Raw genomic sequence first — 72,089 nt, 5'->3', positions numbered from 1 at the left:
GTCGTGCTTGAAGTCGGCCATGCGATCCCCAAGGAATGTATGCTATTTGTTGGATGTCAAACTTTGGTTGAGGATTCAAAGAGGTTTCTTCCAATGTATTCAAAAATTTGTGGGGGCATCTGATCTGATAGACTCGCCGTGTGCTTGAAGTCGGCCATGCGATCTCCCAAGGAATGTATGCTATTTGTTGGATGTCAAACTTTGATTGAGAATTCAAAGAGGTTTCCCATACAAGATTTGTTGCATCAAACCGACCAAGTGGAGGTGTTTGAACATTGAGCTTGTGAGCACGTGAGGTCAGAGGTTGGCTCTTCAAAAGTGAAACTAGACTCATAGCAACAGGTAAGGTGGTTCGAATTCACCGCACCCCCCACACAAGGAAAGGTACTACACCACCCCGTAGCAACCACAAAAAGATCAAGATTATATAATATGAGTTTTAAAAAAAAAGTGTCGAAAGCTTGGGGATCTTTATTACTCTTACCCTCACTCTCACAAATCCATTACAACACCTCATGATTATTTTTACAAAGATTCACAAAGTATTTCAATGGACAAACGTGTCAATCAACCCAATTTTAGTGTGTCCATAAAAGTTACATATCATCCTTTTTTTGATTCACATTATAGAAATTGTAAAGTTCTTTAGGAAGCTAATAAAAGTAGGTTTTGCAAAGCGTCGCCCACAGTGTTGAATAGAGAGAGCAACGAGAGAGGTTCTTAGAGGTTCTTAAACGCTGAAAAAGGGGAGGGCATGCGTGGTGAAGTGAGTGAAGGGGGTGGTTTAGTGGAATTGTTAAGGTGGAAAAAAAATTTAAAAAATCAAAAAATAAAACCCCTAGCGCCGTTTCGTACACACAGATGGAGGCCTCTTCTACGCCTTTCTCCCACAGTCTCTACCATGCGGGCTATGGTAGGGAGCCCTTTGTACACAGACGGATTCCTGCTTCTTTTTTAATTTGCGTGTGGTAATGGTGGCCTCTTCTGCGCTTTTCTCCTACTATCTCTACCACAGGCGATGAGCCCTTCTACTACACGAGTGGAAGTAGAAAGCGGTGGGGAGCCCTTCGTACACAGACAGTAGAAAGCACTGGGGAGCCCTTCGTACACAGACGGAGCCCTTTCTACTGCACAAGTGGAAGTAGAAAGCTAAGGAGATGACAGTCGCAATTAACGCTAAGGAGATGACGGTCGCATAATTAACGTTGAGGAGATGACGGTCTCAATTAACGCTGTGGAGACAACGTGGAAAATCTGGTGGGAATGTCGACATGGAAAAGCTGGTGTATATGGTGACCTGGACACCACCGCTCTATAGGACAAGGTGGGAATGTATCTCGAGCCGGCCGTTGTCTTTAGTACACGTGGAGGGGCTGACTTTTCAAAAGCGATCGTTTAACCTTTACCCGCCCCCCATGCTCGCCATCACTTTGCATGGCCATGCATCCCCATGCGCACGGGCCCCATTGCCATCACTTCACTGGCCACCAGTTAACTCCAGATCATCGTGCCAACTCGAGCCGCTGGCCCCATCGCCATCACTTCACTGGCCTCACCAGTTAACTCCACCTCTCGCCCGCTTGAGCCATGGTGGATTTGTGTGCTCCTATCCGTCCCTTCCAGCGTGTGGCGGACAGACAGCATGCACCATGGCATGCCTAAGCACATTGCCTCCGTCCACGCCAACACCCTCCTCGGTCTTCCTTCTGCATACCAATGCCCAAGAGCCCCCCAATCGCACTGGCGCTCGAGACAAGCTGTGGTTCTGCAGAGAGGTGGAGTATTCAGGGCACCCAGTTCAGGAGGGTGAAGAGGCAGGGCACCAGGGGAAGATAAGCCTCATGTGATAATCAACATTAGCTCCAACTCTAAGGGTGATTCCTCACCAGAGCAGCGTGGACGAGTATCCCTATATTTTAATTGATTCCGAGGGCACTAAGGACATGGTGAAGACCAGGTCAGGAAGAGGGGCTTCCATTCCAAAAATGAGGATGTATTTCGGGCTGCACCCTCAAATGATGGGCTATTTCCCTCGAAAGATCTTCATGGGAGATGAAGAGGATGAGGATGATCATAACTATGTCCAGGATGGCGGTTTCGAGAATCCAAATGAAGGCCAACAGCCTCCCTTTACGGTGATTAGGCATAAGAATGATGTAAGTGTAATTTTCTAAATTAGCAATTTGTGATTTGTTTCAATTCATGTGTATATTCCATTTGTGCACACCAAATTTCTTTTGCACATAACTCCACACACACACATATACACATTCACAAATGCGCGCATGTAACATACACGCATTATAACATACACACACATGAATCAAACTTATCAAACATACACACACACCATACACATACTCAATGCACATACACATACACATACACACACACCATGCATAACTCCACACACACATATACACATTCACAAATGCATGCATGTAACATACACACACATGAATCAAACTTATCATACACATACACACACACACCATACACATAATACACATACACATACACATGCACATGCACACCATACACATACTCAACATACACACCACACATACTCAAAACACACACACACACACACACCATACATAACTCTTACACATATTACCACTTACACATATTGCATACACACAACCCATCTTGCATACACATATTACCACTTACACATACACATACTTATCACACACACACATACTCATAACATGCTAATTGTGATGTGCCTTAGTGGGAGCAACGTGGATATGCAGAGAGGCTAAAGTGTGGTGGGTTTAAGAAGGAGTATGTATGCTTGGTGCACGGTTGCCATGGGCATCAAGGTACGCCAAAAGCCTTCTCTCGCATAAACATGTTTAATCGTCATCGCCTAACAAAGCATCCAGAATTGCCTATGGTGATCTATGACAGAGGGAAGATAAGAGAAAGCCTAAGTAAGTATGTGAAAGTCCGAGTCAAATCACCAAGGGATAAAGCCATGAAGAGATATAGATTGCAGGTTAAAGCAGGGATTCAATGGAAATCGATACACACGGATGCACGTGACATCCATAGGAAGGACATCCTTAATCATTCATTGAGGATTACATCGATGAAGGAATGGAAGAGTATAGGGCAGCGACCGTTGGTGAAAAGAACCGTGTCCTAAGGCCGGTAGAGAGGTTCGAGGGTTGCTTGGTGATGGACCATTAGAGCCAGCTCTTGGTATAGTCATAGCCAAATACTTGTCTATTTTCATTAATTTTTAGCACTTTCATTTCTAATGTTTCAAATATCATGTTTTATACTAGACACTTCTTCTACATATGTGGAAGATGTGGTAGGGGGTACATGTTCCAGAGCACAAGATAATATACATGTTGGCATGGATGCTGGAGGTGAGGTCCAGGATGACACAGCCATGGCAGGGGTTGCATGTTCCATTGAGCATAGAGAGGTTGCTACTGAAGGTGTGTGGACATACACATTGCATAAGGTAAAGCAGTTGAATTCAACTACATCTTTGTTTATCATTGACTGTACGATGCAAGTGAGGTTGAGCTCGTGGGTGGGGGTACCAAAGACCAATATAATATGGATGTTGGAGGTGAGGTTCAGGATGACACAGCCATGGCAGGGGCTGCATGTTCGGCTAAGCATAGAGAGGTTGTCATGGAAGGTGTGTGGACATACACATTACATAAGGTAAAGCAAATGAATTCAGTTACATCTATGTTTATCATTGACTGTACACTGCAAGTGAGGTTGAGCTCGTGGATGGGGTTGTCCATGTAGATAAGGACATGGCCATGGGAAGGGCTAATTCATTCACAGACCAGGAGGGGTCACGAGCTGAAGTTATCCGGGTTCAATACAATACTCGAAGATTCTGAACTGGAGGGCAGTGTACACCATGTCCATCTGGAAGGTGCTAGTCACCCGCCAGCAGAAGGCAGAAGCAGCAGCATAGTGCAGCTCCCCCACTCAAACACACAACCCATTTGTTTACAGACAGAGAGTGAGAGACATAGAGAGAGAGAAGAATCTGTTAAGACATTTGCTCACAAAGAAATTACATTGTTGCAGTCAACAATACAATTATGGATGTGAACTCATACATGTTCACATCTCCAGAATAAGCACAAATAAGCTATTGCTACCAAAAGAGTACACATCTTGACTACTCTCTGGACCCATTCACAGTCATGGTGATCTTTTTCCTCAACTTGGGTTTTGGAAAAGCCTCCAAATGGGTGATCGTAGCCTTTCCTCTTTTCTTAGACAAGGCCTACATTCCTTCAATGAACGGCTTTGCACGTTGTAGAGAGTTGCCAAACCCATCATCAATTGGTAAAAGTTGTGAACAAGGATGTGCATCCATATTTGATCTCCCTGCCTTCATTTGTTGCATAGAAGTGAGCATTTGCAAGGCCATCCTTTTTGCATGTGTAAGCAAGGCAATATTGTCACGTAGCCTGTAATGCCTGTGACCGACGGCGGCAGACCGGATGGCCATGTCCGGGGTTTGAGTGGGAGAGGACGCCCATGCGGAGTCATGGGCGGCCAGGCTAGTGTGGACGGCAGGCCACACACTATACAGCCTGGGGGATGAGGGGCAATCCTCATTCTTCCTCTATGGCTGGGTGGTGAGCCAGAGGCCGTCCCCTCTCGTGGTAACGCCCGAAAGAGACTAGCCGCCATGTCTTCTAGGTATAGTTTGGAGCCGAACGGGAAAGCATTTCCATGGATTTCATTACCTGTTTACCCAAGACGAGTCGAGGGAATGACTCGGTGTGGGTGGTAGTGGACAGGTTAACTAAAATGGCAAAGTTTATTGCCACGAAGAAAACTGTAAAAACGCCAGAGTTGGCAAAACTCTTTATTGAACATCTCTACAAGCTATATGGCCTGCCCGCAGATATAGTGTCGGATAGAGATAGAAAGTTCAACAGTCATTTTTGGAGGAAAATCTTCAAAAAGTTGGATACTACTCTGAGTATGAGTACGGCAGATCATCCGGAGTCTGATGGTCAAACTGAAAGAGTTAACCAAATTCTAGAGGATATGTTACGTTCTTATGTTAGTAAGAAGCAATCTAATTGGGAAGAGTACTTGCCCTTATTGGAGTTTGCCTATAACAGCTCCAAACACTCAGCGAACTGGATTTACACCATTCATGTTAATGTATGGATTCCAGCCGAGATCTCCGATGGTTGTAGGCCTAAAAAAGGAGAAGATTCAATCTGTCAAGGATTTCCTTGAAGATATGAATGATGTGCTCAGAGCCGCACGAGAGAGCATTCGTAGCGCTCAAGATCGCGCTAAAACTTATGCGGATAAAGGACGAAGAAAGGTGACCTTTGCAGATGGTGACTTTGTATTCCTCAAGGTTCCTGCGCAGTCAGAAACCATGAAAACGTGAAAGTGTGATAAACTTTCTCCGAGATATTGTGGTCCTTATAAAATCCTTAAGAAGATTGGAGACGTAGCATATAAACTTGAGTTACCGGAGAGTTCTCAAGTCCATCCTGTCTTCCATGTCAGTAAACTGAAGAAATCAGTTCACGGGTTAGAGAACGCAGTTTCTCCAGAGATTTTGGTGGACTTGATAGAGCCACCAAAGATACCACATGAACCTGAAAAGATTCTACAGTATTGTGACAGACAAACCCGACATAAAGTGTACCAGGAGGTACTTGTTAAATGGACAGATAGGGATGAGGAGGTGGCAACCTGGGAACGCCGTAGTGCAATTTCCAAAAGGTTTCCCCAGTTTGTTTTCAAGGACGAAAACTCTTCTTAAGGGGAGGTAATGTCACGTAGCCTGTAATGACCGATGGCAGACCGGATGGCCATGTCCGGGGTTTAGTGGAAGAGGACGCCCATGCGGAGTCATGGGCGGCCAGGCTAGTGTGGACGGCAGGCCACACACTATATAGCCTGGGGGATGAGGGGCAATCCTCATTCTTCCTCTATGGCTGGGTGGTGAGCCAGAGGCCGTCCCCTCTCGTGGTAACGCCCGTAGTGGCGTTACGGATATCTAACAAATATCACTCCCTATTTCCAAACATTCACATTTGAGATTCATAGATCTCTCACCATAGAAGCGGACAAGAACACAACAAGGTAATTAGAGTTGTGTATACATACCTGGAATCTGTAGTGTTTCATTGAATATCCTTTGCATGGCTTCCACCATTATTAGTGGGTCATCTTGCCTATCCTCCATCAGTGTGGACTGTTGGTCTGTATATCTCTCGTCTTCATTTAGTGTATTTGAAGACAATGGAGGCATAACACTCTCAGCATGTAAAGTGTTTCCATGGCCTGCACATAACATAGTTTTAAAGAAATATATTTACAGCAAAGGATCGAATCACATAGATGAGAAGATAATGACATGCATACTCACGAGCATTGTCCCCAAAGTTATCATTATACATATCCATAGTCCTTGCAATGAGGTTATCTGTGTGGAGCCCATTAACCATCATCACCTTCACTTGATGCTTGCAAAGGTTTCCTCTCATTGCCCAATCACACTCACAACATGCCCATTCACTCACAGTCAGCATTTTGCACTTTGTACCAATGCTTTTCTCTGCTTTAGCTCTTGACTCTTGCAGTCATGTTCTCTTCATCAAGAAACCTCACATGATGGTCAGGAATAGCTTTGGCACGTGTGACTAAGTTCATCACAACATTAAGTATATTGAAAATTTTTTTAATTCCAGCCTCCTTAAGCATGTCTTGGTACCAATAATATGAGTGTCATGCACACACAAGCTTTTGTATAAGCCAATCAATTCGACGACCATGAATCGTTCGACGTCTAGACAAGAATCGGCTCTTCAAGATGCCATGGTATGATTCAATGCTCCCGTTTGTTTCTTGGTTTACATGAGGCAAGAATCTTGATGCACAAATCCACATGCCTAAAATAACATTTTGTTTATGCAACATAAAATCATACGATAGCATATAATCAAGCTAAAATTTAAACCAAAGCAAAAAGACATAACATACCGATTCGTGGAAGCCATTGATCCTTGAAGTACTATATGAATGATGCTTGGACCTGGTATGTCTGCAAAAATGTTTCCACTAGCTGGGTTGCTTCTTCTTCCTTGTCATGGGAGCTCTTGCACGGCTTGCCACGCATACTCATAATATGCCCCAAAGCTTTGAACATGTCAGCTCGAATGGAAACATCTAGTACTTTTTTTATTAAGTTCTTAAGCCAACATCTTCGGACATGCCAAAGGCATAAATAGATAGGGACTCCAAATACTTCCCTACGTAGCATAAAGACATGAATGGTTATAATTGACACCGATATTTTGATGTTTTAGAGCTTATTAAATGTGAGAAATACGAACTTACTGTAAATCTTGGATTTCTGCTTCCACATCGTCAACCATAAGGCATTTGCTTCCCATGATCTATTAAAGTCCAGAATGCGATTTCTAAGTGCGGTCATCCATTGCTTGGTATCATCGCCTCGACAAGACGATGTGATAATCCATGCAACCGGAACACCATTCCGAAAAGCATCAAAGACTAAGATGGTGTAGAGATGAAACTGCATGGAAATTTAGTACAATAAGCTGGGAAATGGAATGCAAAGAAGATTAAAAGCTCAATCTCATAGAAATAATGAGAAATAATATGCTTCATAAAAATATACAATACCTTGTACTTATTGGTGCCAAAAGTAGCATCCATGGCCAACAAACTATTGTTGCCATATATGTTCATCATGTCTAGCTGCCAGCAAGTTTGGATACCCAATGTAAACGGCTTTCCCTTTGCCTCATCATATGGTTGGTAAAAGGTCTGTCTAGTGTTAGCTCTTGCCCAATTATGAACACTTCGTGCATCATCATGATCGGTTTGGAGTGTTAATGTCTCTAGCTTGTTTGCAACATTTAAAATGTCACGTAAAGTAAGGAAGATATCTCTTGCAGCTCGAAATGAACCCTCTTGTCAGCTCCTTTGTACCAATTCAATATGATGCTGTAACACTTGCTGTGTGGTGTAAATCCCTTGTGGAGCATGTCACAAATCCATCCCTTCATGTGAGTGGACAACTCCACAAGGCACATTAGTGAAGGAAAAGGATCCAAACCATACCATGGTTAGCCCTCCATTCTTGGTATAATATGACATTTTTTAGGATGAGAAAGATAAGTCCGAGGTGGAGTTGAGTGAGGAGGCCATAATAAACACACGACTGCAAAGAGTAGTCACACTCCTAAAGTCCTTCCTAAGAGCACTAATCAAGGCCTTCTAAGTCTAGGTCAATCTCTAAGATAGCTCAATTCTAGTTGTTTTTTTACGATGGACTCCTTGGTACCCTCATGTAATAAAATAACAATTCCACAATAAAATAACGGCTTTGTTGTCACCTAGTTTTGTTGTATAATGTTGGTTTTGTTGTCACCTACTTTGTTTTCCTGCTCTTGAAATTTCTCTATATATAAAATCTCTTTTGCATAGAGCTATTATGAATGTGTTTTGCAAGAACCACCATCATTAACAACCATTTACATGTTCTTTGTCATGAGTTAGTAAACCTCTTCTCTTGCTATGGTTTAAATTAGAAGGGTCATATCCTTGCTATCCTTGCTCCTTCACATATTATTAAGTTCATGAGCTCCCATAATGTGTTTTAACTTTTAATCTCTTTTTATTTTCTCATGCATGCATTAGGATGACAAGATGATTTTAAGATTTTCACTTTTGTAAAACCAAGGTGATAATCAAGATTGATTGAGATTAAATGTAGAAAATCCCACACAAGGTTATAGACTTTTAATTTGATAAAATTGTTTGCCACCATGAGTGGCATTTTTTAATTTAAGAGCACGAGTCAAATTTTTATCCTTTGTTTGTTGATGCTTTAAGATCCCGTGTGGTGAAAGTTTATTTTTGTAACGGCTTTAAGAGCCCGAACAAAATCAATAAAAATTCATTGCCTTTTTGCTCATGTAAATTTCAAAACCATGATTTTGCCTATCTTTTATTTGTATATTACTATTGTGTTTTAGACAAAAGGTATGGTAGAGTGCAATAGGTTTTTGTAATTACACTTTTAATTGCAACATTATATGTGACCCTCTTTGTTGCAGTTTTGGGAAGCAAGAAATATTAACTAAATGAATTAAGTACTAAAATTAATAATTGGATCAATCACAATCACAATTTGAAGAATTCACAAAGTATTGTGAACAATCTTAAAGAAGCTTTAAGATAATTGTATTACTCTAAAAAGAACATATTACAAATGTCAAAAAGATGATTGTATTACAACTTTATAAGTATTACTATAAACTAAGCTCACACTTGGGAGACTCTACTAAATCTCAACCTAAATTAGCTCAAAAAGTCATGATAACACTTCCTAAATATACTCTAATTAGCCACATGATGACACTTTAAACTACATTAGAGTTGTAAAATCCTCCACATATTAAGACATATATTGGGACCTTTTTCACTAACCAACATGTTGGTCTCATGAACACCATGTTAGTTTACCACCCATCTAATTGGTTCATGACAATGGCGCTTGCTTGACCAACCACCACACTTGTTTTGATTTTACGTCTTCGTTTTGTTGGTTCTCACACGCTTGTTACAACGAGCTATCTAGTCTAGCATATATTTAAGTTTTATCACCCCTTCTCAAGTAAGAACTGTACTTGCTCACAACACCAAGCTTCTTCTTTGACAATACCATGGCAAGGGGTTTTGTAAAGATATCTATAAGTTGTTGATGAATGAAATAATTAATCCAATTTACCTCTGCATCCATAACCTTCTCTTTGGTAAAATGGTAACATATATTAATGTGATGTATCTTGCAAGAGAAATTGTTTTGTTGGCAAGATATATGCTTGGAAATTTTGTCACACAAGACTTTAGTGGGACCTTCCTTTGGAATACCAATAAGCATCCTTCTTAACTATATAATTACACAATTGACTCTCCTCTATATTCAGCTTCAATATGAGAGTGCAACTGCGGGTTACTTCTTAAGTTTTTAATTTAAGTTCATAATATTTACACCCCCCTAGTACTAAGACTAAATGCTCACATTGACCCACACACGCACACACAAATATATTTAACCTTAGAATACGCTGCTACAAAATTCTACTCTTTATCACTCTATCTGTTCTCTTCTCTCATCCTTACGTAAGCGCACATCATGGCCAAGATGTACTTTGGAGATTACTAAAGAATGAGAATATGAAGCTTATTTTATGCAAGCCATTTACATCCACCTTTTTGCAATAAATCAACGAGCCACTATTAATAACTTCTTCCTTTGCCTTGCACAAATCTAGGATCTTCGTGGTTAGCTAATTCAATCTTGTGAAACAGTCTTTATAGTGAAACTAAATCACGTCTATAAGGCAACATGTATGTAAAGTGCATACTGCTTATCTTGTTCGAAATTGAATCATTTCTAGAGGGGAACATGTAGGTAAAAGTGCATAGTGAATAGGCAACAATTCTTTCTTTACCTTGCACAATTCTAGTTGCATGCTTTGTGGGTTGCTCACCTTTATACATACTTTGTTTAGATGCATATTAAGGTCTAACATCATAAAAAGGAGCTGATGAAGGAAAACTTGCAAGGTAGGGAATACTTGAATAAGCTCTAAGAGCGTGAAATAGGCAAATAGGCATTGTAAGGTCTACTAAACAAACCATGCCCAAGGATTATCTGACCTAGGATCAAAACCCTAACGAGGTTTTATAGACCCAACATCGTCGTGCGCATCACATGATCGGCAATGGATTGTTGCTAGTGACTCACCACCCAACTGTAGGTTCAGTGCCTCAAACCATCCCTGATCGTGAGCTCTAATTGCCCGTGAGTCTGCTTGGTACCCACCATGGTCCCAACCTAGCATCCTATTCCACTGACACAAGAGGTCAAGTAGTCTTGCGGAGTGGCCTGGGGCTACTAAGGAATTGTGTACCATCTTCTACCCCCTTAATCATGACCCCAAGTTCTCACATAGTAATAACCTGGCTATTATTGGCCATCACTTTAATTATAAGCTTTCGTGCTTTATTTATAAGCCAATGCTCAGATCTAGATATCCATCCATAGCATCTACTCAAGTCTACAACCTCTTACCTAGGCCAGTGTAAGACTCCTCTTGTAGACCCTTCTACAAGAGGTACAAAGATACATTTGCTTACCACATCAATCCAAATCTCATCGAGAGCTGAACCCCAATAGGACATCTAGTCACAAAGTGTAACAAGCTCTACCGTAACAACCCTGGCACAAACACATAGCACAACTCAACTGTCATACTAGATTGCCTCTTGCATTAATTGTCGATAAACACTAGTCCATTGAATGCACAACCAAGTCCTAGTGCCTTGTACTTCCAGTACAATAGACCAACCACAAGATCTCCCTGTCTGATCCTCATCTAAGACTGAACGGATATTGTGTTTTCACACATAGCTAGTCAACTTTAGGGCAAGCATAAAACTCTCTATCAACTTCTTACTCGAACAGCCCCTGAAGGTAGCATACGGGAGCTAAAATCAACCACCAAATTTTGATGAACCAAAGATCCATGAAATCCCATTCATAGAGGTTCTGAAGGACAATGGTTATAACTTATTCCGCATTTAACATGTCCATGGGTTACACCCCATCAAACAGGTGGAAAATCCACATGACTCCAAAGTCCTGGGATCGAAATAACCTTGTGGAATTGTGCCCACCTTGGAGTTTCAAAGATCCAACCGTCAAGTGGTCTAGACATTCAGTCTAAGTAAAACTAAGAAGTTCCAAACTTCTCAACTCTCTCATGTACAATTTCGATGCATCAATTTTATTTGGCCATCATAAGAGAGAGTGTGAGGAATCACAAAACTTATCAACCTACAAGTGGCATGCCAATGCTCATACAACCAAGGAAGTCCCTGTAGCATTGCTCCTTACAGTTACCAGAGGTTAACTATGCCAAACCATAGAGTGTCCTATACAAGAAACCCGCAAAGCCTCAAGGATATCCTACATGAGAATACACTCTAGTGTTCCATACCACCAAAGCACACCCCACATAAAACCCTCATTAAGCATGATCATAGATGGAATGGCCAACTTTCCCCTCTGCAACCCTGCCTTGAAGTAATTGAATTTCTTGATGAACACCAAGGTCAACTTGAAAGTCCATGCAAAGTCAAGGATAAAAGATACCACCGTGTTCACACCCGAATCCATGCCCCTGGCTCTTTCAATCAACTCCACTTCTTTGTAAACCACCTGGAAATCTCAGCCCAAGCATACTATATTATGAACATCACCACAAGATTGCCTCACTCTACATCTCATCTTGGGTTAAGTCAACATCCACCAACAAGACTACTTGTGCCACTTCCCACCCAAAGGCTATTCAGATAACACAAAGAAGGGTTCATGGTAAAGCCTGGTGTGATCTCTTTACTGTTTTAAAAAGAACTATCCACTCATGTGGAAAGTAAGAGCACAAAACAAATTAGATTCCATCACAGTTCGACAAAGACCTTGAAAAATTTTTAAAAAATTACTGTGGGATTTTTACAAAAAAGATATGTGAAAACAAGTATCACGACTTAGGGTCTCTGAAGTCAAGACTATTGAGCCATTCCTCGATCCACCAATGTGTGCAAATTCAAACTTGAATCCCACCTAGCTAAAGCCTCCTAACACCACTTGACAACCCCACAATCAATCGTTTGGCCAAAGACATGGACCACCCATCAAGCTTGGGCCCGACGTTATCCTCCCTCAAAAGATCCCGGATATCGCGCTCTAGTTTATCTTCCAACCTTACGACTGGTGGTGGGTAAAATCCTAACCATCACAGTGGCTTCACATGCTCAAAGTCTTCATCACCAACCGACTCCATGTCATTATTGTCAGGTGACTTCTCGAAATTATTGTCCACCACTGACTCCATATATCTCCGGTGCATACAAAACATGCATGCTCAACTTGGAGAAAAGTGGTGATAGAAAGGTTATGGGGCAAAAAGAAGTGAAAGGTTAGAAAAGCTTTTAGGGTAGATGAGAGGGCGAGGACGAGATTTCTGGCAATGCGATAAGAAGGGTGTTGATAGTGTAGTCTGCACAAACCTACAAGTATGAGCCAATAAAGTGGGCAAGACTGAATTTATATGGGCAAGTGAGTTTAGAAAGAGCTAGCTTTAATTTTGTGTTTTCAGGCTTAAAAAAGAACCGCTAACTTTTTACACAAGAAAAATATTATCTTGCTTTTATTTAAAAGTCGACCCCCCTTTTTAGACTCAACATCAAAAATAATTCTCCACTCTATAATCGATCAACCCAACATTTGGCTTGAGCTTTTTTTCCAACATGCACTTTTTTTATAATGTGCCCCCTCCGTACATGGAATGTCCTATGTGGCCAGCTTTTCTTCTGTGCCCAACCGGATGTGGATAGCACTGGTCTGCCCATTCGATGTTGTGCAAGCCTTACCCGTCACATACGACGCCGCTACCTATGGCTATGCCTGGATTGGCTCAGCTAACCCCTTATGGGATGGCTTTGGGACATAGCCCTAACCAGCTCAGTCTCTTGGCTGCTACTCCACCCTCTTCATGTGCTGAATTCACGTTACCATCCGCCTTTCTTCTCGTGTGATGCAGCCACATACAGGTTGTTTTATTGCCTGACCTATAACAAAGAGCAAAAGCAAGGGGCAAAAAACTACCAACTGTGTCATGGTTTATGCTCACAGAGGGTGCGATTTTCAACCTTAGCAATGGTGCTTTTTTACCTTCGCAATAGATCCTTACACATCCGCGTGAAGGATCTCCCTTTCTTGCTTTCTCCCACATCCATGTGGAGAAACCATGGCTTTCTTACCAAAAAGCCCCTACTACGAGTGTACTATCTTGTACATCCTAGCACTTGTTAGATCCCAAACTCTGATACCAATGTAAGATCTAAACAAACCACACTCAAGGATTATCTAACTAGAAACAAAACCCTAACGAGGTTTCATAGACCTAACATCGTCATACGCATCACATGACCGCAATGGATTATGACTAATAACACCACCCAATAGTGCCTCAAACCACCCTCGAGCTTGAGGTCTAATTGTTGCAAGCCTACTTGGTATCAATGGCCCCAACCTTAGCATCCCATATCACTAGCCAAACCACCCACCTTGCAATTCCATGGCCACAAGATCGTACGCACTTCCTTGGTACCCCAAGCCACCATGTGACTACTTGACCTCTTGTGTCTAATAAGTGACCCTAAGGTCACGTACATAGTAATAACCCAACAATTATTGAGCCTTGCTTTATTCATAAGATTTTAGCCATTATTAGCCCTTGGCTATTAATTATAAGCTCTTAGCCAATCTAGACTGAATCTTGCTTGTAGCCCATGTGTGAACCCGCGAAGTCCACATGCCCAAGCTAAGCCTTATCTCAAATCGTGAGTTAACCCTAAGCCTCATACTTCGATTAGCACACACCCCTAGCCCTAATCCTAGGCTTGTCATGACGTAACAAGTATGGTCAATCCTTTATCACCAAAAAGGTTCCATTAAGAGCTGCAAGGTTTCACCTTATCAGCTCAACATTTGAGATCCACCGAGAGTAACATAAGGCCAATTATATATTCTTTTCTCAAGTTACATACTAAGAAATAAAGCCTTTATGCTGGTCATCTATCTTTTTCACTTTCTTTAAGTTGCCTTGGAGTATGAAGCAACTAGTTTAATGATGTTTTTGCTAACCACATTTTATTTCATGAAGACATGCAATTAAATTAGATTCCATATTATTCGAACATGATACCTCTTCTTTGCGAGGCATGGATGCTATTGCTAGGTTATAGCTCAAGAGGAAACTAACCAAGTAAACTATTGTCCCCCAAGATTTGAGCATAGTAAAAGCTATCATCCATGTTCCACGAAGTAATGCCCCCTTAGAACACAAAACTATGTAAGATAGTAAGAGCGTGCAAAAAAAGGGGGTAGCTTAGCCCTTCAACTCTAACAAGCTCTCTTTATACATTTGCTTTTCGGCATGCAAAAGTAAGTGTTCAATAATCAAGCTTATCTACATCAAGTTTATTAGATTTAGATGAAAAACTCACTTGATCAACACCGCATATGAATTTTTCATTCAAGCCTATGTTCAACATAAGGTTGCCGTCAAGAAACTTTGTACATGTGACAACTCAAACCACCTACTCTGAGAGTGAAAGGGGCAGGGAGGGACAGAGAGTGAGAGAGAGAGAGAGAGAGAGAGAGAGAGAGAGAGTGAGTGTGTGTGTGTGTGTGTGTGTGTGTGTGTGTACGCACTCCTAAATTACCCATTCTACAGTTTGTCCCGACTTAACGTAACATTCTCTTGGCTTGTAAGTGGGGCATTTAGTCTGCCTCCTGAATACCAGCAAAACATGTTCACGCACTCCTACATTAAGCCACTCCACAGTTTGCACCATTACTTAGCATTATCTTGGCATAAAACATAGGGCATTTGGCCTGCCTCCTCAGAACCTGCAGAACCTTACTCCACACTATTGTGAAAAAGGATTGGCACACAAGCTACAACATTTTGCTGATCTTGCTGCTGCTGCGAAAACTTTAGATTTGAATAATGATTATAAGAGAAGCCACATACTCAAAACAAAATTCATTTGCATGGCATCAGAATGACATCATGCATCCTTCATGTCACTGGTCATCGAACCAATGAGAGAACTCTCTCCTCATTTGCATGTCTGGACCTCATGAATATATTATGGAGATCATTGATATACTGTGGAGTACCTTACCAAGCTCATCGATATATTATGCAGATCATTGATATATTATGGAATACCTTACCAAACTCCCAACTTGTTAATTTTTGTCAGTTCACCACAACCTTTTTTTTTTCATGAGGTCTTATTCCATTCCTAGTCACACACGGGAATTTCACCCGGCTACACACACCATACTAACCACACACCCCCGAGAACCACAAGGGGGTACCAATAGCAGCGCACTCTCAATTAATATTAACTAGTAGGCCATTGAACATATGCTCGTTTCCACTCTACTTCACAACACCAGCAAGCATTCATTGCATGAGCTTTCTCATTAATAAACCTACGTTGTTAATGGTATCTTCGTAATTCGTAGATGATGACAATGAATATTGTACTAACAAACCATCCTCATGCCTAATCATAAAAATCGCACTCCCAAACTAATTATGAAAAACTATTTTTTCCTGTGTTTGGTGTATTGAACAGGAAAAAAAAAAAAGCGTACGACCGACTTCTTACTCTCTTTTAGTCATTTCACTTAAGCCGACAGTCTTCTACGGCCCTTGGCAAACCTGCGTGCTAGGATTCTCCGGCCTCCTACTGTTGCTTTCCTGAAAATGTAGGAATCATATTTATAAATTTTACAACAAAAAAATCGCTTTCAAGAAACATATGTACTACCAACCTATTTCAGTTCTATATTTTCCCATGATGAACCCCAACGTTACTATACCTGATATGGCTGGTCAGCTTATTCAGTCACACAAGCTCTCTCTCTATCTCTCTCTCTCTCTCTCTCACACACACACACACACAGCCGTCCTTTAGTATTTCCCGCAAGGTGCAGATTACCTGCCTCTCATCAATTCAGCACCTTTAGATACTTTTGCTAAGCAACCCTGCCTTGGCCCAGCTCAGCCCAAATCAGCTCAAAACCACAGGCCAACAAAGTTCGTGTAATTTGTCTCTTTAGGAACGAGGCAAGAAGATACAATGGATAATAAAATGGAAGATCTGTTTTTCACCTGCTCTTTTCACTAGTCCCTCATTGTGAGCGCCTAAATAATTGCATGAACTCATTTCTGCCATGGACGTTGCTTGGATTTTAAAGCCCATTTATCTGCAAATTTCCAACACGGGGTTGGCCCCCTGACAATGGAGATCAAGTAGGTAAGTGCATGGCTAATGAGTAACTCATTTGTTCGTTACAATGTGTACTGCTTTATGTGTTTTGTACAAAATTCGTAGGAATGACAAACCATGGAGTCTGTCCCATGGATGAGTGTGGAGAATTGCTGGTCAGGCGCTTGTCATCCCGACTTCTCCTCTCCTAGCAAAGGACCGGTGTTTGTTATTCGAGACCTTTTTGTGGTTGAACATGATAAGATTGCGTTGGAGCAGTCTTGAACCAAGCAGGTCATGTTGTGGCCTATGAATGTCAAAGACAACAAGGAAGTAGATGCAGACCCCTGAGCTATGCGGTTTCTATGGGTTTCCATATAGATTTCACTTTGATGAAGGATCCTTATGCTACCAAAGAGGATTTCAAAGACGTTTTGGAACAGATTGTAGAATAGAGATTTGGTGACTTTTTTATGTCATCAAGTAGGGTTTTCTTATGATGCAAACCCAGGTTATGTGTGACACAAGGAATTGAGGCCAAAGTAATGGACGAGTACTATGCTCCTCTCTACATGGGGCATAGAGACACCTTGACTACACTTCAAGCTTTGCAGAGCTGCTTCTATTGGTCTACTATGAGAAAGGACATTGAGCTTTATGATTCGAAAATGTTTGGTTTGTCAGAAGGTCAAGTTTGATCGACAAACACCAGCATGACTATTTCACCCATTGAATGCTCTATGGGAGAATATTGCTATGGATTTTTATCTTTGGATTGCCAAAGTTAGGGAATGATGGTATATGGACCTCTTCAGGAAACCAAGAAGATCTACCATGTTACCCAGATAAGCCTGTATTGGAAGATCCACCAGTGTGGAAGAGCCAAAACAGATTGAGTTTCATTCTATGAGAAAAAGAGGAAAGACAATGGTCATATTATTCGCTATTAAATCCCAGAGAAGTACTTCAACCACTATCGAGATATACTTCGAGTTTATTTCTCCTTATAATGATTACTTGGTGTATTGGATTTCATAGTTGGGCGGTCAATACGACCAGATTGCCCAAATGACTATGCAAGAATTCTCGGGCGATCCTAGTGAGCAGATGACCTTGAGCGAGACTCGAGAGTCTGCGTGGTTTCCCTCAGGTACCAGATGGCTCAACACGGTTTCGATGAAACCAGCTAGGACAATCCATGAACAAGAGGATCATTACTTGTGCACTGCATATACTGATATATGTTTGAATTTCTTTGACTTTGTGTGTTGTTTTTGATGTGTAGAGAATGCTTGGATTTATGGCATGTGATAGTCCACTGGGCTCGAGACTACCTGGCCAGTACCTGTTATGAGACTGATAGAAAACACTGTAGTTAATAGGCATTAAGGTTAAAGTAAAAGGGATGTAGATGCAAGCCCAAAGGCCAGTACCTGTTATGAGACTGATAGAAAACACTGTAGTTAATAGGCATTAAGGTTAAAGTAAAAGGGATGTAGATGCAAGCCCAAAGGCCACAAAAGTAGACGCTCCCTTCTAGGGGTAGTTGGGGAGACATTGGATAGTGAAAGGACCATGCCTAGATAATGAAAGGTGAAGGGGCTGAAGTTGGAAGATCATGCATCCCTTAGGCCTATATAGCCATGTGTTTAGGGTCCATTTGGAATATGGTTGGATGGAGAATCAAAGTTCTAGTCTTACAAGTCCTCAAGCTTATAATGCAAGGAGCATTACATTGGTATCAGTGCTAAGTTCTATCTCTTTCATGTTTCCATAAATTCATTGCTAGCTCTAATCTCTACTTCTTAATCTCTCCTCTATTTATTTCCATATGCTAATCCTTAATCTCTTCTCTATTGATTTTCATAATCCTCATATTCCTCAAATCTTCTCCATATAAATACTTATTACTTAATAGATTGGACATACCTCTTGCCTAATTGATTGAGCATACCTCTTGCCTAATAAATTGGACATACTTTGGAGATTCTACATGAAGCAAGTGGAGTACATGCCAACCTTGAAGAATCATTGAAGGAAATATCAACAAGGAGGAATCAACGGAATTGTTCTTCACATCATTTAAGACAATTCATAATTACCCAACCAAGTAAGGTCGTTGTGTTGCATCTTTTTTGCTTTGTAAGAAACTTTCCATTTTACTTATTATTAGAGTAAATAGCTTCTCAAGATGGGAAGGATGAAAATGGGGAGAAGGGAGAAAACCCAATGTCCTCTTGAGGATATTACAAAAACAAATGAAATAGATATGCAAGATTTAGATCTTAATGAGTATGAGGATACAGAAATAAAGGAAATGAAAGAAAAAATCTCTATATATAGAGAATAAACTTGAACAATCATTGAAGGAAATATCAACAAGGAGGAATCAACAGAATTGTTTCTTACATCATTTAAGACAATTCATAATTACCCAACCAAGTAAGGTCGTTGTGTTACATCTTTGTTGCTTTTGTAAGAAACTTTCCATTTTACTTATTGTTAGAGTAAATGGCTTCTCAGGGTGGGAAGGATGAAAATGGGGAGAAGGGAGAAAACCCAATGTCCTCTTTTCACATGGAAGAGGATATTACAAAAACAAATGAAATAGATATGCAAGATTTAGATCTTAATGAGTATGAGGATATAGAAATGAAGGAAATGAAAGAAAAAATCTCTAATATAGAGAATAAACTTAAGAAAATGATGGGTCTTCTTAGCTCCTTAATGAGAGGAAAAGGATTGGGAGTAAAAGAAATATCTAAAAATAATATCGATGAGGGAAGGGAAAAAACACTAGAAATTCTCAAGGATTGAATGAAACCATAGTTGAAGAGGGTCCCAAAACTAGAGACAAGGATATGGTGTTCAAAGATTTAAAAGCACTCACTTTTAGTGGACAAGAGAAGGAGAGAAATAAAGATGCAGTCCATATTTTTCTACAAAAATGGTAAGATTTGCATCTTTTAAGAAATGTACTTGATCATAACCGTCCCATTGAAGCTAGTCTATCCTTACAAGGCAAAGCTTATAAATGGTAGATGAGTTTAGTGGAGGCTAGGCAAGTATCCAATTCTTTGGATTCATTCAAGGAATTGTCCTTAAAGGAATATCTTCTTGAAAATGAAGAAGATCAGAATTGGGAGGAGTGGGATAATTGTTCTATGAAACAAAAGAATTTAAATCTCACTCAATATATAGCTTGCTATAGAGAAATTATCTTAAAACTTAAGGACATAGACAATTTTCAAAAAGTAATAGGCTTCATTAGAGGCCTAAAAAGGGAGTAGAAGAAGGAAGTTCGCTTCAAATAGTCAAAAAAACTTAGACGAGGCTATAAGATTTGCAAAAAAAAAAATGACGATACCATGGGTGATGGTAATCGTAAAGAAAAAGATAAAAAAAATTTCATATAAGCCTCATAGAGAAAATTTTAGTTCTCAAAAAAGAAAGGGTTTTTTCTTTAAAAAAGATGAACCTTCAAAAAAGCAAAAATCCAATCCTAGTAAGTTTCTAAAAAAGCAAGATTTTGAGAGAGCGATTAAGGAAAAACTTTGTTTCTCTTGTCTTGAGCTGGGACATGATAAAAAGTATTGTCCTAAGTCCCAAGGATAAGAACTTACTCGGAATGGTAATGATAAACCTAAAAGAAAATCATTCAAGTGTTAACACTTAAGGATTCTCCTAAGTATAAATTGATCGAGGTTTGTCATTCTGATGAAAAGCTTTGTTGTATGGTGGCAATATCTATGTGGGAACCATCATTTGGACCACATGATTTGGTTCGAGTACATGAAAATATTAAAGATAAAAAAGTTTTCCTCATAGATGATACGGCCACAAATAACTTTTTAAATTACAACTTGGTTAAGAAACTTAAGTTGCCTCAAGTCCCAAGTTCTCATAAGTATATAGTATTATTAGCCAATGGGTATGATAAAGATGAGTGAGATATTGTGGTAAACCAAGTTGGAATAAAGATTCAAGAGTATGAAGTACTTCTGGATTTTCAAGTGATGTGTCTGTCAACCGCAGATGTAATTCTTGGGAGAGAATGGTTATTTTCATCGGGGGAAACACTTTCGAGAAGCTATTTGCATGATACACTAACATTTGAGCATAAAGGAAAATTTATTACATTGCAAGGAGAGCACAATTTACCATCTTCTCCTTTGATATGTAATATTGAGCTCCAAAAGCTTCATCAAGAGAATGAAATAGAACAAATGTTTTTCTGTTATGCAATGCCTCAGTTTAAAAACCATTGTGAAAAGTTTGATTCGTGTATTTGTGAAGTAATTAATTCTTCTTTGAACAATTTATTAGAAGAATTTAAAGATGTTTTTCCGAAAACATTGCCAAAAAGTTTTCCTCCGGATAGAGGGATAGATCATTCCATAGAAGTTTTAAAGGATTCAAAGCCAATTAGTAAGCCACTTTATACAGTAAGTTTAACTAAAAGACAAGAAGTTGAAAAGCATTTGAAAATATTTAAAACAAGGCTTTATTAGGCTAAGTAAGTCTCCTTGGACTTTACCAATATTATTGGTGAAGAAAAAAGATGGATCTATGCACTTGTGCATAGATTATCATGGATTGAATGCAATCACAATAAAAATATAAATTTCCTATTCCCAGGATAGATAGTTATTTGATCAACTCAAAGGTGCTAAATATTTTAGTAAGATAGATTTAAGGTCTGGATATCATCAAGTAAGAATTAGAATTGAAGATGTGTCAAAAACAGCATTTAGGACATCTTTTGGATACTATGAGTTTTTAGTTATGCCTTTTCGTCTAACTAATGCTCCTGCTACTTTTATGACCATGATGAACACTATACTTCATCCTTATTTAGGAAAGTTTGTGGTGGTTTTTATTGATAATATATTAATCTTTAGTGTCATGTGCATCACAGATGCCATGGACATTTCTAGGGCTAGATCCAGAAGAGGCAAACAGATAAAGACCATGAACCAGTAGAAGATGGACATGGAGCAGGACTTGGAGCAAAGCATGGATCAGAGGGGCTGTCGGCTGCAAGAAAGAGGATGCTGGTTGCCAGAGTAGCTGTCGGCTGATGTCAGTAAAGTGGGCAGCAGCAGGCGCATCAAGGAATATGGAAGAGATCCAGTCGGCTGCATTAAATGGATTTTAATGAACTATTAACTGGCCGACCAGCAGTCGGCCAGTTTCCCATGTAATCCAAGGGGCTATAAATAGCCCCCCTTGCTCTATGGTTTAGGCATTCAAACCCACTAGGGGTTGGGATCACTAGAGGTCCCATAGGGGACAGATTTTAGGGTTAACCACCTTTTCAAGAGGGCAGCCAAGGGCTGCAAAGATAAGTATATACTGAATTTTCCAGCACTTCTCACTCTCTCTCTCTACTCTCTCTCTACCTGCGTTTTTGCATCAGATGGTGCGTTTTTGCATCAGAAGGTTTTCAAGAGTGTTTAGGGCTGAAAGAAGACTACCCAGAGCTTACGCATGTTACATTGGTATCAGAGCTTAGGTCATCCTAGGACAGTTCTTAGTTTATATTTGGTGCATGCTGAATTAGGGTTTCTGAAATTAGGGTTTGCGTTTTAGGGTTTACGAGCAAGATTAGGGTTTACGTTTTTGCGTTAAATCTGCATTTTTGCATCAACTTTTTGCTCATTTTCAGCATAGTATAGTGCTAGAAAGTCTAGTTTTCAGCCTAGCATGATCCTAGGGAGTTTAGAAAGCATGTAGAACTCTAAAGTTAGGGTTTTTGGGCTGATTACAACAGGAAAAACAGCAAAATAATATCATGAGTTCAGAGGCAATGGACGATGACTTTCTCACGACTTTGCAGAGTCGTCGAAGACGGGAAGATGAACGATACAAAAGGGAACAAGAACGCTATGCTCAGTATGAACAAATCATCGTTGGGGCCAGGTTTAGGCAACAACTCATAGAAAAGCTTCAAGAAGAGATGCGTCAAGACCCACTTCTATACGAGCAAAGATGGACACAACTCAAGGAGACATGGGCAAAATTCATGGCAGCATCAACAAAGGCCAAGAAGGAATCACCTAGGGTTGTAAAGCAGCCCATGACCGAGAGCGTTTACCCAACGAAAAGAGAGCTTCTAAGACAAGAGTTCTCGGGAGACGTGATCACAGAAAGAGGTGTTTCCGAGGAGGTGCCATTACCCGGGATGCACATGCCAGAACCAGAACCAAAGCCAAAGCTAGAGCCAGAAGCCAAACCAAAACCAGAACCAGAGCTCGCGCAAGTGGATCTTTCCAAATCCTATTTGGAGGAGGATGAGGTCAACCCAATAGTTCCCAAGGAGGTGGTTTTCTCCAAATCCTATTTGGAGAAGGATGAGGTCATCTCGACAATTTCAGAGGAGTTTTCAGAAGATCTAAAGACCAAGCCAGAGAACTTGAAGACCAAGTTAGAGAACTTGGGGATTGAGCCGATGGATATGAAGTGCAATCTTCAATTGGACCAAAACGGAATCGGAGCAAAGGTGTATGGATTACCCCAGTGCTCCAAGCTTAGCAAAAGGGGATGTCATGTGCATCTGTTCATGCCAATGCTCATAGACATGTATATTCTCATAAGCAAATATATGGGTAGATTTAGGGGCAGATTTAGAGCAGATTTTGCAGCCCTACAAGCTCCCGGAAGTGCCCAAGACATAGCCCAATGGTTGGGACACCTTTTGGGCATAGTTTGGACACAAAATATGACTGTTTGGACAATGTTTTGTGGGGAAAATAGGCAAAACCGACTTGATTACGAATTCATTCCTTTTTCCTATAAATAGGATCATTAGGCATTCATTAGAATGATCATTCAAAGATCAAGAGGATCCATTTGTCAGAGTCTGCAAGGCAACAAGGACACAGTGGTGGATCAATAGGAGCTTCTCTTGTTCGATTGCAAGTAGAGGGTTGCAAGGATCTTTGGTATGCATCATGAAGCTGTGAATCAGCAAGATCATTGTATATATAGCATGTTTTGGCAATATATAGTAGATTAGGTCTCTCTCTCTCCTTCTCTTTTGTGTCTTTGCTAAACATAGGATTAGCGTTATCTTCTTTGCTTAGCGTTAATCAGAGCATCAGGCTCAGCAAAGCTAAACACTGATTCAGTCCCAGATGATGGTGTACAGGTCCAAGGTACAGGAAAGTACACGGATTCGAAGCCCAAGGCGGGAACACAGATCGGGAAGAACTCCCAGGAGGTTTGTTGGTGGTGTTCCACAGTGCCAGATGGGGATGGCAGTTCCGTGAGCCAGATAGGTTCTCAGGTAACGGTCCCAAGGGAGGTTGATCCTCCAAGGGTGATGTGAGAGTGCCAGACTCAGTTCCAGGAACGAAGACCAAGACGGTGTTCAGAGTCAGGCAGGAATGGATGGTGGACTAGAGGAAGACCAGATGCATAGATCTTCATCAGAGACAGAGTGGTTTGGAGAACATGCCGCGTTTTCAGAGAAAAAGGTTTGCCAGGGATGGATGATGACAGAGGGACTTCAGGACAGGATTGGGATGATGACAGTCATCCAAGAGCAGGTTGGATTCCCGTCATCAAGTTTAGCAGAGGGGGATGTCATGTGCATCACAGATGCCATGGACATTTCTAGGGCTAGATCCAGAAGAGGCAAACAGATAAAGACCATGAACCAGTAGAAGATGGACATGGAGCAGGACTTGGAGCAAAGCATGGATCAGAGGGGCTGTCGGCTGCAAGAAAGAGGATGCTGGTTGCCAGAGTAGCTGTCGGCTGATGTCAGTAAAGTGGGCAGCAGCAGGCGCATCAAGGAATATGGAAGAGATCCAGTCGGCTGCATTAAATGGATTTTAATGAACTATTAACTGGCCGACCAGCAGTCGGCCAGTTTCCCATGTAATCCAAGGGGCTATAAATAGCCCCCCTTGCTCTATGGTTTAGGCATTCAAACCCACTAGGGGTTGGGATCACTAGAGGTCCCATAGGGGACAGATTTTAGGGTTAACCACCTTTTCAAGAGGGCAGCCAAGGGCTGCAAAGATAAGTATATATTGAATTTTCCAGCACTTCTCACTCTCTCTCTCTACTCTCTCTCTACCTGCGTTTTTGCATCAGATGGTGCGTTTTTGCATCAGAAGGTTTTCAAGAGTGTTTAGGACTGAAAGAAGACTACCCAGAGCTTCCGCGTGTTACATTTAGTCAAAATGAACAAGAACATATTGAGCACCTTAGAAGAGTATTTCAATTATTGAGAAAAAACAAATTATTTGCTAAAAAATCTACATGTGATTTCTTCAAAAAATAAGTGCAATATCTTGGACACGGTGTGTTTGAGGAAGGGATTTGTATGGATCCTGATAAAGTTGAAGCTATATTGAGATGAAAGGCTCCATCTAATATACATGAGTTACAAACCTTTTTAGGACTTGTTGGGCTTTATCGAAAGTTTACACGGAATTATGCTAAGATAACTATTCCAATGAGGAACCAACTTAAAGGAAAAGGAAAATAATTTAGTTGGACTCATGATTAACAAACTAGTTTTGAAAAATTAAATGTAGCAATAGCTACTACTCCTATTTTGCAAATAGTGGATCCAAATGAATCATTTATATTGGACTAGTAATTTTGCTATAGGAACACTATTATTGCAGAAGAGAAGACCCGTTGCATTTGAAAGTAAAAAGTTAGACAAAGCTCAAAGTAACTATTCAACTTATGAGAAAAAACCATTTGCAATTGTGCATGCTCTTAAAAAGTGACGTCATTATTTGTATGGTGCCAATTTTAAAGTATTATATAACCATGAAAGTCTTACATAGTTAAGTACTCAAAAGGAGTTAAAAGGTAGGAAGGCTAGATACGCTGAAATCCTACAAGAGTTTGATTTTCAAATTAGATATAGAAAAGGAAAATTAATGTCGTGGGCAAATGCTCTAAGTCGAGCACCCATGATAAATGAGTTGAGTTTTACTCAACTAGAAATTGAGTTGCTGGCTCACTTAAAAGGAAAATGTGCTAATGATCCTAACTACCAAGTAGTTTGAAATTACTTGATTAAAAAAGATAACTCTGAAATAGAGAGTAAAGAAAATGTAGCTGCTAGTGATAAAAGAGTGTCACTTTAAAAAGATAGTGGTTCAAAGGAATCACTTAAAGAAGGGTCAATAAGTAAAAAAGATCGTTGGAAATTTTTTCCCATCGATAATGAGTACTTGTTATATAAAGGTTGCATTTGTGTATCAAAAGAAGAAAATATTCGTGAGTATTTTTTACTAGAATATCATGACAATCCAAGTGCAGGGCACCCGGGAATTTCTAACACCTATACACTTGTTAAAAGACAGTTTTATTGGACAGGTTTAAAGAAGGACGTCCAAAATTATGTAATAAAATGCCCTGAGTGCCAAGTCAACAACCACTACAAATACCTGAGGGTAAGTAGGAAAGTATTTCTATAGATTTCATAGTAGGACTACCCCAAACGAGTAGAGGTCATGATTCAGTGTGGGTATCAGTGGATAGGTTAACCAAGTTGGTACAATTAATACCAACTAAAAAAGAAGTAAAAACACCAGAATTGGCTAGAATGTTAGTTAGACACTAAACTTAGTATGAGTACGTCTGAACAACCACAAAGCGATGGACAAACAGAAAGGGTTAATCATAAGCAAAATAATTGGAATGAGTATCTTCCATTATTAGAATTTGCTCATAATAGTGCTAAACATTATGCTCTACTGGTTTTAGTCCATTCATGCTAATGTATGGATTTCAACCTAGAGCACCTATAGCTGTTGGATTACAAAAAGAAAACTTGCAGAGTGTAAAAGACTTTCTCAAAGACATGCAAGACATGTTAAACGTTGCAAGAAGCAATGTTAAAAGAGCGTAGGATCATTCTATTAGTTATCAGAAAGATAAAAGAAGACCAATTAAGCTTAAAGAAGGTGATTTAGTCTATGTAAAAGTTTCTGAAAAGTCGAAAACTTTAAAAAGTGAAAAATTCTGTAACATGCAGCGGAATTATTCGTAATTAAGGATCCTGTCACACAAATGCTCACACCGCCTTCTGTATCCTGAGTTTCGCGAGTTTAGTAATCCACTTTATGACTTCAAACTTTAAGAGATTTGACAGAGAGAGAGATAGAAATTATACACCATATGGGGTCTCGAATTACCCACTGAAGGGCTCCCTATCCCGTTACCGGAATAGTATTTGCTTTATTACTTTGAAGAGACTGACTGTAGAGTGACGATAAGCCAAACGCAAGATCTCGAAGGACCAAGAGTCTGGCTGAGCTGTACACGGTTGTAGAAGCACCAATGATGTCCAATCTCGAGCCTATGAACTCTTCCCAATGGATGTAGGAAGGCTACAAATCTGAGGCTGAGAGAAGGGACTCATTGGGACTGTTCTAGGCTATGTATGAATGCTGAAAATGAGTATGAATGCTGAGTTTTACCTTCACCAAGTGGCTGTAGCAAAACGATGCAAACATGGATGCTGAAAACGCAAGGTGCTCTATGGGGTTGAATGTTGTAGATGCTGCGTTTTGCTGAATACAAGCTGAATGCTCAAGCGTTGTTGCTCCTATATGCTGATGGATGAAACGCTGAATTCTCTAATCGCTTATGCTCCTTGTGCTAAAGGCTCCAAGCATTGAGGTCTTTAAGGCTGAGTATGATATGAATGAATGAATGAATGATATGCTCAACTATTTATATGGACACTTTATGCTGGTCGGTTGGCTGAAGGGCTGGCTGATAAATAGATAAACAATGCAAAAATGCCCATTAAATGCTATGAATGATGGAAAAAATACTGGATAAATCCTAATAAATGCTAGATGTTATCTGAAGGCTTTTGTAATGGTTTATATGCAATGGATGAATGTTGTGCATTATGAAGAGTGCTTTCTAATGCAAACCCTAAGGCTTCTCCTAACTCTACATGCATGAATGCGTCTTTTCAAGTGGGTTAAGGGACTTGGACTGACTCACTGACTGTCTAAGGCTGAGAATGACCTACGTAGCTCGTGCTTGACTTATCCTGGACTGAGGATTACAATGGGATCACGACGTACCACAAATATCATCCTAAAAGGAACTAATTCTGTACAATGTTGCACTGATGATGATGAGCCAGCTTGTCACCATGCACTACAGTGCAGAGTGCATGTGACATTCCCTCCTGCTTAGCTTCATGGCTTCCAAGTAGTCCGCCAACAACTAGGGGTACTCTTAAAAGAACTCCTCATCTAGCCATACGGCTTCTGTTAGCATTATTCATCTCGTGGTAGTGTGCCCAAGTTGTGTATCAGGGGTGCCAAGATTTATCCTAAGCAGCACCATATTTTTCCCTCTGTTCATGGCCCTTGGTTGTAGGGTTGGCCACCCATTTTTCACATGTTTATTTTGTCCAGTCATGGGTCTTTTTTCTAGAGCAAGTCGGCCAGCTCCAGTAGGGGCTATATAAGGCCAAGCTCTTACTCACTTGTAGACACCTTGACAGAGGCTTCCAAGCCCGGGTCCTCCCTTATGGGAGTAGTTGTTCATCATGCCCTCACCTACGAGGACCACCCCTTGCACAGGGCTGTTTGTATCATTGCTTCTTCATCATTATGTAGATTCGTTTTCTTTCTCTCTATGTCTCTGTCTCACGCTTTCCGCCGCGCACTTTTGACATGGTATCAGAGCACTAGGTTGAGGCTCTTCTACAGAAGGTGTTCTGGCGTTTTTTCTAAGTAAAGGATTTCTGCGTTTTTTGATACTACTGGTTGCAAAGGAGGGAGCGTTTTGGTCTTTGTCTTGGGCGGCTGGAGGAGGTACAGGGCAGCCCCTACTGGCTGCATTTTCTGCAAGCCTAGGGCGGCCAGAGTAGGTACTCTTCTAGCTGCATTTTCTGTCCTTGTGAACAGGTGAAGGGCAGCCAGCATGGCTGCGTTTTTCTCCAGAGGGGGTGCTGGGCAGCATGCCTGCATTTTCTTCCAGAGGAGGAGGTGCTGGGCAACCTGGCTGCGTTCTTTCTCAGAGGAGATGCTGGGCAGCATGGCAACGTTTTTCTCCAGAGGGGGTGCTGGGCAGCATGGCTGCGTTTTCCCCCAGAGGAGGTGCTGAAGGTGCTGTTTTTTCCTCTTCCCTCTCTTCTTCTTGGTACACGTGCTGCCGGCTGGTTACAGCAGCGTTTTTTTGCATTATCTCATCTGAGTTTTTGGAGGCAGTGGAGGCAGGTGTTCTTTTCCAGGAATGGTGCCTTCCCACATGGCCTTTAGCCCTTGCTCGGCCAATCTTTGCTTTGTCAGAGTTTTCAGCCTCATGGGTGCACACTTGGATTCACATCCTCGAGGAGTGTGTGGAAGACAATTAGTCCTTTCTCGACAGCAGAGGGGGTCTATGAGTTTGCGCCAGTTTAGCATAGTTTTGCTGTTCCTTTAGGTCCTCAGGGTGTTCACCTTGAGAGGGGGATGTGGTTACTTGGCAAGGTGAGCCACCCCTATTCCCCAGGCAAATGGCCTTCTGGATTACAGGCTACAGGCACAGGAGTCTTCATCCCTAGGATGAGCATTGATTTGGGAGCTTGGTGTACAGGTTGATATCGGCATTCATGCAGAGGCAAGCTAGGTCACTTGGTGAGATGAGAGCTGTTGTCGAGGTTCACAGGTACTTGCTCACTTGCAGGATGGGAACAGGATGCATGGCAGGTGTACAGGTTCATTGGGTACAGGTAGGTACTAGTGGAGCAGCAGTTTGGAGCAGATGCTTGACATCATATTGTGCTTTGGGATGATGAGTTGTGGATGGTTGGTTCCACATAGACACGTGACTAGTTGGTTGGGAGCTTGCCAGTTGGGGGTGTCAGGTTTTGGTAGGAGAGCTTTCTTGAGGTCAGTGCAATAGTTAACACCAAAGAGCTCAAGGGGTGTTGCCATGTGATTGGGTGACTCATAGGGGTGTGTGAGTAGTAGTCCCATCACGCGACGGTGAGTTATGGATACAGGTTTTAAAGGTCAAGTGCCAGCAGGATTGTCAGCTACAGTGTTGGAGGTATGTTTCTTCCACTTGGAGTGTTAGCAGGACAGAGAGGCATTCTTGGACCGAGGGATACATGGAGATCCAGAAACCTTGTATTTGGAGATTGGTGCTCAACAAGCTCAAAGTTGAGGTTTGGGTACCAAGGCTGATGTAGACATTGTGGGCCTCTAGGGTGTCTAGAGGGGGTGCCAACAGGGAGACAGTTTGGCGGTGTTCTCTAAGGAGCAGATTTTTTCTTGGAGGTAGAGAGTCAGACGATATCCTTTCTTGAGCTGAAGAGGGAGCACATTGTGTGAACTAGTGTGATACAAGTTGGGTTGGAGATATGGACATCTGGTGGTTCATTTTTTGGATTTTGTTGGACTTCTGGATCAGGAGCAGTTTCTTGGAGTAAGTGGCAGAGGCGGGAGTAGACTGACTTCTCGACTTGTTTCCTTTTCCAGCTCCTTCGACCGGTTTCTCTCCCAGGATGATCTGAGAGGGGGTATTAGCATTATTCATCTCCTAGTAGTGTGCCCAAGTTGTGTATCAGGGGTGCCCAGATTTATCCCGGGTAGCACCATATTTTTCCCTCTGTTCATGGCCCTTAGTTGTAGGGTTGGACACCCATTTTTCACATGTTTATTTTGTCCAGTTGTGGGTCTTTTTTCTAGAGCAAGTTGGCCAACTCCAGTAGGGGCTATATAAGGCTAGGCTCTTACTCACTTGTAGACACCTTGACAGGGGCTTCCAGGCCCGGGTCCTCCCTTATGGGAGTAGTTGTTCATCATGCCCTCACCTACGGGGACCACCCCTTACACAGGGCTGTTTGTATCATTGCTTCTTCATCATTATGCAGATTCGTTTTCTTTCTCTCTGTCTCTCTGTCTCATGCTTTCCGCTGCGCACTTTTGACAGCTTCGTAGGTACCTCGATCTCGGAACTTCTTATAGAACTGACATATCCGTCAACCGGAACCATGCTTCCAACAATGAAGAAGGATCTGCTCCAGGCTCAATGACTTTGGCTTCGTCTACACGTTTGGCTACTGTTCATCTGAAACATCAAAAACTTTTGGTCCAACATATGGTTTTAGCCAAGACACATGGAAAACATCATGCATCGTCCAACTGTTAGGCAATTTCAACTTCATGGAGACATCACTTAACTTTTTAACTATTAGAAAACGTCCAAAACTACGGAATGAAAGCTTGGGACAACGTTTGCCCACTTGTTTCAATCTCTGTTTCATGATGCGCAGATAGACCCAATCCCCTTCCTTGAAGTGGACATCTCATCTAGACTTATTTGCCTGTCTGCTATAAGCTTCCTGGGCTTTGGTCAAGCAGTCTTTAACTGACTCAATGATTTCAGAAAATACTTCCGTCGTTTTATTAGCCTCAAGAGATAGAGACACCAATCTCGTCAAAAGAGAAGAAAAACAGCGACCAAAGGCTGCTTCACGAAGTCCATTGACACTGGATGAATGAGTATCGTTCAAGATGGCTTGAACCAATGGAAGATAATGTTCCCATTTGGACTGTTGGTCATGACAATATGAATTGAGAACATCAAAGGCCAACAGGTTATTATCTCTAGTTCCCCCCAGGTTGTCATTATGAATGGCGAAGAAACGCCAGCAACATTCTTCCGCATGATGGAGAGGACAGCTACTATGATCCATACGATGGCTGCTATGACCCAATAGTTGCAGCATCTGGAGGCTGCTGTATGGCCAGTCTTGTGCCCAAATGGCTGAAGTCTGAAATCTGAAAGAAGAAGAAATGAACTTCACCTACATTTAACAACTGAAAAATTAGAGGGAACCTGTCCCTGCTGATTTGTCACGTACACACCCATCAGGTGTGCAAGTGACATGGCATCGTCAAGCATTCATAAGTATTCAGCAGATAGCATTCAGGATCATTAAGTATTATTCAGAGCATTTTAATTATTATCCAGGCATTCACAACATGTATGGGACTGGCTCAGCCCCATCCTCAGCACATGAGTCATTAAGAGCATTTAGGGCATTTAATACATCAAGTCAGGGCCTGTTAGGACCAGCCGACAGCATCTCTACAGCAGCCAACAGCATTAAATGAATATTTATGGCAGTCGTGAGGTCTAGACACCTGGCCGACAGCAGCCTATCTGCCCAACCAGCATCAGATCAGCATATATAAGCCATCGCATCATTTCAGCATAAGGCATCTGAGCATACTCTCTTCTCTTCAGCGTTTCCTATCTTGGGAGCAAGGGAAACAGCAGATCAGCAGTCTAGTCGGCATATAATCAGCATATAGTCAGCATATTCAGCAATCAAGTCATCTCCTACCTCCTTCATAGAGGGAAGCCGGCATCCAAGGGTGGACCTCAACAGTGGAGCAAGGGACAGTCATTCTCCATCAGCATTCAGCATATCTCTCTCATTCTGAGAAGGATATTCAGCATAGATCTATTTATAGATCTCATTTGTAACCATTGCATATAATATAGCTGCATTGCATTGCATTGACAACTTTGTCTTATCTCTTGAGCATCATTAAGTGAAGTTTTAGTTAGCCTAAGGTTGTTTTACTACGATCAATCCCCCACATGTCACATTATTGCTGGCTGTTGCTTCAGGTCTGGGCTGCTTTGCTGCTGTTTCCACAGTTGTAGGCCGCTCAAGAATGTTTGAGAGGGGCTGAAGGCAGAGGCTGGATAGCAAATGTGAAGATGGAGAATGAGGGTGGTTGGGAGCCCCTTAAATAGTACCCCTTACTGGTTGTGGTCCTGCAAAATGGCCATCTGACCAGCATTGACGACTCCTTTAGTGTAGTGACTCTTTGAGTGTTATATGGGCTCACTGCCTTTCTCATACTTCTGGGTGCCAAAACAAATAATATCCAGCCTAAAGAGTGTGAAACTCATTACTCACGAGATGTCCATCTTATAAAATGTCCAACCAAGCCATAAGTGGGTGAAATCTATTACTCACAGGGTGCCCAGCTTATAAATTGACCACATAACCTTATGAACACGGTTCCCAATTCATAAGTTGTCCTCCACACTATAAGTGAGTGTGAACTGCCAAAAAGAGTCTGTTCCCATGCCAAATCCTTCCCAGACTTCGGGTGCTCACCAGGATGGTTGCCCACATGACACATGCCTAGGCCAAGCTTCAAGCGCGTGGCTCTTTGTGCTGGGTAACCCCCCCATTCACAAAGCTTGTATACCTTCCAACTCCTGGGCGTCCTGGTGTCATCCAGAGCCCGTTTATATACGGAAATTGGGAAATGTCCAAGCTGGTGACACTGTTAGCAGTCATCTCTTGTCTGTACACTATGTCAGGGCCACTGTTGTGGGTGTGCCGGCCCAGTTTTGGTGTTCCCCCATTTTTCCTCACTTCCATGTATTTTTTCCCATTCTTTGCTTGGTGTGGGAGGCTGTCTTTTTCTTGTCGGCTATATCAGATGCTGGCCGACTGGATTCTGGGCCCCGACCAACTGTCCAGCCCCGGCCAACTGCCCTTATGCTGGCCGACTGGGTTTTGTGCTGGTCGTGGGCATCTGGGCTGCTGTCGGATGTTTTAGTGCTGGCCGACCAGCAACCTGGGGCCATATAAAATGGCCCCTTGCCCCCCACACTTGTCATTCTGTATTCCGGGATTTATTGGTGTATATATAGCAAAGTTACACTATCTTCTCTCTCTTGCATCTGTGTATTGCTCTCTACAGCAGTTGTCTTCATTTCCGCTGTGCATTCTGACATGGTATCAGAGCCCCACGTGGCTTGAAGCTTTGAGACAGTGGGACGTTGAGGGTTTGCTGATTTAGATGCTGATTGGAGACTGTTTTGGGTTGTACAGGACTTGGAGATCGGGTAGAAAGCGGCCATCACCGTTTGACAGCCACCTTGCATTCTATTTGCAGCCTCTTCTTCTTCTTTTTCCCCAGCCACCCTCCCTTCACAAGACCTTGTGAACCCTTGAGATGGCAAATTTGCTTGAGATGGCTGAGAAGCACGTGAAGATCACGACACTCCCCACGTTCCGGTGGACCGCCAGTTGGACAATAACAACTACGGCATATGGAAGGTAATGATGGAATCTATTTTGGAGTCCTATGACTTGGCTGATTTCATTGTTGTTGGGGTTCCACGGCCGGAGTTAAGAGGAAGGGGAGTTACCCTCTATTCGGAAGGAACGGGAGGCACAAGCACAGTTATGGGATCGTGTCAATGCCAAAGTCCGTTCTTTCATCTTCCTCAATTGCACACCACAAGTGATCAATCACATAAAGCATATGACGCCGGCCAAAGGTATTTGGCACCATTTGGCTTCTCTCTATAATAGGGTATCACCCATGAAGAGAATCTCCTTGGAAGTTCAGATGCGTGTGATGAATCCTGCGAAGTCGTCGACGATGCTGGGGCACATCAATAAGCTGCAAGCTCTTCAGCAGGAAGTTCTCCAGGCAGGGAAAGAGATATCATCAGAGGATATGGCCATAACGTTGCTTTCACATTTGCCCTCTCAGTACTCAGCCTTTTACTCTTCGCTGATCTCACCAATGGCAGGCTCAGCACAATCACATGGGAGGAGCTTGTGCCCATGGTCTTGGACCAGGAAGAGCGATTCAAGAACCCTCCACAGAGCGGAGATTCTGAGGCCTTAACTGGCCAACAGCGAAAGGCCGTAACAACAAGGGCAAAGGGAAGGCTTCATCGGAGAAGTCTTCTCAGAAGAAGCCCGATTCAGACCGCGAGAAACTGAAGGCCGAGAGGACCTGTAATGATTGTGGCGAGAAAGGCCACTATTGGAGGAAGTGTCCTAAGCGGACTAGAAAGAGTGCTAATTCTTCAGCTTCAACTGTTTGTGCACTTGGAGATGCTGGACACCGATGCTTATCTTCTTCGAGCGAGGAGGCAGTTGGCTTCACCGCCAAGGATACTCGGGAATGGATTCTTGATAGTGGTGCTTCCAGGCACATGACTTCTTCCCGTGATTTCTTTCAGGATCTCAAATGACAGTCAGGTCGCATTTTCATTGGCGACAATTCCACCATACCGATACACAATGAGAGCCGGATGGAGATCATTCCCAACGGCAGAGGGAGGAAGCATTCCTCTCGTGTTCTTTATGTCCCCACACTTGGTTTTCATCTGTTGTCAGTGCATGCAGTGTGCAAGATTGGCTTGAGGAGCATTCTGTTGCTCTACGGGACCGCGAGACTGGCCAGGTTGTTTGGGAAGGCGGCGTGGAGAATGGTATACACAAACTCTCCGCACTCTCCTCTTTGACAGGTTGTCAGATTGGTGATTTGTGCCATTTTCAATTTGGCCACTTGAATGTGGATGCGCTGCAGCGAGATTTTCGAGACCAGATGGTGGTTGGCTTGCCAGATCTTGGCAGCAGGCAAGGACGCTGTAGTTCTTGCATTCGTGGTAAGCAGCACAAGGAATCTTTTCCGAAGCAGGGTTCCAAGCGGGGGCTTTGAAACCTTTGGAGTTGGTACACACTGACATGTGTGGACCTATGCAGACAGCATCCTTGGAAGGTTCTTTGTACTTTATGCTGCTTGTTGATGATTGTTCCACATTCACATGGGTTTATTTCCTTTCACAGAAGGACCAAGCTTTTGCTCGGTTCAAGGAGTGACATGTGATGGTGGAGAAAGAGTTTAGCTTGCAGATTAAGACTCTTCGAGGTAACAAAGGGAAAGACAAGAACATCTCCATGTACTATTCTCTTTCTTGCCAAGTCAAAAGTAGTTGAGCATAAGAACAGGACTATGGTGGAGATGGCGAGGACGATGTTGGAGCATCGTGATCTTCCTCATCCACTTTGGGGAGAGGCTATGGCTGCGGCTGTCCATATCCTCAACCGTTCTCCGATGACTTCAGTACCGAACATGACTCTCTTTGAGGCATATTTTGGCAAAAAACATGATGTCTCCCATTTCCGTGTATTTGGGAGCGATGCATATGTTCACATTCCGAAGACGCAGAGGGGGAAGCTCGACTCAAAGTCCCAAAAGCTTGTCTTTGTGGGATATAACTCTCTTTCCAAGGGATACAAGTTGTATGATCCAGAGTGGAACAAGGTTGTCGTCAACAAGGATGTGGTCTTTGATGAGCATGTTCCGTGTAACATGTCATGTGCATGAAAGATGCCATGGACATTCTCAGTTGCTGGTCTAGAAGAGGCAGCCAGATAAAGAGTATGAACCAGATAGAGTTAGGATTTTGCGCACAAGGTGCAGATGAGGTAGTAGCTTGGACTTGGAGCCATGGCTTGAATTGACATTGGAAAGCATGGAAGGTGCTGTCGGCTGCCTACAGGACCAATCTGTTGTACCAGAAAGCCAGGCGGCTGAGAACTCACCATGACATAGCAAGAATATCATTTGGCGCAGCTTTTATGGAATTATGTGCCCAGTCAGCTGGCCGACTGCTAGTCGGCCAGCACTCCAAGGTTACAAGAGGCCTATAAAAGGCATAGGGTGCTCATTGTGTTGGGCATTCAGTCCTCTAGGGATTGGGTCCTTAGGGTCCTAGAGTAGGACAAGATTTTGGGTGTTTACCACCTTTTGTATAAGGTAGCCTATGGCTGTAGTGGAGGTACCTTTTTGTACCATAGTAATATACTGAATTTCTAGCATATCTCTCTCTCTCTCTACTCTTTCTCTCCATATCTGCGTTTTGCATCAGCGTGTTCCAGGAGTGTTTAGGGTTGAAAGAAGACCCCCAAAGCTTCCGCATGTTACATTGGTATCAGAGCATCAGGCTCAGCAAAGCTAAACACCGAATCAGTCCCATATGATGGTGTACAGGTCCAAGGTACAGGAAAGTACACGGATACGAAGCCCAAGGCAAGGAACACAGAATCGGGAAGAGCTCCCAGGAGGTTTGTTGGTGGTGTTCCAAAGAGCCAGAGGGGATGGCAGTCCTGTGAGCCAGATAGGTTCTCGGGCAATGGTCCCAAGAGAGGTTTATCCTCCAAGGGGTGATGTAAGGGTGCCAGACTCATTTCTCAAGAATGAAGACCGAGACAATGTTCAGAGTCAGGGCAAGACTCGATTGGGGACTAGCTGGAACAGATGCATAGATCTTATTCTGAGATAGAGTGGTTTTGGAGAGACCGGGCCAAGCTTTCAGAGAAAAGGATTGCTAGGGATAGATGGATGACAGAGGGACTTCTGGAAAAGATTGGGATGATGACAGTCATCCAAGAACAGGTTGGAATCCAAGAACAGGTTGGAATCCCATCATCAAGTTTAGCAGAGGGGGATGTCATGTGCATGAAAGATGCCATGGACATTCTCAGTTGCTGGTCCAGAAGAGGCAGCCAGATAAAGAGTATGAACCAGATAGAGTTAGGATTTCGAGCACAAGGTGCAGATGAGGTAGTAGCTTTGACTTGGAGCCAGGGCTTGAATTGGCATTGGAAAGCATGGAAGGTGCTGTCGGCTGCCTACAGGACCAATCTGTTGTACCAGAAAGCCAGGCGGCTGAGAACTCACCATGACATAGCAAGAATATCAATTGGCACAGCTTTTATGGAATTACGTGCCCAGTCGACTGGCAGATTGCTGGTCGGCCAGCACTCCAAGGTTACAAGAGGCCTATAAAAGGCATACGGTGCTCATTGTGTTGGGTATTCAGTCCTCTAGGGATTGGGTCCTTAGGGTCCTAGAGTAGGACAAGATTTTGGGTGTTTACCACCTTTTGTATAAGGCAACCTATGGCTGTAGTGGAAGTACCTTTTTGTACCATAGTAATATACTGAATTTCCAGCATATCTCTCTCTCTCTACTCTCTCTCTGCATATCTGCGTTTTGCATCAGCGTGTTTCCAGGAGTGTTTAGGGCTGAAAGAAGACCCCCAGAGCTTCCGCATGTTACATAACATGCAGAGGAAGTATTCGTAATTGAGGATCTTGTCAGACAAATGCTCACACCATCTTTTGTATCCTGAGTTTCACGAGTTTAGCAATCCACTTTAAGACTTCGAATTTAAGAGATTTGAGAGAGAGAGAGAGATGGAAATTGTACACCATATGGGGTCCCGAATTACCCAATGAAGGGCCCCCTATCCCGTTACCAGAATAGTATTTGCTTTATTACTTTGAAGAGACTGACGGTGTGACTGACGATAAGCCAAACGCAAGATCTCTGAAGACCAAGAGTCGGGCTGAACTGTACATGGCTGTAGAAGCACCAATTTGATGTCCAATCTCGAGCCTATGCACTCTTCCCAATGGAATGAGGGAGGGATGCAAAGATGAGGCTGAGATAGGGACTGTCTTGGGACTGTTCTAGGATATGTATGAATGCTGTAAATTATATGAATGCTGGGTTTTACCTTCACCAATTGGCTGTAGCAAAACGATGAAGAGATGAATGCTGAAAACTGTTTGTATGCAGAAAACGCAAGGTTTACTGATGGCTGAATGCTGTAGACTGCTGCGTTTTGCTGATGGAGGGCTGGATGCACATGCATTGATGCTCCTAGGGCTGTAGGATGACACACTTCTCCAAAACGCAGGTTGTTAAAGTGAACTATGGGCTGAAGACTAAAACGCTGAAGCGCTTGAGGCTGAATTCTGATTTTTGGATGATATGAATGAATGAGCAAAGCACTCCTATTTATAGTACCCTGAGGATGGTCGGTGGCACTAGATGCTGGCCGACTGCATAATAAATGCTACACGACTGATAAATGGTGTTAAATGCTAGAAATTGTGGGGAAAATACCAGATAAAACCTAATAAATATTCTAATAAATACTAGATGATATCTGAGGGGTTCTGCAATGGTCTAAAATTCTAAATGCAATGGATGAATGATATGCAATATGCAGAGAGTGCTTTCTAATGCAAACCCTAAGGTTTCTACTGACTCTACATGCATGAATGCGTCTCTTCAAGTGGGTTAAGGGACTTGGACTGACTGACTGACTGACTGTCTAAGACTAAGAATGACCTACGTAGCTCGTGCCTGACTTATCCTGGACTGAGGATTACAATGGGGTCACGGCATATGACAAATATCATCCTAAAAGGAACTAATATTGTACAATGTTACACTGATGATGATGAGCCAGCTTGTCACCATGCAGAGTGCATGTGACATTCCCTCCTGCTTAGCTTGGCGGCAGATTCATGGCTTCCAAGTAGTCCGCCAACAACTGGAGGTACTCTTGAAAGAACTCCTCATCTAGCCATATGGCTTCGTGGGTACCTCGATCTTGGAACTTCGTATAGAACTGACATATCCATCAACCGGAACCATGCTTCCAACGATGAAGAAGGATCTGCTCGGGCTCAATGACTTCAGCTTCGTCTACCACGTCTGGCTGCTGTTCATCTGAAACATCAAAAACTTCTAGTCCAACATATGGTTTTAGCCAAGACACATGGAAAACATCATGCATCGTCCAACTGTTAGGCAATTTCAACTTCATGGAGACATCACTTAACTTTTTAACTATTGGAAAACGTCCAAAACTACGGAATGAAAGCTTGGGACAACGTTTGCCCACTTGTTTCAATCTCTGTTTCAGCATGCGCAGATAGACCCAATCCCCTTCCTTGAAGTGGACATCTCCTCTAGACTTATTTGTCTATCTGCTATAAGCTTCCTGGGCTTTGGTCAAGAGGTCTTTAATTGACTCAATGATTTCGGAAAATGCGTCCATCGTTTTGTTAGCCTCAAGAGATGGAGATACCATTCTCGTCAAAAGAGAATAGAAACGGCAACCAAAGGCTACCTCATACAAAGTCCGTCTGACATTGGATGAATGAGTATCGTTCAAGATGGCTTGGACCAATGGAAGATAATGTCTCCATTTGGACTGTTGGTCATGACAATATGACTTTGAGAACATCACAGGCCAACTGGTTATAGATTTCTGTCTGGCCATCTGTGTGTGGATAGAATGCACTAGACAACTGTAACTTGGTTCCAAAGTTCTCGAACAATGCCCTCCAAAAATGCGAGGTGAACTTGGAATCCCTGTCTGATGTAATAGTGCTAGACAAACCACAAATGGGATACCAATGCTTGAGAAAAAGGTAGGCTACGTCCTCCGTTGTGGCCGTATGCTTGCATGGGATGAGCATGCAGAACTTACTGAAGCAATCCACAATGGTAAAACACTGACTGTTACGGGATTCGGTGGATGCTGGTAGAGGCCCTACAAAGTCCATAGATATGTCGATGAAAGGTCCATCGAGAATAGGTAAAGGTTGAAGTAACCCACCCTTCTTTGTATGTGAAACCTTTACTTTTTGACAAATCTTACAGGCTTAAACATGTGAACACTGAATATACATCACGCCTCAATTTTGACCAATAAATGGGTCGTTCTAATTTCTCGAGGGCGTTCTAATTTCTCGAGGGTACTGTTGATACCTCTATGTCCTCCAACTAAGGAGTCATGGGCATCATGGAGAAGAGCTGATCGCTTTTCCCGAATGACACAGAGGCGGTTCTTGAAGAACAACCAACCGTTCTGTACTGAATAATGGCCAGGCTCAGAAGTGAGGGCCAAATTATACTGAGTACCAAACTCAGGGGAGTCGACATACTGGTCTTTCATGCTATCTAAGTCCTTCCCCGTGATTTCGAGAATGGTAGACTCCTGGACTGCCTAGATGCTGGCCTTTCGACTAAGAGCATCTACTACTGGGTTATGCTTACCAGGGATGTACTCAATCATTCCTCCAAACTGTTAGAAGAGTTAACTCCACTTGGCCTGCCAATCACTCCACTGGGCACTTGGCATGGTTTGAAGCCACTTAAGTGCTTGGTGGTCTGTTTTTATTGTGAAGACATGTCCATAAAGAAAAGGCTTCCAATGTTTGAGCGTTGTGATCACACCCAAAAACTCTTTGTCATAAACCGAATAATTCTTTTCAGCGACATCCAACTTTCTACTGTAGTATGCCACGGGTCTATTGTCCTGCTGGAGAACTGCACCTATGGCTATATTGCTGGCCTCGGTAATGACCTCGAAAGGTTCATCCCAAGATGCTAACTTCAAAACAAGTGCTTCTGAGGCAGCTTTCTCGAGTGCACGGAATGCATCAAGCGCCTTGCCTGCGACTAAGACTTTTTGTTTACGAGTCTTCACCCCCTTGAGCAAGTCGGTGAGAGGTGCTGCAAGGTTGGCAAACTTATGCACATGGGTGCTGTAGGCTTGACAAAGACCTACGAAAGAACAGATTTCTTAGGCGGTATAAGGGATGTCCCAATCTAAGATTTCCTGAACCTTTGAGGGGTCTAGTCAAATCCATAGTTGTTTCTCGTACGCGTACGAACCTGTTCGTACGTACGAGTCGTACGGTACAATACCGTACGAATTCGTACGATATCGTACGGTACGAGTTAGGGTTTTTTTTTCCAAAAAAATTTTTCCCTTGAAAAAAAAATTCCAAATGCTAAAAAAAAAATAGAAACCCTGCTTTACGAAGATCCCAAATGCTCGCAATACTTCGCAACTTTCGTGTCCACTCAGTATTCCATATGGGGTTGTGGAGAGACCTAAAAATTCTGGCGAGGTAGACTGGTAGTGTACACTTGATTGGTAGGATGAGAGAATCTTGCTACATCACTTGGGGATCCCTGGTATAGGTAGGCTAGACAATTAGATTCTCAAGTTATGCACAAGGGAGAACATTTGGACATGGCCATTTTGATCTAGAGAGGAGTCCCTAAACTTATCACCCTAGATGTACTCCTCGTATTTGTGCAAGGACGGTCCCTTAGTCATAAACGCTACACTGGGAGACCTTTGGTATTGCATTACCCATCCAGGTTCTTTTTTGGAGACAATCGGGAGATCCAACCGGGAGAGACACATATCCATGTACTAGTTTCTCAAGCACTGTAGACTCCTCCCCTCCCAACCTTCCCTCACATTCAAGCCTGAAGCTCCATAGCTTGTAAGTGTAAAAAATAAAAATCGTATTTTATCGTACCGTATCCCAAAATTTCATATCGTACCGAATATTCCCGTACGGTATCGTACCGTACGGTATCGTATTTTCGTACCGTGACAACTATGGTCAAATCCCATCGGAACCTATGATATAGCCCAAGTATTGAACTTCCTTAACGCCAAAGATAGACTTTTTGGCATTTATGTAGAGCCCATTATCTCGCAAAAGTTGCAAGACTTTCTCCACATCTTTCTCATGCTGCGCCGCAGTGGCTAAGAATACAAGTATGTCATCGAGAAAGATGAAGACACACTTACCAATGAGAACTGCGAGAATCCTTGACATCATTTTATTGAAGATTGTGGGTGCATTAGTAAGCCCAAAAGGCATGACTACGAACTCGTAGTGACCACGCTCTGTCTGGAAAGCTATTTTGGGACTGTCAGCTTCGAAAATTCGGACCTGATGGTAACCACTCTTGAGGCACCGTCTAAACGCTCCAAAATGTACTCAATCCTTGGCATAGGAAACTTATTCTTAATGGTGAGTTTATTTAATGCCCTGTAGTCTACACAAAGACATGCAGACTTGTCCTTCTTTTGGACAAATAGGATGGGTGCAGCAAATGGTGAGAAAGAAGGCCGAACGAATCCGGCTCGGAGGAGCTCAGATAACTGTCTTTCTAGCTCGCCCTCTAAAGTCTTGGAAAGACAATAGGGAAACCTACTAGGAGGTTTTGATCCAAGGACCAAATCAATATGATGGTCCTCAAGATGGGATGGAAGGAGACTGGCGAAAGATCGTCCCTAAGCATAATGTCCTGCTGTCTAGACAGTAGGTCTGCTAGCTGTGGGACTAAAGATGAGAGAGGTGCTATCAATGAGGTAGAGGCTGCTTGAGCACGAACATAAAGTAATGCTCCTTTTGCTCCCTTGCGGATAGCTCGTCGGGCCTGGGGGTGCGAAATCAATGGGATGCCGAGAATGTCACATGCACTCTGCACTGTAGTGCATGGTGACAAGCTGGCTCATCATCATCAATGCAACATTGTAACAGTATAAGTACCTTTCAGGATGATATTTGTCGTACTCCGTGACCCCATTGTAATCCTCAGTCCAGGATAAGTCAGGCACGAGCTACGTAGGTCATTCTCAGCCATAGCAAGTCAGTCAATCAATCCAAGTCCCTTAACCCACTTGAAGAGACACATTCATGCATGTAAAGTCAGTAGAAATCTTAGGGTTTGCATTAGAAAGCATTCTGCATATTGCACATCATTCATTCATGGCATCTAGACCATTGCCCCAGATATCATCTAGTATTTATCAGGATATTTACTAGGAATTTTTTGGTATTTTTCCCATCATTTTCAGCATTTTATACATCTTTTATGCATTTATTGTGGACATGAGCAGTCAGCCAGCTCTGTAGCCAACCGATTGGCTCACTTGGTCCATATAAATAGATCAGCATGTTATTCATCCATTCATTCATCATATTCAGCATAGAGCATTCAAGCGCTTGGAGCCTTCAGCACAAGGAGCATAAAGCGATTGCAGTTTCCAGCCCTCAAACCTCAGCGTTTTCCTCCTATTGCACTAGGCGCACCAACGCATGAGCATACATCAGTAAAACGCAGCAGTTTCAGCATTCAGCCAACATTCCACCTTGCGTTTTCTGCATCCATACAGTTTTCAGCATTCATCATCTCATCGTTTTGCTCCAGCCACTTGGTGAAGGTAAAACGCAGCATTCATACACAGTCTAGAACAATCCCAAACAGCCCCTCTCTCGGTCTCAGCTTTGCATCCCTCCCTCATTCCATTGGGAAGAGTGCATAGGCTCGAGATTGGACATCATTGATGCTTCTACAGCCGTGTACAATTCAGCCCGACTCTTGGTCTTCAGAGATCTTGCGTTTGGCTTATCGTCAGTCACACCGTCAGTCTCTTCAAAGATAATAAAGCAAATACTATTCCGGTAACGGGATAGGGGGCCCTTCAATGGGTAATTCAAGACCCCATACGGTGTACAGTTTCTCTCTCTCTCTCTCTCATATCTCTTAAAAGTTTGAAGTCTTAAAGTGGATTGCTAAACTCGCGAAACTCAGGATACAGAAGACGGTGTGAGCATTTGTGTGACAGGATCCTCCAATACGAATACTTCCGCTGCATGTTACATTGGTATCAGATTCAGCTTGTCCACACACACCGTATCCTAGCATGAGGGCATCCTTGGACGGTCAGACTGCATTCCGGCACGACCACCGACTTCAGCATCATGTCTACAGAGGAGAGTACCCATCAGCCGGAAGACATCTCCCCCGAAGGAGACCTTGCTCTTCCGACTACAGCAAACACCATAGCTCTTCTTAGAGCTCAGAACCAGCCGCTCATGGAGCGTCTCCAACTCTTGGAGGCAACAGCAGCACGTCCTCCTCCGCCTCCAGCAACCCCCGACTACATCTCCCTCTTCTTTCAGATGGAACAACAAAGAAGAGAAGACGAGGCCAGACGGAGAGAAGAAAAAGCAGAAGCAGAAGCAAGAAAACAACAAGAAAAAGCAGAAAGACGGGTCTATGAGGAAGCCCAACGCAGGATCGACGAAGACCGGCGTCAGGCTGAACTTGCCGCTCGGGAGCACCAACGAGAGCTCGATCAAGAACGTATGTTACTCGAGCACCAAAGGAAAAAGGAGGCCATTTATCTTAGATACCAGCACCTCTCTTCAGCTTCTCCCGCCTCAGGTGCCACTAGCCCCAACAGTCCGCAGCATCAACTACCGTCATTCACAATCAACCAAATTTCAGTAAGTATGATGGTTAAGTGTGATCATCTAGCAATTAATCAGATCATTCGTCAATTTACTCCGCATTTTCCATTAGCTAGGATCACAGATCCTCAGGATAGAGTCCACGTAGCGGCTCCCCATCTCACTGGTGAGGCAGCCACAGATGAGGACATAGCTCGTCTGTTTCTCAAGCATTGGTACCCAATTTGTGGTTTGCCTAGCACCATTACATCAGATAGAGATTCCAAGTTTACCTCACATTTCTGGAAGGCATTATTTGAAAACTTCGAAACTAAGTTGCAGTTTTCTAGTGCATTCCATCCGCAGACAGTCAGCCAAACAAAAATTAATAACCAGTTGGCCTTTGATGTTCTCAAGTTATATTGTCATGACCAGCAGTCCAAATGGGAACATTATCTTCCATTATCTTCCATTGATCCAAGCTATCTTGAACGACACTCATTCATCCAGTGTCGGACGGACTCCATATGAAGTAGCCTTTGGTCGTCGTTTCTCCTCTCTTCGACGAGATTGGTGTCTAATAAAACCATGGAAGCATTTTCCGAGATCATTGAATCACTCAAGGACCGCTTGACCAAAGCACATGAAGCCTATACAAGACAGACGAATAAGTCTAGACGAGATGTCCACTTCAAGGAAGGGGATTGGATCTATCTGCGCATCATGAAACAAAGATTGAAACAAGTGGACAAACATTGTCCCAAGCTTTCATTCCATAGTTTTGGACCTTTCCCAATAGTCAAAAAGTTAAGTGATGTCTCCATGAAGTTGAAATTGCCTAACAGTTAGACACTGCATGATGTTTTCCATGTTTCTTGGCTAAAACCATATGTTGGACCAGAAGTGTTTGATGTTTTCCATGTTTCAGATGAACAACAGCCACACGTGGTAGACGAAGCCGAAGTCATCAAGCCCGAGCAAATCCTTCTGTAGCCAGCCGACTGGCTCACTTGGTCCGTATAAATAGATCAGCATGTTATTCATCCATTCATCATAGAGCATTTAAGCGCTTGGAGCCTTCAGCACAAGGAGCATAAAGCGATTGCAGTTTCCAGCCCTCATACCTCAGCGTTTTCCTCCTACAACACTAGGCGCACCAACGCATGAGCATACATCACCAAAACGCAGTAGTTTCAGCATTCCACCTTGCGTTTTCTGCATCCATATAGTTTTCAGCATTCATCCATTCATCGTTTTGCTCCAGCCACTTGGTGAAGGTAAAATGCAGCATTCATACTCATTTACAGCATTCATACACAATCTAGAACAATACCAAACAACCCCTCTCTCAGCCTCAGCTTTGCATCCCTCCCTCATTCCATTGGGAAGAGTGCGTAGGCTCGAGATTGAACATCATTGGTGCTTCTACAGCCGTGTACAGTTCAGCCCGACTCTTGGTCTTCATAGATCTTGCGTTTGGCTTATCGTCAGTCTCTTCAAAGATAATAAAGCAAATACTATTCCCGTATCGGGATAGGGGGCCCTTCAGTGGGTAATTCGGGACCCCATACGGTGTACAGTCTCTCTCTCATTCATCTCTCTCTCTCTCTCTCTCTCTCTCTCTCTCTCTCTCTCTCTCTCTCATTCATCTCTCTTAAAAGTTTGAAGTCTTAAAGTGGATTGCTAAACTCGTGAAACTCAGAATACAGAAGACGGTGTGAGCATTTGTGTGACACGATCCTCCAATACGAATACTTCCGCTGCATGTTACAGAATGCTTCTATCCCCACGAATCATGACGGGCTCGGGAAAACCTTTACAGATAGTAAAAGTGTCCTACCCCCAATCGGGAATAGGCTCATATTGGCGAAACCACTGGATTCCTAAGATCATGTCACACCCCAAAAGAGGCAAGACAATGAAATCTCGTTGGAATGAGGCCTTCTAAACTTCAAAGGCAAACTGTTGTGCCTTCTAGGATATGTGGGTGCAGAGACCAGGTGTGAACCCGTCCACATCCAGATGATAGGGTACAAATGTGCAGCTCATCTTGTTAGCCAACTAGGGAGAGATGGCGTCTTCAAAACTGCCCATGTTGAATAGGACTACAAACTGTCGGCCCTTGGCAGAGCCATAAGCTCGGATGAGGCTTTTTTGTGCAGCAATGCTCTCACCCTCCTGCTTAGCATCAAATACCACGGATGGCATAGGATGCATAGAAGGTAAAAGCTGAACCGCATTGGTGGTAGTAGGCGGGGCTAGAGGAGTTGGGGATGCTGTAGCAATTGTGGCAAAAGGGGCTTTGGTGGCTTGTTCCGCTCGCCATTTGTGGCAATCCTTCTTACCGTGCCCTATGATGTGACAGAAAAAACATATGTTTTTTGATTGGTATTTCATTTGCTCCTCTGGAGGAAGATAACCTTCAATAATGCCTGCATTAGCCTTTTCATCGGGGGTTTTCTTAGGCTTGGATTCTTTATCCTTCTTACCCCCTGAACTGGAGCTATTACTGCCGTCCTTCTTAGCATCTTTAGGAGATGCATTACCTTTCCCTCCCTGTGCAGCAGATTACTGGAATTTGGTACTGGACTCGGATGACTGCTTGGGCTTGCCTCCGTTCATCTTCATTTCTTCATTCTGAGCGAGTCAAAGCCCGGTCATATGTACTGGGTTCAAAGTTGCGAACTGTGAACCGGATGTTGGGATCTAATCCACAAATGAATTGATCCATCTTGGCCTGCTCAGATAACCCTAATTGTTGTGCTAAAGTTATTACCTTTCCGGAAAGCTGAAGCACTAGTGACCCGTTCTGTTTGAGTCCATAAAACTCATTTGCTAGGCCGGTCATATTGGGGCAGGAGAAATCTGGTCTTAAGGTCATGAACAAATGTATCCCAGCTAAAAGCTGTGACACCTGTGGTCTGGTCTGTATGAAGACTAGACCAATGCTGACACCAAGTGATTGCTTCACTTGTAAGGTGGAGAGCCGCTACGTGGACTCTGTCCTGAGGATCAATAATCCTAGCTAATGGAAAATGAGCAGTAAATTGATGAATAAACTGATTAACTATTGAATGATCACACTTACCATCATACTTACTAAAATTTGGTTGACTTCGAATGACGGTAGTCAATGTGGCGGGCTGCTAGCCGGTGGCACCTAAGGCTGGGGAAACTAAAGAGAGGTGTTGGTACCTAAGATGCATTGCCTCCTTTTCCCTTTGGTGCTCGAGTAACATACGTTCTCGATCGAGCTCTCGTTGGTGCTCCCAATGTCACATGCACTCTGCACTCAGTGCATGGTGACAAGATGGCTCATCATCACAAGTGCAGCAGTTGTACAGTTTTAGAACCCAATAGGATGATAATTGTCGTACGCCGTGACCCCATTGTACATCCTCAGTCCAGGATAAGTCAAGCACGAGCTACGTAGGTCATTCCTCAGCCTTAGCGGGTCAGTCAGTCAGTCAAGTCCCTTAACCCACTTGGAGAGAATCATTCATGCATGTAGAGTCAGAAGAAGCCTTAGGGTTTGCATCAGAAAGCACTCTGCATCCTGCATAATATGCATGCATATGCCTGTGCATCATTTAGAACATCCCCGACGCCTTAGGGAATTTACTGGGATTTATCTGGTATTTTTTCCATATTTATTAGTATTTATTTAGCATTATTTGCATTATTGGGCATTTATAAATATAAACTTTATTAAATGACCAACCTCCAATTAGTATAAATAGGCTTGCATAGAGCTTAGTTTCTCATTCAGTCTTCATTGTGCTAAGAGCTCTTCTCCTCAGCCCTAGGAGCATCCGTGCTTTCAGCCATAGACTAATCCCGCCCTTGGAGCTCATAAGCTTGCTTCTCCAGCCCTTGAGAACCCCTTGCTTCATACAGCCCTAGGCGCCTGCTATCAGCCTCCAATCAGCCTGTTTTCAGCATCAAAGCAGTCTTGATGCAGTCCACCATAGTCTCTAATTCAGCATACAGCCCTACCTCAGATCAACGCCAGAAATCAGCAGCAGTCCATCAGCGTTTCTGTCCAGCAGCCTGCGTTTTCCAGCAGCATCAGATCCCTGCGTTTTTCTGTCCAGCAGCCCCTATATTTCATGCGTTTCAGTCCATCAGTTCCCTACAGGTCTGCGTTTCTGTCCACAGCAGTCTCCAGCCCTGAATCAACAGTTTGTAGCAGTTTCCCAGCCCTGAATCTGCAGTTTGCATCAGTATCCAGCCTTCTGTGCATCATCCATACATGCAGCAGTCATCTGGTGAAGGTAACACAGCATTCATAAGTGTTTTCAGCATTCTAACATAGTGTAGAACAGTCCACCTTCTTCTTCTCTCAGCCTCAGGTGTGCAGCCCTTCCTCATGCCCTTGGGAAGAGTGCATAGGCTCGAGATCAGGTCATCGAGGTGTTTCTACAGCAGTGTACAGATCAGCCACTCTCCGATCCTCCGAGATCTTGCGTTTGGCTTATCTACAGTCCACAGTCATTCTCTCTAAAGAAATAAAGCAAATACTATCTCGTTATCGGGATAGGGGGCCCTTCAGTGGGTAATTTGGGACCCAATCTGGTGTACAGTTCTCATCTATCTCTCTCTCATCTCTTTAAAGTTTGAAGTATTAAAGTGGATTGCTAAACTCACGAAACTCAGGATACAGAAGACGGTGTGAGCATTTGTGTGACAGGATCTTCCAATACAAAGACTTCCACTACATATCACATTGGTATCAGATTCAGATTGTCCACACACACCGTATCCTAGCGTGGGGGCATCCTTGGATGGTTAGATTGCGTTCCGGCACGACCACCGACTTCAGCATCATGTCTACAGGAGAGAGTACTCATCAGTCGGAAGACGTCTCCCCCGAAGGAGACCTCGTTCTTCCGCCTACAGCAGACACCATAGCTCTTCTTAGAGCTCAGAACCAGCTGCTCATGGAGCGTCTCCAACTCTTGGAGGCAACAGTAGCACGTCCTTCTACACCTCCAGCAGCACCCGACTACATCTCCCTCTTCTTTCAGATGGAACAACAAAGGAGAGAGGACGAGGCCCGAAGGAAAAGAGAAAAAGAAGAAAGACAGGACTATGAGGAAGCCCAACGCAGGATCGACGAAGACCGGCATCAGGCTGAACTCGTCGCTCGGGAACACCAACGTGAGCTTGATCGAGAACGTATGTTACTCGAACACCAACGGGAAAAGGAGGCCATACACTTGAGGTATCAGCAGCTCTCCTCAGTCTCCCCAGTCATAGGTGTCACCAACCAGCAACCCGCAGCAGCATCAACCACCATCATTTGCAGTCAACCAAACTTCAGTAAGTATGATGGTAAGTGTGATCATTCATCAGTTAATCAATTTGTTCATCAGTTTAATGCTCATTTTCCATTAGCTAGGATCACAGACCCACAAGACAAAGTCCGCGGCTCCCCATCTCACTGGTGAGGCAGTCACTTGGTGGTAGCATTGGTCTAGTATTCATACAGACCAGGCCACAGGTGTCACAGCCTTTGACTGGGACATCTTTGTCCATGACCTGAAGACCAGATTTCTCCCGCCCCAGTACATGACTGGTCTGAAAGACGAGTTCTATAGACTCAGACAGAACGGATCCCCAGTGCTTCAGTTTTCCGGTAAGGTTATTACTTTAGCACAGCAGTTAGGGTTATCTGAGCAGGCCAAGATGGAGCAATTCATTCGTGGATTGGACTCTAACATTCGGTTCACAGTTCGTAACTTTGAACCAAGTACCTATGACCGGGCTCTGACTCTCGCTCAGAATGAAGAAATGAAGCTTAACAGGGGCAAGCCCAAGCAGGCATCTCAGTCCAGTACCAAACCCGAGCAGCAATCAGCTGCACAGACAGGGAAAGGTAACGCGTCTTCTAAAGACGCTAAGAAGGACAACAATAATAGCTCCAGTTCAGGGAGTAAGAAGACGCGTCTTCTAAAGACGCTAAGAAGGACAACAGTAATAGCTCCAGTTCAGGGAGTAAGAAGGATAAAGAACCTAAGAAAACCCCTGATGAAAAGGCTAAAGCAGGCATTACTGGAGGTTAGCTTCCTCCAGAGGAGCAAAGGAAGTACCAGTCAGAAAATAGATGTTTTTTCTGTCATATTATAGGGCATGGTAAGAAGGATTGCCACAAATGGCAAGCGGCACAAGCCGCCAAAGCTCCTTCTGCCACAGTTGCCACAGCCTCCCCAGCTCCTCCAACCCCGCCTACTACCTCAAATGCAGTTCAACTTTTACCTTCCATGCATCCTATGCCATCCGTGGTATTTGATGCTAAGCAGGAGAGTGAGAGCGATGCTGCTCAGAAGAGCCTCATCCGAGCTTATGGCTCTGCCCAGGGCCGACAGTTTGTAGTCCTTTTCGATATGGGTAGTTCTGAAGATGCCATCTCTCCCCAACTGGCTAATAAATTGAACTGCACATTAGTCCCATATCATCTGGATGTGGACGGGTTTACACCTGGTCTTCACACCCGCATTTCCCAGAAGGCACAGCAATTTGCCTTTGAAGTTCAGAAGGCCTCATTTCAACGAGATTTCATCGTCTCCCCTCTGTTAGGGTGTGACATGATCTTAGGAATTCAGTGGTTCCGTCAGTATGAGCCTATTCCCAATTGGGGACAGGACACTTTTACTATTTGTAAAGGTTTTCCTGAGCCTGTCATGATTCGGGGGGATAGAAGCATTCTTGGCATCCGATTGATTTCACATCTCCAGGCCAGACGAGCTATCCGCAAGGGAGCAGAAGGAGCACTCCTTTATGTTCGTGCTCAAACAGCCCCTCCCTCATTAGTAGCGTCCATTACATCTTCAGTCCCTCAGTTAGCAGACCTCCTATCCAGACACCAAGACATTATGCTTAGGGACGATCTCTTGCCCAGTCTCCCACCCTCTCGCCTTGAGGACCATCACATTGATTTGGTCCCTAGATCAGATCCTCCTAGCAGGTTTCCCTATCGTCTTTCCAAGACTTTAGAGGGCGAGTTAGAAAAGCAGTTATCTGAGCTTCTCCGAGCCGGATTCATTCGGCCTTCTTCCTCCCCATTTGCTGCACCTATTCTATTTGTCCAAAAGAAGGACAAGTCTGCACGCCTTTGTGTAGACTACATGGCATTAAACAAACTCACTATCAAGAATAAGTTTCCTATGCCCAGGATAGAGTACATTTTGGAGCGTTTAGACGGTGCTGAGTTTTTCACTAAGATCGACCTCAAGAGTGGTTACCATCAGGTCCGCATTTTTTAAGCTGACATTCCAAAAACAGCTTTCCGGACATAGTGTGGTCACTACGAGTTCATAGTCATGCCTTTTGGGCTTACAAATGCACCCGCAACGTTCAATAAGATGATGTCTAGGATTTTCGCAGTCCACATTGGGAAGTGTGTTTTTATATTCCTTGATGACATACTAGTCTTCTCAGCCACTGTGGAGCAGCATGAGATAGATGTGGAGAAAGTCTTGCAACTTTTGCGAGATAACCAGCTCTACATAAACGCCAAAAAGTCTATCTTTGGTGTTAAGGAAGTTCAATATTTGGGCTACATCATCGGTTCCGATGGGATTAGACTGGATCCATCAAAGATTCAGGAGATCTTAGATTGGGACATTCCTAAGACCGCCCAAGAAATCCGTTCATTCGTAGGTCTTTGTCAGGCCTATAGTACCCATGTCCATCAGTTTTCCAACCTTGCAGCACCTCTTACCGACTTGCTCAAGGGGGTGAAGACTCGCAAGCAGAAAGTCTCAGTTACAGGTAAGGCACTTGATGCATTCCGTGCACTCCAGAAAGCTGCCTCAGAAGCACGTGTATTAAAGTTAGCATCATGGGACGAACCTTTCGAGGTCATCACCGATGCCAGCAATGTAGCCATAGGTGCAGTCCTCCAGCAAGACAATAGACCCGTGGCATACTATAGCAGAAAGTTAGATGTCGCCGAAAAGAATTATTCGGTATATGACAAAGAGCTTTTGGGTGTGATCACAGCGCTCAAACATTGGAAGCCTTTTCTTTATGGACAGGCTTTCACAGTGAAAACAGACCACCAAGCACTGCTTTTAAGTGGCTTCAGACTATGCCAAGTGTCCAGTGGAGTGATCGACAGGCCAGGTGGAGTCAAATCTTCCAACAGTTTGGAGGTATGATTGAATACATCCCTGGTAAGCATAACCCAGTAGCAGATGCTCTCAGTCGAAAGTCCAGCATCCAGGCAATCCAAGAAGCTACCATTCTCGAAATCACGGGGAAAGACTTGGATAGTATGAAGGACCAATATGTCGACTCCCCTGAGTTTGGTACTCAGTATAGTTTGGCCCTCACTTCTGAGCCTGGCCACTATTCGGTTGGTTGTTCTACAAGAACCGTCTCTGTGTTACTCAGGAAAAGCGTTCTGCTCTTCTCCACGATGCCCATGACTCCTTAGTTGGAGGACATAGGGGTATCAATAGTACCCTCGAGAAACTAGAACGGTCCTTTTATTGGCCAAAGATGAGACGTGATGTCTATGCACATGTACAAGCCTGTAAGATTTGTCAAAAAGTCAAGGTTCCCCATACAAAGAAGGCAGGTTTACTTCAACCTTTGCCTATCCCCGGACGGACCTTTCATCGACATATCTATGGACTTTGTAGGGCCTCTACCAGCATCCACTGGATCCCGTAACACTCAATGTTTTACCATTGTAGATCGCTTTAGTAAATTCTGCATGCTCATCCCATGCAAGCATACGGCCACAGCCGAGGACGTAGCCCGTCTGTTTCTCAAGCATTGGTATCCAATTTGTGGTTTGCCTAGCACCATCACATCAGACAGAGATTCCAAGTTTACCTCGCATTTCTGGAGGGCATTATTTGAAAACTTTGGAACTAAGTTGTAGTTGTCTAGTGCATTCCATCCCCAAACAGATGGCCAGACAGAAATTTATAACCAGTTGGCCTTTGATGTCCTCAAGTCTTACTGTCATGACCAACAGTCCAAATGGGAGCACTATCTTCCATTGGTCCAAGCTATCTTGAACGACACTCATTCATCCAGTGTCGGACGGACTCCATATGAAGCAGCCTTTGGTCGCCGTTTTTCTTCTCTTTTGACGAGAATGGTGTCTCCATCTTTAGAGGCTAATAAAACCACGGAAGCATTTTCCGAGATCATTGAGTCAGTCAAGGACCGCTTGACCAAAGCTCAGGAAGCATATAGCAGACAGGCAAATAAGTCTAGACGAGATGTCCACTTCAAGGAAGGGGATGGGGTCTATTTGCGTATCATGAAGCAGAGATTGAAACAAGTGGGCAAACGTTGTCCCAAGCTTTCATTCCGTAGTTTTGGCCCTTTTCCAATAGTTAAGAAGATAAGTGATGTCTCAATGAAGTTAAAGTTGCCTGCCAGTTGGACAATGCATGATGTTTTCCATGTTTCTTGGCTAAAACCATATGTTGGTCCAGAAGTGTTTGATGTTTCAGATGAACAGCAGCCAGACGTGGTAGACGAGGCAGAAGTGATTGAGCCTAAGCAGATCCTTCTTCATCGATGGAAGCATGGTTCCGGTCGACGGATTCGTAAGTTCTATACGAAATTCCGAGATCGAGGCACCCATGAAGCCGTATGGCTCGACGAGGAGTTCTTCCGGGAGTACCCCCAGTTATTGGCGGACTACTTGGAAGCCATGAACCTGCCGCCAAGCTAATCAGGAGGGAATGTCACATGCACTCTGCACTCAGTGCATGGTGACAAGATGGCTCATCATCAGAAGTGCAGCAGTTGTACAGTTTTAGAACCCAATAAGATGATAATTGTCGTACGCTGTGACCCCATTGTACATCCTCAGTCCAGGATAAGTCAGGCACGAGCTACGTAGGTCATTCCTCAGCCTTAGCGGGTCAGTCAGTCAGTCAAGTCCCTTAACCCACTTGGAGAGAATCATTCATGCATGTAGAGTCAGAAGAAGCCTTAGGGTTTGCATCAGAAAGCACTCTGCATCCTGCATAATATGCATGCATATGCCTGTGCATCATTTAGAACATCCCCGAAGCCTTAGGGAATTTACTGGGATTTATCTGGTATTTTTTCCATATTTATTAGTATTTATTTAGCATTATTTGCATTATTGGGCATTTATAAATATAAACTTTATTAAATGACCAACCTCCAATTAGTATAAATAGGCTTGCATAGAGCTTAGTTTCTCATTCAGTCTTCATTGTGCTAAGAGCTCTTCTCCTCAGCCCTAGCAGCATCCGTGCTTTCAGCCATAGACTAATCCCGCCCTTGGAGCTCATAAGCTTGCTTCTCCAGCCCTTGAGAACCTCTTGCTTCATACAGCCCTAGGCGCCTGCTATCAGCCTCCAATCAGCCTGTTTTCAGCATCAAAGCAGTCTTGATGCAGTCCACCATAGTCTCTAATTCAGCATACAGCCCTACCTCAGATCAACGCCAGAAATCAGCAGCAGTCCATCAGCGTTTCTGTCCAGCAGCCTGTGTTTTCTAGCAGCATCAGATCCCTGCGTTTTTCTGTCCAGCAGCCCCTATATTTCATGCGTTTCAGTCCATCAGTTCCCTACAGGTCTGCGTTTCTGTCCACAACAGTCTCCAGCCCTGAATCAACAGTTTGCAACAGTTTCCAGCCCTGAATCTGCAGTTTGCATCAGTATCCAGCCTTCTGTGCATCATCCATACATGCAGCAGTCATCTGGTGAAGGTAACACAGCATTCATAAGTGTTTTCAGCATTCTAACATAGTGTAGAACAGTCCACCTTCTTCTTCTCTCAGCCTCAGGTGTGCAGCCCTTCCTCATGCCCTTGGGAAGAGTGCATAGGCTCGAGATCAGGTCATCGAGGTGTTTCTACAGCAGTGTACAGATCAGCCACTCTCCGATCCTCCGAGATCTCCGTTTGGCTTATCTACAGTCCACAATCATTCTCTCTAAAGAAATAAGCAAATACTATCTCGTTATCCGGATAGGGGGCCCTTTAGTGGGTAATTCGGGACCCAATCTGGTGTACAGTTCTAATCTATCTCTCTCTCATCTCTTTAAAGTTTGAAGTATTAAAGTGGATTGCTAAACTCACGAAACTCAGGATACAGAAGACGGTGTGAGCATTTGTGTGACAGGATCTTCCAATACAAAGACTTCCGCTGCATATCACACCAAAGTGGCGAGTTCTACCTAACGCCGGTCTTCTTCGATCCTACATTGGGCTTCCTCATAGTCCCGTCGATCTGCTTTTTCTTGTTGTTTTCTTGCTTCAGCTTCTGCTTTTCTTCTCTCCGTCGAGCCTCGTCTTCTCTTCTTTGTTGTTCCATCTGAAAGAAGAGGGAGATGTAGTTGGAGGTTGCTGGAGGCAGAGGAGGACGTGCTACTGTTGCCTCCAAGAGTTGGAGACGCTCCATGAGAAGCTGGTTCTAAGCTCTAAGTAGAGCTATGGTGTCTGATGTAGTCAGAAGAGCAAGGTCTCCTTCGGGGGAGACTTCTTCCAGCTGATGGGTACTCTCCTCTGTAGACATGATGCTGAAGTCGGTGATCGTGCCGGAATGCAATCTGACTATCCAAGGATGCCCTCACGCTAGGATACAACGTGTGTGGTCAAGCTGAATCGGATACCAATGTAACATGCAGCAGAAGTATTCATAATTGAGGATCCTGTCACACAAACGCTCACACCATCTTCTGTATCCTGAGTTTCGCGAGTTTAGCAATCCACTTTAAGACTTCAAACTTTAAGAGATTTGAGAGAGAGAGAGATGGAAACTGTACACCGTATGGGGTCCCGAATTACCCACTGAAGGGCCCCCTATCGCGTTACCGGAATAGTATTTGCTTTATTACTTTGAAGAGACTGACGGTGTGACTGACAATAAGACAAACGCAAGTTCCCTGAAGACCAAGAGTTGGGCTGAAGTGTACACAGCTATAGAAGCACCAATGATGTCCAATCTCGAGTCTATGCACTCTTCCCAATGGAATGAGGAAGGGCTGCAAAGCTGAGGCTGAGATAGGGGCTGTTTTGGGACTGTTCTAGGCTATGTAAGAATGCTGTAAATGAATATGAATGCTAAGTTTTACCTTCACCAATTGGCTGTAGCAAATTGATGAAGAGATGAATGCCGAAAACTGTTTGTATGCAGAAAACGCAAGGTTTACTGATGGCTGAATGCTGTAGACTGCTGCGTTTTGCTGATGGAGGGCTGGATGCACATGCGTTGATGCTCCTAGGGCTGTAGGATGACACGCTTCTCCAAAATGCAGGTTGCTGAAGTGAACTATGGGCTCAAGACTGAAACGCTTAAGCGCTTGAGGCTCAATTCTGATATATAAGATGATATGAATGAATGAGCAAAGCACTCCTGTTTATACTACCCTGAGGTTGGTCGGTTGGCACTAGATGTTGGCCGACTGCATAATAAACGCTACACGATTGATAAATGGTGTATAAATGCTGGAAATTGTGGATGAAATCTGCAAACATTTGAGCCCTTCTTTGCTCCTGTTCTCTCTTGGTTCTCCAAGAAAGAAATTCTTCGTCTCTGAGAGATCTACTGAACTACTGAAAGTCATGGTACTCTTCTGATGTCATGGCCGCGGTTTCATGATAAATAGATTGACGGTCTTGGGTCCCATTTTGAAGTCATGTATTAGCCTCATAGTTTTTCCCTTCATTAGGCCCTTGGTCTCCCTCTGCTCTCTGCTCTCGACATGGCCCTGTCACCCCAAGAAAGTTTCTTCAAGAGAAATCCTGCTCCGATACCATTGTAAGCCCAGCGGGGCATGCAGTGTCCAAGAGATAAAGATATAGAGAGAGAGAGGAGAGAGAGAAGGTGGGATCCAAAGAACTAGGGGCAACCACTAGGATCTGTGTGGGACCTGGTCTCACCACCACTGATGCCGTGGAGGCTGGGTGGTTATCTGTGGAGTGGTAAGTCTTCTTAGGACACTCCCTAAAAGTATCCTTGCCGTGGAGGCTGGGTGGTTATCTGTGGAGTGGTAAGTCTTCTTAGGACACTCCCTAAAAGTATCCTTTGTATGACAAAAGAAGCACCTACCCTCCTCCTTGTACTGAGCTGTCTCCTCAACACTCAATTTACCACCGATCTTGCCTACCTGAGCTTTCTGGTCTCGAGTAAGCTTGGGCACATTGGTCGAGTTCTTGGAGCTAGAGGCTGCCGTGCTCTATCCTACGAAAGACCCCATTTGGTTCTGGCCTTTTTCCCTGGAGGCAGTTGCCTTGGGAGTGGCACGCTAGGAAGTCATGGGCTTTCCACCATTATGCTTCCCATTGGGTTCACCAAGAAATGGCCTCACCTTCTAAATACCAACTAGCCAAAATCACTCTGTCAGTATCACTTTTTCTAATTGCGGCAAAATATGCTTCAAACTGATGCAACCATGAAAAAAGAGTTGTGGGATCGAGTTTACCATTATACTTACTAAAGTTTATTTTCTCGCAAAAATGACTCGAGAAAGCTGTTGGTGCCATTCTTGCGTCCAAAGCCACAAGGTATCTTTCGTGTTCCACGCGTCGCTTGGCGTCGTCTTGAGCAACAGCACGGGCTACTGCCGCACGGTCTTCCATCTATCGAATCTCCATTGTTCGCATCTACAACTCGAGCACCAAACTCGGCTGCGGTCACACCCCTTCAAAAGGGTCATGTAGTAGAGGATCTGGAATCTAGGAAACGGAAGGAGAGGAAGGAGGAGATGGAAAAAGAAGTCAGCATATTGGAGGAAGCCAAAAGTGGTTGGTTTTCTTACACCTGAAGGCCTCTATAGAAATCATGTGGATGCTTAAGCTTGAAGCTGTGAGGGGGTCAACCATATGTTGATTACCATCTTGCTGGATTTGGACCATGGTGATGTGCGGGAGAGTAAATTGAAGTTGCTGAGGTAGAAACTTTGGAACCATAGATTGGAGTGCCTAAAGGTACAATCCCAATGCTGAAGCCCGAACAACAACTAACCTGCTTGGCCAGCAGTTTGGGGTGCTACCCTGCCCCACAGAGGGTCCCTCACTTCCCTCTTCTCCCAGCTTATGAGCGAAACCTGATGTACAGCAACCCACAACTACAGGGAGAGATCAAATGCACAAATTGCCCAGCCAGCTCTAAAAATTTGGGTGCCTTGTCCATTCTTTACTGTGGTAACATCAGGCTCTACTTGATTGGGCTCTTCCTATATTAAGTTAACTGAATGTCACTAAAACTTGAGAATGCCTGGTAGATTTGATTAAAGCTACTTCTTGACCAAGCAGCAGATTGCATTTGACCAACAAAAAAAAAAGTTCGTACAAGGTACTTCGTAAAAATCAAATTATAAGGAGCAAGCAAATGCACACTTCTTTGGTCGTGCAATGCAAAGTTCCATCTGCATGATCAAATAAACCATGTCAACTTACCTTGCCAAAAATCCATGTCTACGCTTCCGGACAATGGTGCTAGGCTGAAAGGTACGCTTAGTGCTCATCAGCATGGGACTGTTTTTCAAACAAAAACAAATCACTCCATTGTCCTGGCTAACACAACCAGAATGCACAATGCCAAGTTCTAGGTCCTTAAAGAAAGAAGAGGTATAGATTTTCGCTAATTAGTCCAAGTTTAGAAGTATTTGTACGTTAAGGTAGATTTATTCTACATTTCAATAGCGTGCGTGTGTGTGTAACTGAAATTCGTCCAGTACCTTTTTCTTTTAATGATCCAAAACTGGTTGTCTTGCAAACACAGAAAACCTAACCCTAAGCTTTATTTGAGACGACTTTAGCATACCTGCTTGAGTCTTCATAATGCCCCGGCAGGATTACTGCAAGAAAACAGAAAACAACAGGCAGAAAGATCAAGCTCAGAGAGCATCATGAATCAGATAAACACAGGCAGAGGAGTACAAATTCTGCGGCTCACCTTCGTCCATTTCTGAAGATGGAGGAAAATAGTTGGAGTTTGTGAACTTCCAGAGCGTTTCAGGGGCAAGGGAAACAGTGTCCTGTGTTGGCGTTTTGTTCTGTGCAGAGAGCAATGGAAACCCTAATCCTGATTTTGGGATCCTGGGTTGTAGCTGCTCTTTAACATGTGGCCACAATGCAGACAGTGGTGAGGGCATATTGAAGGAGCCATGGCTTTCCTCTGCACCTGTCTGAGGCGGAAATCCAAACCCTAATTTCGGTATCCTCTGCAGCTGTTGCTCTTCTTCCAGATTTTGCGCCACTGCGAACTGTGGTGAGGCCATTTTGTTGAAGCAGATGAAGCCATGACTTACCCCTGCATCTGTTGGCGGAAACCCTAAGCCTAATTTCGAAATGCTTCGTTGTTGCTGCTGCTGTAGCAGCGGCAGAAGGCGAGGAGCCGATCGGTATGCTTGCTGAACTGCTCGGATCACAATCCTCGTTGCCATGCTGGAGACACACCTGTCCTGGGTATTTCAATGGCCCCTTCTAGTTTGTGAAAATTCAAATACTTAGTTAATGAAAATGTAAAGTAATTAGTTACTAATCAAAGCACATATTCCGCTATGAGAGTGGGCGAACCTGCACCTCTTTTTCACCTCTTAGTGTTGGGATAAACTCCATGAGCAATTAGTTAAGTTCAATGTGGGAGAAAGATGGGAAAGATGGGCGGGCACAAGAACCATGAAGGCACATGTAACATCCTGATAAAAAAACAAAGGGTACAATAATCTCAAGTAAGATTATTTTCAATGTTTGTTTTTTGAAGATACTCAAAATCCACTGGTTAGAATCTCTCTCTCTCTCTCTCTCTCTCTCTCTCTCTCTCTCTCTCTCTCTCTCTCTCTCTCTCTGCTTGGTATGCTTATTTTAATGTGGTGGTGCATACACCTATGAGCATGCAAGGGAGGGAACCACCAGGGTGCAGGTGGGAGAGGATTGTTCAGTCTATTATCGCGTAGCCAAAGGGTGTTCGCTCTCTCTTACTCTCAAAATTTGCTTGAGGGTATGGCTATGTGTGGTTGTGCGAATCAAGGACGGAGGGTCAGTTTTCACACGAAGAGGGAAATTGCTCTCCACATCCTCATCCTTAGCAACGGGCTGCTACACAGGGGGTACACTTGCTTTTTTGGTGACTCTTTGCCCAAACCCTTCAATGTGATTGCTAATAAGATCACTATCATCCATTGGTGCATTTATGGATACAAGTGAATCTTCACATCCCTTTATCTCTTTCACATAATCATGTATTCTCTTGTTATTTTGAGTTATGCTAGCATGAATCTTTTTCTTTATTAAATCTTCCTTGCCTATGAATTGGTGTCATACAATTTCACCAAAGTATCCCATGCATCCTTGGGATTATCTATATCCTTTATATGACATAGCATAGAATCTATCACATATATACACACATAGATTGGTAATGCAACTCTTTGTGTTATATTTTTAACCAAGTTCTATGTGCTTAAAGTTTTGGATTTGTTGTGGGAAGCCGTGACTCTTGTTCATCACATGTCATCACCAAGCTCCATAGCCTTTTCCTTTCAAGAAATTTTGCATGCATTACTTCCATATTTTGAAGTTATTTGATCAAGCTCACCCATAATTTTCATCGGCCCATCACCCATGTCTACCAAATATAATGCTTTAATGAGCACACTCAACCAACCATGGTAACTAATATGGTATAATTCCAAGCACTAATACATGTACATGCACAAATCCTATCATTGTAGTTTCAAGACCCATTGTATATTCACTTTCTTGATGCAAAAATCATTCACAAACCATATACATGTCTATCTATGTACTCCCATGTGCTTCTTTACTTCATTTATACACATATAGTTGCATTAGACACCTAGAAGCTAAAAAACTAACCTACAAATTTTCGGTAAGCTCCAAATCCATCCCCTCTTATAGCAATGCTTCTCAAGAGCTTTCTAATACCATGGCAATAGCAAAATTGATTTTACCAATCTCATTGAATACATTCCAACTCTCAATTTCAACTTGCAATAGAAAGCTTCAACCAAGCTTGTGGGCAAACTTCACATACAACAACACTTTAATAGAATGTTTTAGGAAGCATTCCAAATCTACAAGTAGCATACACTTACCCTTATATGTTCCCTTCATAACTTGAGAGCTACAAAACTCCAAAACTATTGTTTGACTAGTCTAAATACATTTACACAAAATAAGCTTTCTATTTTTGCTTCAATCATCTTCTAAGCAACACTATAAAAGTTATTACTATTTAGGTAATTTGTAATTTTGTTCTCATAGGTTTGTAAATCAATACAATGCATTTGCATACATTTCCACTTGTAAAGTTTGATGGTGGAGAGCTTCAACTTCTCTTTGTTTGGCTTATAAATACCTATAATCTGCAAGGGAGAGGTTTTTTTAACCACCTCTTAGCCAAGCTCTATGATTTGCCTCCAATGTCCACTGTAATGGTGCTCCCCAGCCTTCAAGGTGACCTTTAGAGTTTTAAAATCTTTAACAAAGTTTAGGGTTTCCACTCAATGTGAGAGAAACCTATGCTCTTCTACTATGTAAATAGAATGGGGATGCACAAATAACACTTGTATAAACCCTAATTAGCTCTCACTTAACCATGGACAAGAATAAGAGAAGCCATTATTTCATTCCATTCTCCTTCACACACTCTACATCTTCAAAATCCACCCTAATTAGCTCTCATTTAACCATGGACAAGAATAAGAGAAGCCATTGTTTCATTCCATTCTCCTCGACATGATCTCCATCTTCAAAATCTACACAAGATAGGAGAAGATAACCAAAGAAGGTAGGTAAGGGTGAGTCAATGATCCTCATCCAAGATTGTTCTAATAGGGGAACAATAGAAATAGGTTCAACAAGATCTAGTTAAGACAATGTCCCTATACAAAAAAACCCCAAACAAATGGCCCTAAAAAGGTCAACCACCTCAAAGGGTGTGGGAGAATATCCCAATGTTGAAACAGAGATTGAGAAACTTGAAATGGCAAATGGTTTAATTCAAGAAGCCTACGGAAAGTTTAAAAAAAAACTAAAGATCAGTAAAACTCTTGACATAGGGTATCCCCATGAGGAGATGCATCAAAATAAGGAATTAAGCATTTTAGAGCCAATTTGAGAACTAGACAAGGAGCAAGAACGTAGCTCCATACAGGGGATCAAGAGATGAACTCATGAATAGAATGTTTAAAAAAATGGATAAGGTGTAAACTCCTAAAAAGTTTCATCTGATATCTACACAATAGCTTGAGCATATCCCTTGATGACATGAGTCACAACATCCTATAGTGCTTGCTTAAGATAGTCGTCATTGATTTTGTGTAGTTGATCACATGGAGATCCACTATCTCAAATTTGATTTCTTTTGGCCACGTATGCTGCCCAAGCATGTATCACATAACAAAAAATGAAATTTAATAGATAAAAGCCTTCACATTATCGAAGGGGTGGTGGTGTTAGAGCCCCAACAATGGGCTCTAAATATCTTGTGTAATGTATGCCATCAAGGTCTAAACTTATCAATTGTGTATATGTGTGCCACTTTGTGGCATCGTGCCTTTAGAACTATCAATATGGTCCTAACAATAATCACTTGAGTATGATGCTCTTTCTCTCAAGAAAAAGTTTTGGAGGTCTTTTTTTATGGTAAAGTGGTGTTGCCAGACTTCCTTTGCATAGGAAGGATGAGATTTTTACTACCACAATGAGTATGTCAAGACTTGCACAAGGAGGAGGATATGCAGGACCACACCAACTGTATGAGGAGGATCAAGATCAAAATAGTAGATAGGCCTACTATGATTATTAAAATGGATCATTATGTACTATAGGGATACTTATCATGAGAATGATGTAGTAAGTGTATTATTATTCTTTTGGTCACCCAGCCATGGATAGATAATGCATACTTTACTATCATATAAATGCACACACACACACACACACAATTAATGTGATCTTTTTTATGAGATCTTAAGAGCAAGTGTAAGATACCTCCTGTACCCTTCCTTCTTTCGAGGTAGGGAGGGATCTCACTGGTAAAGTAGCACCCTAAGCTTTCTATGAAGACCACCTAATCAGGAGAGCTAATTCTTGACTATTTGATATACATCCATGGCCTTGGGGGTCTTACCTAGTGGGGGGTGGTGTTCGGTAGGGTGCTGAGACTACCTCCTCCCATTTGTTTATATATAAATGTAGGGAGGGGGAGATTCCCACCCAAGAATCCAGGGAAAATAAAAACAATGGGATTCTACATCTTTCCCCCTTATGGAAATTGAGATGTCCTTATCTAAAAAATACGTGGGAAAAATCTTGATACAACTTCGGCTCATCTTCCCAGGTAGCATATTCTTTTGGGTAGTCTTTCCACTGAACTAGATGTTCCCTAATAACTCTATTTTTAAGAGTCCTTTCTCTAGAAATAAGGATTTTATTTGGTTGAATTTCCAAGGTACTTTGGGATGGCATAACAGTATGCTCATCATCTAGGATATGGTCATCACTCAGGACTAGGTACATAGGTTTTCAAAAGGTGGAATGAATTATGGATTTTTAGATGAGGGAGTAGCAATATCTCATAGGCTTGGTCATTGATTCTTTTGGTAATGACATAAGATCAGCAGTAGTGAGGGCTCAACTTTTTATACTTTCCTAGAGATATAGGGATTCTTTTTGGACGTATCCTTAGAAAGGCTATATCTCCTTCATTGAGTTCTTCTAGCATCCGTGTGATGCTTTTGTCAATCTTGGGTAGCTTTGATCTCCTTATGGAAAACTTTCATTTATTATCCGACATTTGTTTAGAGGCTTCTACTCTATTCATTAGATTATACCAATTTAATGGTGTTATACAATCTTAATCATGTCAGGCCTTGAAAGAGGGCATACCTATAATCCTGTGATAGGTTGAGTTATAAGCAAATTCTACTAATGGTAGGTAATAAAGCCATAGTTTTGGCTCATGATTGTAATAAGCCCTAAGTATGTCTTCTCAATGACTTGAATCACCCTTTGTATCTGACCATCTGTATCTAGATGATAGGCTATGTTGAAGTTTAATTGAGTTCCAATTCCCTCAAAAAGATTAGTCCAGAATCGAGAAGTAAACTTTGTTTCCCTGTCTAATAATCCTTTTAGGCAATCCATGAAATTTGAATATCTCTTTGATGAATATTCTTGTAATGTCCATTACCTTGAAGATCTTTTTGGGCATGGATTACATGGGCTACTTTTCATTAACCTGTTATCCACCACCATGATAGAGTCATATCCCCCTTGCACAGAAGGAAGACTTGTGACAAAATCCATATTGATACACTCCCACTTAATTTGAGGAATGTATAGTGGGTGTGGCTTGCCTGGTATCTTTACCCTTTCAGCCTTATTACTCTAATAAGTTAAGTATTGTGTGACATACCTGAGTACACCCTTCTTCAAGTTGAGAAAAGAGGAACTCCTTTGTAGAGCATTTAGTATCTTCACATATCCTGGATGTCTAACTTATGGTGCATCGTGAGCTTCATGTGCAAAGACAAAGAGTGTCATCCTTCTTCTTTTGGAGAAGAATGGGTGCTCCCCAAGGAGAGCTACTAGGGCATACAAATCCTTGCTCAATGAGTTGGGAAAGTTGCTCCTTAAGCTCAATGGACTCAGGAAGAGACATTTTATAAGGTGTTTTTGAGACAGATTGAGCACCAGGGATTATCTCTATTTCATGATTGACTTCTCGAGGAGGCAGTAGCCCTGTAAGCTCATCATGAAAGATGTCTGAGAATTCTTGGAGCTAAGAGGGTTCTATTTCTTTACTAGGTTCAACAATGTTGAGCTTAACTAGGAAAACTTGTTGTCCCTTACGTGCTCCCTTGAGAAGATGCTTTGCCTTGACTACCCTAGACTTAGTTTACCTGTCTTCCCTTGAATTGATACTACTTGGCCATGCTCATTTTTAAAAGTGATACTCTCCTGGTTACAGTGAATACTAGTGTTGTTTGCAATTAGCCAGTCCATCCCCCCAAGGATCCCGTCATAAATTCCTAATGGCAAGACTCTAAAATGGCCATGAGTTTGCTCACTACCCAATTCGAAATCAAGGTTTCCTACAGAATGTTGAGACACTACTTCCTTCCCACTAGCTACTTCTACAACCATTCTTCTGGCTGGTTTTTGACCCAAGTTTAATCTTTGTAAACACCTCGGAGAAAGAAATGAATGGGTACTTACACAATCAATCAAAAGCTAGAATGGCTTACCGTGATAAGTGGCTGGGGTTTGAATAACACGAAATTGTTGATTTGGACCTTGATGTTCTACCACCGCATGTACAGTGGCACGTTCTTCTTTAGCCATCTCCAAATTTGGTTCTTCACTTATAGCACAGGCGGTGCAAGCAACTTCTCCGTGGCCTCTGCCACATCCACCACCTCTTGCACCTCGCTGGATGGGTGTTCCATGACCTTGATTTGCTCGACCACTTTGAGGAAAAGATGATGCTAGCTTTGGGCAGTTGGCCCTAAAGTGTCCCGGCTCATTACATTCGAAACACAGAGGAGCCTCTCTAGAAGAAGCAACATACGAGCGGGGAACAAAGGAGTTAGTTTGCCTCCCTCGGTTAAAGTAGGGAGCATTCTACTCGCGCTTTTTGTAAGACTAATCTTTAGGGTTTGCTTCGGGGTAAGATCTAGAAGAGCATCTTAATGTGCTTGGCCTCATTACTTCGAGGCGGGAATCCAAGGGTTCATTCAAGCCTTGGCAAAAACGAGCCACTTGGGAAGTAGTCATGGCTCGAGTATATTTCCGGAGAGTGATGAATTTAGAATAGTATTCTTCCAAGGTTAAACTAAGCTGCTTGAGACTAAAAAACTCATTCATCTTGATGGATTCATGAGATGGCGGAAGGTATCATTCCTTCACAGCTTGATTAATATCCTCCTATGTTTGGGAGGTTAAACTAAGCTGCTTGAGACTAAAAAACTCATTCATCTTGATGGATTCATGAGATGGTGAAAGGTATCATTCCTTCACAGCTTGATTGATATCCTCCTATGTTTGGGAGTGTTCAGTGACTCCCTTGTCATGGCACCATTGCTTCCACCAGAGTTTAGCGTCTTCGGTGAGGCAAAATCGTGCACTGGTTTGCCACTTCAATACCAACAGGCTGAGAAATAATCATCCATTGCCTTGGAATCCTTCTCAACCTTTGAACCTTCTCCCTTAAATAAAGGAGAGAGGTTGCATTTTTTTGAGTAGGATCTTCTTCTCCTGAACATATGTATATAGTGCATTGGGGAATCAAGTCATCGTCAAGAATAAGTATCCTATCCCTCGCATCGACGAGCTTCTTGACAGGCTTCATGGGGCCAAAGTTTTCTAAAAAATAGGCTTGAGCTCTGGTTACTACTAGATTAGATTCAAGGAAGCAGATATACCCAAGACAACTTTCAATGCCCGTTATGGCCACTACTACTGTAATGTCATTCGGGTTAACCAATGCTCCTGCAACCTTCAATCGTCTAATGCAATATATATTCCGTTCCTACTTGGATGAATTTGTGCTTGTCTTCTTTGATGACATCTTAGTCTACTCCAAGTTAGTGGAAGAGCATGAGGAGCATGTGAGCACCAAGAAGAGCAAATGTACCTTCTTTACTCATCAGATTGAGTATCTTGGATTCATTGTCTCCTAAGATGGTATCTTAGTAGATCCCGCCAAGGTCAAGGATATACTGGAATGGCCATCCCCTAAATCAGTCCACCAAGTTCGTGGATTTTTGGGAATCACAGGATAGTACAGGATTTTCATCAAAGATTATGCCATGGTAGCTGCACCCTTGACGGATCTTCTTAAGAAGGATTGCAAAATAGTGTGGTTGCCAATCCATCAAGTTAGCTTTAATTAGCTCAAAGCCATCATTACCTTAGCGCCAGTCTTGAAACTTCTTGATTTCACCAGGGATTTGAGGTGGCCAGTAGTCTAGCACTTGGTGGTGTCTTAGAATAAGAAGGAAGACCAATGGCTTATACTTTGCAAGCTGAAGCAAAGTATGCCACCCATGATTTGGAGCTCTTAGCAGTTATTCATTGCCTCAAATTATGGAGACATTATCTCTTGGGGGAAAAATTCCAGCTTGTAAAAACTGACCACAAGAGTCTGAAGTGGATCTTCACCCAGCCTAACCTCAGCATGAGGCAGAGAAGATGGATTGAAATCCTACAAGAATATGAATTCGACATCAAATTCTGCCCTGGGAAGTATAGTGTAGTAGTGGATGCACTCAACCACAAATCCTTCTTGAGTGCAATTTTGATGCCAAATAATCCCATACTAGACAAGGTCAAAAAAGTCTCATCTCATGATCCTGATTACTAGAGGATGGTGAAGTTAGTAGAAGAAGGGAGAACTTCAGAGAAAGAGAAAAATCTAATCAAGGGGTATTCATCCATGATGGGAGCCTTTACTTCAATCATAGGCTATGTTTTCCTAAGGATCCTGCTCTAAAGAAGCTAATTCTCCATGAATCTCATGATAGCCCCACTGCAAGGCATCTAGGCTATGCAAAAACATTGAATGATGTAAGGAGAAGCTATCATTGGGCAGGCTTGAAAATTGATGTCCTTTAGTACTTAAAGCAATGCCTCTCATGTCAAAGGATCAAAGCTGAAAGAGTCAGAATGCTTGGGAAGCTTCAACCCTTGGATATCCCCCAAATGAAGTGGAAATGCATTAGTATGGATTTTGTCAAAAGTCTCTCCCCTGTATAAGGAGGATATGATTCCATTTTAGTGGTGGTGGTGGACTTGCTTACCAAAGTAGCTTATCTTATACTAGCAAAGAAAACCTTTAAAGCTTATGATTCCTTGCATGGTTATTTGTCAAGGAGGTCTTCAAGCTTCATGGTCTCTTGAAGAGAATAATCAGTTGATTAGGATTCTGATTTCACTTCAAAGTTCTGGCAGTCCTTATTTCAGGCCTTAGGAACTCAACTTTTCTTAAGTACAACTTATTGTCCAGAGACCAATGGCCAGATTGAGAGAGTCAACCAAGTCATTGAAGACATTCTCAGAGCATATTGTGGGCGGGAACCAAGAAGATAGATTCAATACCTTCCTTTGGTAGAATTCGCTTATAATACATCTTATCATCAGAGAATGGGAATGTCACTATTTAAAGCACTCTATGGGCAAGAATTTTGATCTCCCCTAAATTTCTCTGATCCAACCATAAGAGTTGAGGTATCTAGAAAAATGCCTGAAGAGATGGAGAAATAGACCAAGGCGATCCAAAAGATATTAAAGCTGCTCAAGATCGACAAAAGCATTATGCTGACACACGGAGGTCTAAAAGGATCTTCAAGGAAGGAGACCAAGTTCTTTGAGTGTGACCCAAGCGTAGCTCTCTGTCACTTGGAAAATATAAGAAACCCAGCCCAAGCTATTGTGGACCCTATACAGTCATCAAGTGTCTGGGAAGAAGAAGTGCTTTATAAGCTCGAGCTCCCAGCCTATATTAAAGTCCACAATGTAGGTTTGTTAAAGCCTTATGTACCTAGTCTCGATCATATTCTTGATGATGAGCAAGTTGTAATCCCAACTAAAGGAGCCCTTGAATTGCAGTCTAGTAGGGTCATAGATTCTAGAGAAAGGCAACTCTATAATAGAACTCTTGTAGAACATCTAGTATAGTGGAAAGATTACCCTGAAGAGGATGCAACTTGGGAAGATGAGGCTACACTCTTAAATGATTATTACCTCGAATTCATGAGACGAGATGAGGACATCTTGATTTCTTTAAGGGGGGAAGGATGTAACATGCCCATCTTCAATAATAATATATGCCCATTTAATAGATTAATTTATGGTCTTTTGTGGTATAAAAATCAACAATTTTAATAAACAAACTGTTTCCACTTAGAATCTTAAAATTTTGAGTCTAAATTTGGAATTTACGCATGATTTTACCCTAATATAGGATTTTACAGCATCCAAAAGGGACACCGGATTGAGCCTATACATAAACTCTTATTTATTTTCAGTTAAAATACAGTAAACTTAAACCTTAATAAATGCATGACCGGGTGCTCGATTGACGGACGATCTGTACCCCTACGACCAGGGAGACACCTTGAACATTTTCACCGAATTTTTTTTTGCACCATTGGGCGCTCCGTCACGCTAGAATCTCAAATTAGGGGTCCCTACCCCAAAAAGATGTCGTTACACACCCGAGCGCCTGTACAATGCCCGCATAAGGACCAAAGGTTGACCGCTCTAGCATACGGTCCACACAGACCACCATGTGGATGCCCATGCTGCCAACCATTGAACCAGAAGGTACATGGGTACCTCAGCTTTTGCTCGTGCACATATACCATCCCTTTCCACAAGCTCATGCAAGCCACAGGTTGGTGTACTTTCCCCATACACCATCCTTTGCACCCTCGCTTTGCTCTCCCTTTCCCTGCACCCGTACTCGTACCTATATAAACCCCTAGTACCCTGACACTCTGTGCTGCCCATGCCTATACCCGACACTCTACTGTGCCAATAGGCCGATCGTACCCGGCACTCTGTGCGAGAATGTACCCGACAACCCTCTGCACCCTCTTCCAAAAAGCCCTTTTCGCCTATCTCCAAGTAAGCCCTTTTGTAGAATTTTGTTTTGCCTCATCTCACCCTTGTGGGTAGTGTCCTTAGCTGCTCTCCCCTCCCCCGTGAATAGACTTAAGGGAGGACTCCCCCTTCTCTCCCTCTAGGTGCAGCCTTCTTTCCTGAAAATCCAGTTTGACACCTTCCCCCCCCCTTAGGAGTGACTTTAGTAAAAGGGCTTTTTGGCTCTTAGAGGTGGTTTACACCTAGGAGTTTTTTGCTCATAACTTGAGCAAACGAGCTCCAATTTGTTATCTGATTGAAGGGTTGGATTCGTGACGTGGGCTACAAGCAGGGGAGCAAAATGGCTCCTTCATGCCAAAGTGCCAAAATATCACCTCCAGAGATGTGCACAACAACGAGGCTAGAGAGCTCCAGATGTGGCCCCAACTCTCCCCTTGGCAACCCCACAAGAAATTAATGGTTGGCTAGGTTAGCATAGTCATCGTTTAAAAAGAGATTTTTGATTAATCTTTAATGCTAACTTTAAGAAATTAAGAAAGAAGATGCCACTTTCCTTTATACCAAAAATTCTGTGAAACTGTTGTTTTCTCAAGAAAGTGATGTTATCTATCGTATTTTATGGTTTAGTTTAGAAATTGTTATCTTGATTAAGTTAAGTAGTATATGTACATCTTCTCCCTGCCTTGATGCTAACCCTGTTTCTGTGCTTGTGTAGCAGGGTGATGATGTAGCAAGGCCCGGAGTCCAAGGTAGCCCTCCTCCCATGGGAAGAATAAGGTTTGCCGATGGAAGCGAGTATTGTGATGCTACCTAGTTTTGCGGGCCCAGGCTAGTGTGGTGAATAAGCCCTCCCTAGCGCGTAGACATCCCATAGAAGCATCCGCTATTGTGGCTGTATTTGACTCTTTCTTCTTTGCCTCTTTAGCCTTTAGCTTAGGGCAATTCTTAATGACATGATCATTTGCCTTACAATAGTTGCACCTGATCTTTTTCTTGCCTTTATCAAGAGCCTTCTCAGACTTATTGTTGCTACCTGTGGAAGGAGAAGAAGTTGCAGACCTATTAATAGGAGAAGAAATAGTGGAAGTGGCTGCCTTACCACTTCTTCTCTGCTGGCTGGGCAGAGAATAAATGCCTGATGCTTAGGGCAATTCTTAATGACATGATCATTTGCCTTATAATAGTTGCACCTGATCTTTTTCTTGCCTTTATCAAGAGCCTTCTCAGACTTATTGTTGCTACCTGTGGAAGGAGAAGAAGTTGCAGACCTATTAATAGGAGAAGAAATAGTGGAAGGGGCTGCCTTACCACTTCTTCTCTGCTGCTGCTGGTGGGCAGCAATAAATGCCTGATCAACTGCACGCTGCCTAGCCCTGTTTTGCCTGGACTGCGCTTCTTGCAAAAGCTTGTTGACTAAATTATCATACTTGACAACATCAAGTTTGTCCTCAGTAACAAGTCTCCACGTGGAAGCAAAAGTCTGATATGACTCAGGTAAAGCATCAAGAACAGTCTGCACAAGAGAATGATCAGGAATAATCTCACCTGCAGAAATCAACTGTTCCTTGAGATCTTTAATCTCAGCAAGAAAAACATTCATGTCATCATCTTCCTGCATAATCTTCGATTCTAGCTCTTTACGCAGGTAAGAGATTTTTGCCTCGTTACAACCTGCATACAAACCAGCTAGAATATCCCAAGCCTGTTTTGCTATTTTAGCTGAACAAATATGTGGGGTGATGTTATGTTTGACAGAAAGTGCAATCAAGGCATGAGCGTGCGCATCTTTACCATCCCAACGAGCTTGTTCAGCAGTGGGTAAAACAGCAGCAACAGTAGAGCTGCTAGAACCTGCAACATCCTCAACAGAACCTACATCCACAGAACTTGGACGTACATCCATACC

The 72,089-nt window shown here is 42.9% G+C and overlaps 1 protein-coding gene across 2 annotated transcripts; it reads right to left on the bottom strand.

The window, feature by feature from the left end:
* Positions 1–16,108: 16,108 nt before the first annotated feature.
* Positions 16,109–60,087, bottom strand: LOC147604364 (uncharacterized). 2 transcript variants are annotated; one of them, XM_086795358.1, is made up of 5 exons: positions 59,505–60,087; positions 59,373–59,406; positions 59,006–59,083; positions 16,484–16,531; positions 16,109–16,409 (listed from the first exon to the last, which is right to left on the bottom strand). In XM_086795358.1, the coding sequence occupies exons 1-4, from the start codon at positions 59,992–59,994 to the stop codon at positions 16,495–16,497; spliced, it is 639 nt and encodes a 212-aa protein (XP_086651484.1). In that variant the 5' UTR covers positions 59,995–60,087; the 3' UTR covers positions 16,109–16,409; positions 16,484–16,494. The 2 variants fall into 2 exon arrangements, with proteins under 2 accessions (XP_086651484.1, XP_086651483.1); XM_086795357.1 differs by lacking the exon at positions 16,484–16,531 and having other exon boundaries at positions 59,505–60,081.
* Positions 60,088–72,089: the final 12,002 nt, after the last annotated feature.

This window comes from Cibotium barometz, chromosome 62 (genome assembly GCF_041138505.1).
Source record: "Cibotium barometz isolate CiBa-2024 chromosome 62, ASM4113850v1, whole genome shotgun sequence".
NCBI classification, from domain to species: Eukaryota; Viridiplantae; Streptophyta; class Polypodiopsida; order Cyatheales; family Cibotiaceae; genus Cibotium; species Cibotium barometz.
The sequence above is the reverse complement of the archived record's forward strand: the minus strand, read 5'-3'. Positions and strand labels throughout refer to the sequence as shown.

Excerpts from the sequence above, each read along its gene's own strand:
- LOC147604364 (XM_086795357.1), bottom strand. The coding sequence starts at position 59,994 with ATGGCAACGAGGATTGTGATCCGAGCAGTTCAGCAAGCATACCGATCG. Across the intron at positions 59,407-59,504 it reads ATCTTCAGAAATGGACGAAG|TAATCCTGCCGGGGCATTAT; the intron begins GTGAGCCGCAGA and ends GTTTTCTTGCAG. Across the intron at positions 59,084-59,372 it reads CATTATGAAGACTCAAGCAG|TCCCATGCTGATGAGCACTA; the intron begins GTATGCTAAAGT and ends TTTGAAAAACAG.